The sequence below is a fragment of the Serinus canaria genome, chromosome 13 (assembly GCF_022539315.1).
Source record: "Serinus canaria isolate serCan28SL12 chromosome 13, serCan2020, whole genome shotgun sequence".
Taxonomy (NCBI): Eukaryota; Metazoa; Chordata; class Aves; order Passeriformes; family Fringillidae; genus Serinus; species Serinus canaria.
Window position 1 is genome coordinate 9204033 of NC_066327.1, and position 72089 is coordinate 9276121.

General features: G+C 40.7%; 1 protein-coding gene and 1 long non-coding RNA gene across 8 annotated transcripts; both read right to left on the minus strand.

Annotated features, from left to right (window-relative positions):
- Positions 1 to 3959: 3959 nt before the first annotated feature.
- LOC103817262 (core histone macro-H2A.1) lies at positions 3960 to 46030 on the minus strand. Of its 7 annotated transcripts, none has more exons than XM_009091387.4 (9): positions 45880 to 46030; positions 38099 to 38299; positions 26132 to 26238; positions 24497 to 24694; positions 22515 to 22622; positions 15760 to 15850; positions 11897 to 11986; positions 8638 to 8812; positions 3960 to 4689 (listed from the first exon to the last, which is right to left on the minus strand). In XM_009091387.4, exons 2-9 carry the CDS (start codon positions 38268 to 38270, stop codon positions 4524 to 4526), a joined length of 1107 nt encoding a protein of 368 aa, XP_009089635.1. In that variant the 5' UTR covers positions 38271 to 38299; positions 45880 to 46030; the 3' UTR covers positions 3960 to 4523. The 7 variants fall into 7 exon arrangements, 4 of the variants coding, with proteins under 4 accessions (XP_009089635.1, XP_009089632.1, XP_009089633.1 ...); XM_009091384.4 differs by lacking the exon at positions 15760 to 15850 and adding an exon at positions 17327 to 17426; XM_009091385.4 differs by having other exon boundaries at positions 22515 to 22625.
- LOC127060102 (uncharacterized) lies at positions 32911 to 38090 on the minus strand. Its single transcript, XR_007778726.1, has 2 exons — positions 36959 to 38090; positions 32911 to 35672 (listed from the first exon to the last, which is right to left on the minus strand). It is a non-coding gene; the product is annotated as an uncharacterized LOC127060102 (long non-coding RNA).
- Positions 46031 to 72089: the final 26059 nt, after the last annotated feature.

The following is a 72089-nucleotide window of genomic DNA, read 5'->3' on the forward strand; positions in this document are numbered from 1 at the left end:
TCCCAGATGGAAAGCAAATCAATCTGCCCATTGCTGCAGCTGAGGCATACTTTGACTCAACTTTAATTTATTCTCCTAAGCCTAAGAAGGTTAGTCATTTCAAGGTACAAAAATATCAAATTTCTTCCGTTAACCAGGCTGGTGAAAAAGTGGGGAAGAGTTGGGATTTTATGGGCTGCGCTGTGAAACGTCGTCGCTCCTTCCTTTGTATTAGGAAACAGCAGTATCATCTCCCCTTGATTCCTGCTTGTGGACTCTAACAAGGAAGAAGCATTTATGAGCAGGTTGCTAGTGATAATGGTTAAACATGAAATGTGGAGGCATTAAGTGGGATTCTATGGAGGAGCAAACTAAATCTCTGAAGAACTCGACACAAAAAGGGATCGGTGGCAATTTTCAAGCGCTTTAGCCAGTGTGCAATAGCCTGGTTCCCTTTGGGTTTCATGCCAGGGATATAAATACAATCCTCCTACTTACCTGCACTCTTCAGGCCTATCAATTATGCTGCTCCTTCCCAGCTGCAGTTACAACTTGAGGTATTACTGTCCTCTGTAAAACCAGCACAGAGCAGAGTGTGTGACTGGTTAGCACAGGCTGCAGACCTCATCTTCCAGTACCAGCACCTGCAGCTCCTGTCAATGCTATTTCTCAGGCTAGAAACCCCAATTTCAGCTAGGATCAAGGGGAAGGGAGCTCACAAAAACTTGGTGCTAATGAGTGCTGGAAACCTGGAGCCTTATTTTTCTGTAAACTTTTGCCTATTTGGTTTTTTCAGTTTGAGTATGGTTCTGATGTCTTGTCTGTGTGTTATTGTTTTCCCTTTTGGAGTGCTTTTTCTGAATTCTCTGGAGATGTTTAAAGCCACTATGCTCAGCAACCTGTTGTAGTGCAGTGTCCCTGCCCAAGGCAGGGAGTTGGAAAGGGATGATCTTTAAGGTCCCTCTTAGGATCCTAGGACTCTGATTCTACTCTGGTTTTTGGAGTTTATATAAACAGGAAGGTTCCTGTTTCACCTTCTTACTGAAAAAAGCATTTCTAAAAGTGCTTTGCTCACACCTAATGATTCTAGTTTCAGTCTTCCTCACATTTTTACAGAACTACAATCACTTCAGTGACTCTTCCTCAGTACACTCGGTGGCTGAAGGATTCACACTCCTATGTAGCTATTAACACCTCTTTTTGTATTTCCATATTATCCTTCTGATTATGTTGATACTGCTCCCAATGGACCCTTGAATTGCATTTCCCAATTGGGATAAAATCTTGCACATGGAAGCATTTTTGGTGACAAATCTCTAGAGATGTCCTGATGTTGTCCCATTGGTGCATTTGTTTACCTTGCTGCACACTGCTTCTCCAATATTATGGTTATGAGGGCTTGAGTTATTAATCTAAAATTAATTTTTTAATCCATCATTTATTAAACAATTAGAACAATTATTTGTTCTCAGCTATGCTGTAAGTTTAAATGCTGATGATGAAACGTAGTGTCAGACCTGTAATCTCTGAGTCAAGCACATGGAAGCAATGCAGTCCCACCTATTCTTTGCCTGGTTGCCTGAAAACAGGGAGCATGGGATCTCCAGGATGCAACAGGGATCAGGACAGGCAAAGTCTCTGCCATGTGTCTGTACCTCCTGTCAGGGCATCCTTTCTCAGCCACCTGACTTCTACATGAATTGAAAATGCTATTGGCCACAACATGCTTTAAACTCTTTTACTTTTTTACTTTGAAAGTATTGAAAAGGTAGAGAATATTTTAACTGCTGTGTTCAGGTAAAAGACAGAATGAACTTACCAGTAAGAGAAGAAGCTGTAAAGGCACCTCACTGACATTTTTCCATGTGTGGTCTTCCTTAAGTGTGATTTTTATTTTTGGTTTGGTTTTTATTTTTGGTTTGGTTTTTATTTTTGGTTTGGTTTTTTTTTTTTTTTTTTTTTTGCAAGTGAAGCTTGCATGTTTAGCTCCAACAAGCCAAATGCCACAGAGATTCCCCAAGTAATGTCCTGGCCCCAGTGCACATGTTAGCAGGAATTTCTCCTCTTGTTTTCCTTGTTATGAATGTAACCTGATATGTTACTTTTTAGGTTCTTGAATAGGTGCCATAATTTACTCAGGCTGCCTGAGGTCAAGCTTGTTCTGGGATCTCTGGCTCTCCTGACAGAGCCTGCGGGATTTTGGGACCTTGGAGCAGCACTCCTTGGGCTGTAGGAGAGGTGGGTGAACACAGATGGCTCTGGGCTGTTGGAGGAGGAAGAAGAGAATGCTCTGGTGTTTGTATGGAGAGAGAATATGGCAGTGCCCCACATGAGACCAGCTCCAACACTGCAAATGCTTCTGGTTTTGCTTTTTCCTTACAAAAGCACCATAATCCCAGCAAATAAAATGGCACATCACAGGTGATCCCAATGAAGTCAGCCAAGCTTCTTATGGAGCCCACACCTAAATAATGGGCTGAGATATGAGGCCAGAAGAAGCAAGTCCATGTGATTTGAATTACAATTCAGTTTGCTTTAGGATTTTCTAGTTGGAAGACAAAAGTTGGCCCTCCCAGCCTGGTGCAGTGTGAGTGAGATCTGTTAAATGCCACTGGAGATTGTACTTTCAACCAACTAGAAAATAAATTGGATTAACACTTTAGTTGACATTAAAACCTTCAGAGTTTAAAACAGTGAGATCTTATACTGTATAGTAAATTCTACACTGCCAACAGATCAGGATTCTGTTATCTGAATGCTCAGTGGGATGTGTGCTCTCCTGTGTTAAAAATTCCCTCCTGTACTGAAAAAAATCAAGGTCCATTTCACTCCGAGTTAGCTGCTCATGAGAATTTTTTGCTATTTTTCAATTCTTTTAGTGACATCTAGTGAAACTTGGGGAAAGTGCAAGTTCAGTTGAACTCCAAGGATCGATCCAACTGCAGTAGCTGATGCTTCACAATTAAATACCTGAGTACTGCACCTTATTCCATTTACTGTCCCTTAAGCTGCTGTGTAAGAAATGCATAAAATGCATTTTGGCCATTAAAAATTTTGAAGTTTCAGCTCATATTCTGGTCAAACACTTTATGTATTTGAAGCACAAAAATAATTTACTCTTTATTCCTTTTAACTTGGGGTATATATTTAGAGTAACTTTTATTTTATATTTTAAATTTTGCCTCCTGTTATTAGTGCCATTGCTTCTCTACACTTGAAGGCTCCAAGTATTTCCACTTTTACAAAAAACACCCCGAACTTTTGCAGGAGCTCAGGCTACACATTTTCTATATTTGGTATTCCTGAACTTACTGAAAAGTCAGATTTGGTCTGCTTGTTGCTCTGGGTCAATCCAGACTGGAAGTGAAATACTCTTTCATCAGCAAATGAGGTTTTCAACAGAGATGGAAAACGTATGCCTCCTACCTAGAAATCAGCTAAAAACTTCAAAGGAAGAGCTGCCTCCCTCAGAGCAGCACCCACATGCAATAGCTTTTAACAGTGTAACTTCTTTTTCTCAAAGTACAAACCCAAGTGGCTTCCATAAAGTCTATGTTGGTATGGATTTCAGCTGTGCAAAGGACAGGGCCACCACTACAAACAGGGCTCATAAATATTTGGAAAAAATACAAAGTAGCTTCAAACAGGCCAGTATTAGATGACTGGAAAGAGTTCAAAAAATCTTAGGCCTTGCTTGATCTAAAAGGCTTCAACCTCCCAAACTGAATAGGCAATTAGGGCAGATTCTGAACAGGAGGATCTGAAGCAACAACTGGGACGAGTGAACACACAGAAAAAATTCCAGCTGTGAGTGTCACTGAGCACATTCACATGCAGCCAGCACAGGGAAGATGCCCAGCATATCCAAACAAGCTTCCAGGTCACTGATTCTGATCTGCTCTCATCTGTCTCAGAGCTAACTTTTCAGGACTTAAAAAATAAAGGCTTAAAGGAAAAATCAATCCAGGTACACCAGGAGCAACAGTTCGAACATTTTACTAAATCAATTCACACAGTTTCAAAATTGTAAATATAATTAAGGACAACAGCGTTTCTGTATTTTTTTTTCTTCCAGAATCATTAAGACAATAAACAAACACAAATTAGGTTTATAGCATCTGTTCTTTTAAAAAATGAAAGGAACGCCACTTGATGTATTGATAAAGCACCACAACACAGTTACAAAATAGGGTTGGCCTGTTTCTTTCACAAGTAAAAGACTACATATTCCTAACAGCTTCCTGCTTCAATCCATACTTCATTAAAATAAAACTATAAAATCTTCTAGATTACACTAACTTCAGACGATGCCTGGTATAACAGTGCATTAACAGCAGTAATGCCAACTATCAGTGCCAACATAAAACAGTTTAGAGAGGAAAAACAAAACAAACAAAAAAATCCAAAACAAAACAACAAAACCCCCACCTTTATTTCCCTAGATGAGCAAAATTTAAAATAAGGGATGCTCTGCCTCACAATGATTTAAGGATTTGGGGATGCTGATGGGTGGAAGAGGGGGCTGGTACTGGAGCTTTCTAGGCTTAGTTGGCATCTAGCTTGGCCATTTCCTGCACGTATATCCCTATACTCTCGCTGTCAAAGAGCACGAAGTACACTGTCTTGATTGAAGAGGACATTGTAGACACAAAATAGCTGGAGATGGCTTTCAGGATCAGCTGAGCAGCTGTTTGCTTTGGGAAGCCATTTCTAAAAGGAGAGAGAAAAAAAAAAAAAGAAAATCAAGACTTGCTGAACCAACTTGTGATGGTTTAGCCTCCCAGGGAAGGCTCCAGCTTTTCTCCAACATCTCATGGCAAATAAAGCTGCAAAGCCAGTGTTTAGAGTATGAATTAAAGTTGTTGATTTAGGCAAGACTTAAAATGCTCCAACAGAAGAAAAGCATTCTTAAAATATGAATACAGAGTCTACACACGCTGTTGGGTTGAACCTCATGAAACTTGATGGGTCAATTATTCTCATTTAACAGGTAAGTAAACCAAGAACCTGCTGTGTTCTGGAAAGCAGTGAATGTGTTGGAGCTGCAAGATTAAACCTGTCCTGAAAGCAAAGCAACTGTTGAAGAAAAGTAAAAAGGGACAGAGAACTTGATATAGAATATGAAACATGAAAAGACCCAAAGTAAAAAGTCTTACCACTACTAATGGTGACTAAGCACAGGATTTTACAGGACCTAACCTGACAATCTTTCTTAAAACTTCTTCACATTTTTCATCTAGGAATCCTTGTCTGAAAGATTCATGTATTCTTAAAACAAGTCAAGCACAAGTAGAATGGTCTGAACAAAGATATGACCTGAGCTTTATTGATCATGGCAAACTCCTGGAATTGCACCTGGTAACTGCTTGGAACATGCCCTGAACTTTGTTGCTGTGTTACTCCTGCAGTACTGCTACTCACCCAGACCATGGTTTTATCATGCCAAATTCTGAGCGCTCCCCCAGCCTCAGTGATGTGCACTCCATAGTCAGTCTGAAGGTGATGGGACATGATCACTCTCTTAGGAGTAGCACCCAAGAAGAACCTGGAAGAGCCTGTTGAACACACCTGGTTCCCTGACATGCACTTAGAATTACCTGGTAGTTAATACTCCCCATTATAAAGTGTGTACTACCAATACTACAAATAATTTACAGATTACACAGATGGATGAGTTTCTCAGCATTTCCTGAGCAGTTCAAGGAAGCTGGGCTAAATCCACCTCTGGCACTAACAGGTGAACATTTCTCAGCACTTGCTCACTGAAGCACCACACTGGTAATAAAATGTAATCTCCCTCTTATTTTGTGCTGCAACACACCAAATGTGAAGGGCAACTGCCTTTGCCATGGCCCACTTGCTGCACACTGCCTTATCAAAAAACATTCTTAGAGAGTAATTTTATGTCAGTCCTGCCTGTAATGTGATATTATATGCTGTCTTGAAGATAATGTTTGTGGTATTTCAAAAATGATGGCATGAAATAGCTTACACTGTTTTTTCTTTTTTGAAAATGCTTACTTTTTTCCTTCTATTGAAGAAGGAAAAAAAAAAGGAAAAAGCATTGTGAGCAAAACTTGTATTATTCCAAAGCCAAATGAGCTGGTCAGGGATAATCAGCTGTGTGAGAAGTTAATCAACTGAGAGCAGTTTTGACACAGGAGCTGCTTAGGAGTGAGCAGCTTCCACACCTGGGCACTTGCAGGTTACTTATGAATGCTGCATCCTGGCATACAGTGCAGAAATCTTCCAGGAACTTTGCTCCTAAACTGTCATGCAGGGCAGCATCAAACCAGGGACATACACTGTTTCTGAACTGTTCTCAGGGGCCTCTGAAGTCACACAACTTCCAAGTGTTCTGGCAGTGTAGTCACACCAGGGCACATGAAAGAAGAGTGGCCTGGTGAAAGGAAGGCACAGTGCCAGGCAAGCTGGCAACAATCCATTGCTCAGGACACCTGAGAGAGAGAGAGAGCAGAAAAAACAGCAGGAAGGTGCTGGCCTGATGGCCATGTGTGGGCTGCAAGAAACAGAAGCCTGATGCATTGATCTATGGGTCTGAGTTAAATTCTTGTGAAAAGGCAGTTTGGGACTTTAGCCAAACCAGTGTCAATTCAGATCAAAGTCAGAGCATCAGAATGAAATCCCTTCTTAGAGGATGAGTTCATGTTCAATCCCTAACTCTCCTTTCCCTTTTCTCCTGCTGGCCCTACCAGACTGAACTCCAGGCTACCTCTGAACAGAACCCAAGTTGTGCTTTCCATAAGTTGGCTGTAGCTGAGCATCTGGCCCAATGAATGCTACAAGTATGCTATTTTATTTCCCCTCGTGATTTATTTGAACTGCCCTCATGTAATCCCATTCCTCAACTATAAAAGAGAATGAAACTGTTTATGTGGGTTTATTGGGTGATGTCTGCTTGACAGATGCCTGTACTAGAACAGCTGCATACATGTGGTGTCTTTGGCATTTGTTATCTTTTAAAGCTTTACTTTTTTTCTTTTTTTAATGCTTTTGACTTCATAAAAACAAGTAGAGAGTATTGTCAGAATATATTATGTTCTCTCCAAAATTAACTTATGCTTGAGTATTTCTAATTAAGGAGGGAAAAAAAGGAAAAATACATAACCTCATGTATTACTTAAGGCCTTTGGATTCCTCTCCATCTTTTAAAAGCATCACTTTTAACTGGCTCAAGTAAGAATGATATGTATATGCCAAGTGGAGGACTTGCCCCAGATCCTGCCTGTCAGTAACCAAATTTCAGAACAGAATATGAATCCTGAGGATTGTTCACGGCTTCATCATTTTCCAGTACCAATCACCTACTTGACAACAAGGGCTGGGAATGGTTCTTGGCTGGGAGCTATCCAGGAAAGACAGGGCTGTGTGGAAGATACTTTACATGGTCCCACTTTTACATAACCAATTCCACAGACACTCTGCACTCTCCACATTATTCTGTGGAGAAATAGAGTTTCTCCCAGAGAGTGATTCAGAGCTTCTCTTTGTACTGACCAGCCCGTGACCCTGACAGCTAATCCAGTAAGTTACTATGAACCCCCTGCTTTATTTTACTACTGTTCTGCAAAGTTTGCTCAAGTTACCTCCTTAAAATGATACCTATGTAAATTAACCTTAGCTGGAGATTTCTATGATGCAAGTTGCTTAAATTTAGCACCCTAATGAAACTTTTATTTCTTGTCTTTCACCCAAAACCTCAAAGACTGTTTTCTGCCTTAGCCCACAGAATATGCAAGAATTAATCTAGTGTGCAACACAGCACAATGGGAAGAATATTCTTATTGTACACCAGTCAACTTCTTTCATGGCAAACTCAAGAGGGTCAGTTGTTCAGGGTTAAGAGACACAACTGTGTAATTCAGCCTAGATTTGGCCCTTGGTCTTCCTACTGAGCCATCAGTGAGGGCCAGGTGTTCCCAAGCTCTCAGACTAAAGGTGCAGTCAGTCTGGACTGAGACTCTTAAGAACATGATCTGACTTTCAAAGGCACTGAGAATACAGAGCCAGAGGACCTGAACTTTAGACTGAGGCTTTCAAAAACCTTGGCAAGGGTTTTTAAAGTCTTCTTTTTTTTCTTTTTTTTTTTTTTTTAAATGAAATAGTCCCATGATGTAAACTATATGGAATTCAGCTTACGATAGGATCTTGGATGAAAACTTGAAGTGACTCTGCAGATCCTGAGAATCAAGGCACTTTAGGTTTGCTGCTTAAACAAACACTAAGACATGTCTTTTGGCCATTGTAAGACAGGTAAGTTTCATTATGCACTAAAATCAGGCAAAAGAGCCCTCTTTTCTTCATGTTCTTTTCCACATCTACAATTTATATGAATGAATTGTCTGAAAGAAGTCTTTTAACATTCTCTTGAAAGTTCATTTTATGCTCTTTATCCCATTTGCATGCTTTAAGATTTGCAGGAATCACTATGATATCTGCCAACACTAAACTAGTACTCAGGAAAACACTGCAGGCTCCAAGCATTGCCTGAAACTCTTCTTTAAGGGAACTGATTCAAACAAGGAAGAAAAAAGCCACATTGTAGCAATGTGTTTTGTACATGGGAAGGGACTGGAAAACCAGATGGCACTTAGAGAATGTGACCTATTTGGCATCAGGTTTGCCTGACAACCTTACCTGCCACTGCCAATGGAAGGAAATGCAATTGATTTCAGCTTCTTTTCATCAGCCAGGGCCAGGCAGTTCTTCACTGTCTTCTCCAGCAGCTCCTCACATTTGTCTGAGCCCCAGCCTGGGCTATTACAGTGGATCACAAATTTCGCAGGCAGTCCATGGCCAGCACTGACAACAGCTAGGAAGAATTGAAAAAGAAACATAATTACCTTCTTCTCTTTAGGATTAAAGGAGTGTACACGTGATTAAAATAGTAAACAATCAACAGACATTCCCTTAGCGCCTGAGAATGTTTTAGATTATAAATCACAAATCACACAGCCTTAAAATACAACATGATTACAGAGACTTTGTGTTTTCCATTTCCAGCTGCATTTTGCTGTGATGATTTATAGATCATAGCTAGGATTGAGTTTATTTGAGAGAGAGCAAGAATTAGTGGCTGACATCAAAGGAAGCACATTCATACTTAGGATTGGGCAAGGAGAAGGGCAGTATCTGTTAGAACCCAAACCCAGACAAGGGATGATCTTGCTTTGGTTGGGTTTACTGCAGAGATACAATAAATACCAGGATGCTGGATAGGCACAAGGAATTACAAGGAGGTCCAGTAACCTTCAGCTACTCCTGCTAAATGTACAGTGTTCAGCTGGCTTCTGATCATACCCCAGCTCAAACTGGAGCAGTTCAGAGCTACTACTGCTCTGCAAACCCCAAAGGAAGGATGGAAAAGAGGTGAATTAAGATTCTGGCTTTATTTCCAGCTTTGTCTCTGAATAACTAGAATGAAGATATTTTGTGTGATTTCAAGTCTTTGGGCCTGGCCTTATTTAAGCTTTTTTGTGTATGGGTCATACAAGATCACTTGAACAATGCTGGGCTTAGTTTCTTTCTTTCATCACATTCTTGACAGAGGGGTGTAGAGAATGCATTTACAGATCTGCAGTATTTGATTCACATTGTTTGTGTAACAACAGGCCAGGCCTTGTATGTACAAAGAAATGAAAAAGAATTTTTACCATGCTAATCATATCTTATCACCACAATATTACCATGGACATGTGGGGACTAAGAAGATGCAACAGACCCTGCCTACAAACTGCTGACAGGCAGGGATTCTCCAGATGAGACGCCTCCTTCTCTGCAGGAGAACACGCTCTGGGTTCACCACTTCCCATCACAGAGCAACAACAGACTGTGCTCTGCCTGCCAGAAGCCAGGGGAGGAGGATCTCTGTCATTTCCGAACTCACTGGGCTGTGGTTGCAAATAAAAAGTTGTAACTTTGGTTTGTTAAAAAAAAAAAAAAAAGGCGGGGGGAAGCAAGCCACCCTAATCAAAAGCTGAGGGAAGAAAAACATCTATCTGAAATCTCACAAGAATGTACAGAGAGCCTTTACAGAGTCAGCCCCTAAAATACCCCACAAAAGTATTGGTATAAAATGGTAACTTATGTCTTCACAAAACCATAATAAAAATACCAACAAGTTTTTTAAAAAATTAAAAAATCAGGTTTACAGAGATGCTTATAGAAATCCTCTATTCCATTCTGGAATGTTTATGAGGCATTTTGCTATTAAAGTATAGTAGAGGTAACTCTTGGCACATGAACATCACATATGGATACTATCTCGGGGCTGCTGCAGGAAAGAAAAAATAGACTTTGTCATATGGATCCTGACCAGGGGTTAACCAGAACATTTTGAAGGACAACGGAAGCACAAGCATTTATGTTCTTATGGCTTTGCAGAGTCCCAACATGTTGAATAGCCACAGTGTTAGGCAATGTTAATTTGTCATAATGTGCAACTAAAATGTTGGCAGATTCAGAATACATCATAAATCCAAGAAAAATCTATTAAAAGCAGCTGACATATCTCTAGTCAGATGTGAAATGTGGATATCATCCTCACCCTGACAGAATAAAGTACTGTATTGATACACATGAACAACTTCAATATTTCTCAGGGAGTGTTTTCCAGGGTAGTCATTAATTAACTCATTAGGATTCTGATGAGGACAACTGTCCATTACCAAGAGCAGCTGTCCTTCACTTCAAATGCAAATGCACTGAAATGGGAAGTAAAAAAAGATAAAGCCAACTATGGACTTATTCTGTGTCAGATTCCAGGTAAACATTCTGGTTATGGGTAGATTAAAGGGATGCCCACAGAACTGAGAAATCTGAACCCTGGGTACATGAAGGACTGAAAAATGGATGTATTGGTTCTGCACTAGAGTCCTGCAACAAGTTCCTAACAGCCAGTTTATCCCAGTGCAGTGCAGAGCTGCCCTGGAGTAAGACTGCCAAGCAACCTCCAGATCTGAGGGATGGACTAATAGTTGAGAAAAAGAAACTTTTCTTTTTAACTTGCCACCTATTTGGAGCAGTTTGGTCTGGGCTGGTAAGCAATCTTCTTCAGAAGTTAGTAAAAAGCAAAAAGTGAGTAATTGATTCTGCATATTTTCGCAGAACAAAAATTCCAAGAAAAACTTATTAAAATCTTTGAAATGCAAGGGAGAAACCCCCAAAGTATTAAGCTCCAGAAGTAAACAGTTGTAATTTTTCCTGTCAGAGCTGAATTCTTACATCTCCCCTTCGGCTGTAGTTAGGATTCGTTTACAAAACTGTGCACACTGTATTTATTTTTATAGCATAAACACAGATGGCAGAATCAGCCTTCTATATGAACAACATGGATCAGCAATTTCACAGATGGTGTAAAATTATATATTGCCATTATCAAACTTTATTACTCACATAGTAGATTTTTCTCTGAGATTACATAAATTTTGATAACTAGGCATCAAAAAGTCATAAGCTTTTATAGTGATGATTTTGGCACTGATTAAACTAAGTACCCAAGCAGATGCTGAACTTTAGGCATATGCTTAAGTTCAGTGAAAGTCAGAGGCATTTCAGCAAAGCAGATGTTTAACAGAGTTGGACTCAAAAACAAGCATCTCATTAATTGCTTTTCTGAACTGTGCCCTTAATGATCAACACTGAGTGTGCATGCACGTACCTGTGAACAGCCTGGCTCTACTGTAACACTACAGCACTGCCCGTTTCCCAGGTGCTTAGGTAAAGGTTACTTAAGATGCAATGTGTGCAGTTTAACTGTGGAGAATACAAACACACAGCCCTTGGGAGCTGCCTGCAGACAGCAGAGCCCCAGGAGCGCTGCAGGGGGAGCTGGGCTGGGTGAGCCAAGCCCCACTGGCACAGGGCTCTGGGTGGGGGTCCCGAAGTGCAGCCTCACCTCCGGCTATGTCCAACGGCCCGTTCTTTTTGCGGAGCTCAATGACGGCTTCCACAAACTCCTTGCCACCTTTCTTTTCCAAAGTGCTCCCTGAACAGAGAATTGTTAGTTTACTCCTCTGATCTCAGCAGACATGTGACTCATCATTCGCTTTTGTTACATCACTCTAGAGTTTTCTGCCCAAACATTTTTTGGGGACTGCAAAGTAAGATCTAAACCTTTTGGGACTTGAGAATTAGCTAGTCATTAAAAACAACAACAACGACAACAGAAAGAACAAAAAGACAACCCTAACAACCCAAAACCCTCACACTGGTATCCCTTGCTAACATTCTCAGACTTGAATTTACTGTCAAGAAACATCTGACATGACATCCCTACCTCCTTCCTTTTCATGAGCATCTCTTAGTGTGAAATGTTCCAGAAGAATGTGCTAGCTCAACAGTGGTTGAAGGTTTGTAATTCCTTCCCCTATAGGATTCATTTCCCCTCTTCTCTTACAAATTGTTTTAAAGAGCCATTTGCCACAATAAGAATTTGAAACTCACCTGATCTTGGTCCCTGACCCCAACAGGTGGCCCCAGGAATGAAACAGTCTCGTGAGTGCAGCGGGCTGCTTTACTTGGTAACTGCCCAGCTTGTTGAGCCACCTTTAACCAAGAGGAAGAGCCTCAGAAATAAGGAGAATCTCTAAGGAACACATTCCTCCAATGAACTTCTCTAACTACAACTAAGGAGCTGGACAAAGTTATTCTGGGAGGAGAAGAGCTGTGCAGTGTGTCAGGGCAACCAAAAGGTATGCTGTTTACAAAGGCAGTCCATCACTAAATGGTTTAGATCTTATTTTGCAGCTCTAGTTTTAAATATTAATGAAAGAAAAAACAGCCCAATAAAGCATTTTCCTAACTACATAAGCATCCCACATAATTTTGCACTGTGCATATTAATTGTAAAGGTAGATAAATAAAAAGCAGTGATATCATAAAGGCACTGATTTGAGATATTGCTTTGAAAACTGATTTCCAAAAGTTCAGAACTAAGATCTCTAAAGATCTAGACATTTACTTGGTGACTCCCCTTACTTCCACTGATGAAGAAAGGAAAAAAATGCAATTTCTGATGGAAGTGCACATACTATATGCTCCAGGAAGCAGACTCCCTCCTCCAAGATTCCAGTTACTAAACCAGGTTATATAGCTCTAGGAATGAAGAAGACTGCAAGATGTTTTTGTTTTGTTTTGCTAAATTTCTTCCAAACTGAAAAGCTGAAAACAATACATTTGTTTTTTATTCAAAAACTGACTCTGTGACCCTGAGTCTATTTTGTTCATGGGAGTTTATTGCTTTTGGGGTACAAAAGCTGAGGACAATTACAAAAGCTATGCCTTTTCTTTGGCTTTTACATAACTAGTTCACAACATGGTTTGCCAAAAACTGGATTGCAAGGTCAGACTGTGTAGGTCAGAGTGTAATTTGCTGTTTGTGCTCATTTAAGCTTTTAAATATAAATACTTCAGCCAAACTCCAAAGGATTTCCTGAACTTAAAGTCGCCTATCCCAGTGCAACTGAGTAGGAGGATCACCTTACAAATCTCTTAGAAAAGACAGTAATGGCTTTATTTGTAGCAGCAAGGTGTCTGAGGAGAGTGCTGGGAAAGGAGATCCAGAGCGGCACTCAGGTGCTTGGAAGCACTCTGCCCTTCAAAGGCAGTGAGTAAAGCACAACACCCTGTGCCCTTTGCTGAGCCCATCCAGCAGATGTGACGGACTCCAGGGTCTTAGAAAATCCCTCTGACTGAGAAGGGATGGGGAGGGAATGAAAGAGCCTTCCATTCTAGTTATATTTTTGTTGTATATATTTCCATATCATTCCTATTTATATTTATATATATGCCAGTTATATTCCCCATGAGTCCATGGACTCTGATCAGTCCTAAAACCCATGACATTCATATTCCTTAATTTCTCTTGTTTCAAGGGGAAACATAATTAAGCCTTGTGCAGAACCTAGGAACAGCAAAGTTCTATTAAGTAGGTCATTTTTTTGCCATTGCAAAGCTGTTGTACATTTAATGGAATTTAGCCTAGTTTGGTTTAATTCAATCCAGAAGGATCAGCTTTTTCCCTTCTAGTGGGAATTAATTTATAATTAAAAGCAATGAACAACCATGTCAGTTTATTCCACTGAGCTCTCTTCTTGCAGATCTGGTACAAAGAAGAGAAAAAGCAATATTTGGTATGAATGAGTAAAATATTCTGCAATTACTCCTCAATTATGCTCTTCTTCTGATTAATAGTGAGGGTTTATCTTGAAAACATACTTGACATCTATGTTGTAAATTAGCTTAATCTGGTAAAGGACAGACTGTATTTTAACTATTTTCCACTACACTAGCAAGTTTCTTGAGGGAAGTCTTGCTTCACAGCTTCAAGGTTAGTAGCTTATTTGCTCGCAAGCATAAATATGTGTCACTCCCATGAGAATAAGATCATTATCTCATGCTTTCCAAGCAGGCATTGGTATCAGTGTTGAAAATAGCGTTAGCAGAAATTTAGGCTCTAAAATTCTCAGGATAAGCCCCCAGTACACTTAAATTGTTAGGGAAAAAAACCAACAAAAATTAAAAAAAAATTTAGATGGGTAAAAGTTAATCATTGGAAGCTAAGCATTTGTGCACTTCTATTCTTTCTTACAGCAGTCAGAGGCAACAGGAACCTACACTAAGGAATGAGCAGTCCAACTTCAAGAGACAATTTTCTTTGCAGAGTAGCAAAGCATTTCTTTGTCACAGGGTAGGAGACAGGAACATTGGCTAAATGGGTCTGACAGACTTTGGAAGCATATTCTTCAGGTACAGGCTACTATGACACTCTGCATATTATTTAGCCAGCAAAGTCACAGTGCTTCTGCCCCAGCAGGTCAACCAGAGCTATATTTCTCTGCTTGTTACTCAGAATGCAGCCCTTTCAGAAAAACAGGTGGTGCAGGACGTGTGTCCCTCCAAGTCAGTACTGAAAACAAGGCCTCAGCCTGGGGGGAGCCCATTCTCACAGCGATGGTGAGGTCAAGATGAGATGCAGAACGGAGGCTGGGATCAGCTGACTTGTTCTTAAGCAGTGCCAGCAACTTCTACATTTGGCCCAAGTACTGATTTGCCTTCTTAAATTACCAAGGCAGTTCAGTCAAAGTACTCCTATCCTTCTATAAAATCCTTCAAAATTCTGTGTATGAGAGGGGTAAGAGAAAGGCTAGGAGAAGAATTACTCAAGGGACAGTTAAGGTGGCTGAATTAAGAGGTCTGTCCTGTTTCCTGTCATGCCTTCTCTCATCCTCATAGCTCAGGTGAGCGATGTGTGTGCAGCCCTAGCCTGGGCTTGTGGGTGTGAGGACCATGGAGCAGGGCTAGGAAGGTCATTGGTCCGTAAGGATAATCTTAAGAGTTTGGAAAATACAAATAGGTTAGATCCAGCCTGTGAATCCAGATATGAACATCTGAAACTTGGCATGGAGAGTGTGCACTGGAACTAGTTAAAATCTAAAGATCAAGACTCAAACCCCATTCAAACCAGGCACGTGTCAAACCAACAATGTTGTAATTTATTTTCCTTGGTCACGTGCCTGCCTTTAACACACTGTTCCTGCACTTCAATTTTGGTGGTGCACTCCATGGTTACTTCTGAAAGGCTGATTTGGCAACAAAAACCAAAAATGCCCACTAGGTTTGTAATTGTTCATGTCTTGTTCCGATCAGTGGGGACTGCTGGAAGTGAGAAATGAATGCAGATCTGCATAGCTACAACAAGCTGGTGGCTGCTGACCATGCACACACATACGAACTGCGCAGCACTGAACTTGCCATTACCTACTTCACCACCGGTGTAGAAGTCAGAGTTTGTCGGGTGAACGACAGCATCACTGTCGATCGTGGCAATGTCAGCCTGTACAACTTGCAACTACAACAGGTAAACAGATGTATATCAACCACGTTGGACAGAGACCCAGCACAGGCTCTACATTTACACATGTACCAACGTCCATATTTTCCTACCTTTACATCTCCAAACCTTGCGCCAAAGGAGAATGCTGAGTTGTGTGTGCAGGTGTGTGTAGAGAAAGGGGTGTAGGGAGCAGAAGGAGGAATATTGAGTATGACATGATCAAATAAATGTTAAAATGACAAGTCAGAGCAATCACATGAGATCATTTCCAAAGTTTTAAAATCAGCTAATGCCCCATTTCACTTTGTAGAAACCTAGAACAACCAGTTCCCCATAGAGCATGACATTAAAATATGGAATCTGTTTAAAAAAGAGAAATTCAGGATCATCAAGACAAACAAAATAATTAGTTTCTCCATTTTGTCAGCACTAATAAGCTGACAGCCACTGATTTTCATATATAAAGCCATTCATAATTTTGTTTCTAAAAATACCAGTTTCCTTCACATGGAGGAAACAATGTATTTGCAGCCAGGGTTGTACAGAATTTGCTTTAAAACATACAAATTGTTTGTACAGTTTAAAAGTAAGGCATATATTTTAATTATTTGCTGGAATGGCTAAGATAGTTGCAGAAATATATGTATTTCTAAGAAAGGCTGATATAAAAATTAGCCTTCTTAGACCTTTTTTCTTGTGAAGTTACTTCTCTACATTCCCATAGGAAATGCAGCAGTATTAGAATTATGGATTGTATTCCATTAAGGAAATTTCAAAAAAATACAGCAGCAGGTCTACTCAAATAAGAAGGGAATGAAGTAGATAATGCATGAAAGACAATTTTGTTTTGTTGAAGAATAAACTTCTATTAAAGAAGAATTTTTTGATTTCTTATGAATCTGAAACAAGAGAAAAGCTTCAAAAGCTTCATGGGTGATTCTCCACCCATGATAGTTCACTCCTGTATTTGTTTCCAGCTGAATGTAAAAGTGACAGGGAAGAATTGAAACATAATGGAAACAAATTATTGACTGAATTAAACATCAAATCAAGGTATGGAAAAAATTTGGGATAGCTAATAAAGTAATAAGCCCTTACCGAAATTTTTAAGCCTATTCTTAAGTATTGAAATAAAACCCCTCAGACTGAAGGTAGAATGGAGAAACTGCTTATTTTGAGAAAAACCTGACAAAAAAGTATTTTAGTCCTCAAAGTATCCAAATAAGAAACCCCCCGAAATAGCTAACAGTCACATATGATCATTATGGAAAAGAATTTAATATTTTTGAACTGAAATCAGCTTGAAGACTAGCAATAGCTGCAAGTGTTCAGAATTGGTCAAAAAGTGTTTTGAATATAGTTCTTCAACAAAGCAGGACCTGCAAGATTGGAATTTCTGCTCTGATTAAAGGTATGAAGCCCTAGAGAGTAAATTCTGGGTTCCATAATTTCCATGTGACCGTTAGTTGTGTCAACCCATGCCCCATTTACCTAGGTCATCTTTAAGGTCAATGTCAGCATTGGTAGGATTGATAATGGCCTCCACCTCGAAGCCGGCTAAATTACTGATTTCACTGTGAATAAGGTTCAGCTGAAAAGAAAAGCATGAGGTGGGAAATAACAGGACAGCTGGGAAATCACAGAGAAGCTGCAGAAAAGTGAGCTTTGCAACACAGATGGAGATAGCATCACTGCAAACAAATATGCAAAATAAAAGGCAGGTCATAAAGGGATATTAGCCCAAAAAAATTCAAACACAAGACTCAAACATTGTTCATACAGGGAGAACAGGAATGTACCAACTAGCAAGCTCTATTTTGGCTTTATACTGATCACTATTTGGGATTCTTTTACTATCCACTCTCTCAAGAGGGCTTACAAGAAGTCCGGATAGGGACTTTCCATGAGGGCATGGAGCGACAGGACAAAGGGAATAGCCTTAAACTGAAGGAGGGGAGGTTAAGATTGGATATTAGGAAGAAATTCTTCCCTGTGAGGATGGTGAGGCCCTGGCACAGGTTGCCCAGGGATGCTGTGGCTGCCCCATCCCTAGAAGTGTTCAAGGCCAGGCTGGATGGGGCTTGGAGCAGCCTGGTCTGGTGGAAGCTGTCCCTGCCTATGGCAGGGAGTTGGATTGAGATGAGCTTTAATGTCCCTTCCAAACTATTCTGTGATCCTAATTTTGCCATTAAGTGAGGTTTATTATTTGTTTCTTCCCCAAGTACAGAGATGAAGGATGCCCTAAGCATCCCTTAAGCATCAATTACAGGGATGTGCTGGGACTATTGTGCACTGAAACAGGATCAAAGCTGCTGCTGCTCCTTCTTTAAGCCAGCAAACACAAGCCTATTTCTGAGAAAGGCAGACACTTGTCTCCAGCAAATCCTCCATCCCAACAAGAGGATGTGGGTTTTTTTCTTACCTTATCAGTGGTCACCATGTTCTGTATTACAGCACTTCAGTCCTCATTAGAGTTCTGCAGCCTTTGGGAATGTCTGGTGAGGTACCAGAAGCAGGCACATACTATTACGTGCTTATTGCTTCTATATTTATTTTGTTTGCTTTACTTCCTTTTGTCCCTTATGAAAGGAGATTTTTAAACCCACCCATTATTGCTCATTTAATCCTCCAAGTACCCCCATATATTTCAAGCATGTCTTTCAATTTCTTTCTTGTTATAAATCAGGAGGATTTCTCCTGAAATCACAGGAAGATTTCTTCTCTCTCCTGAGGCAGACAGGGAACTGTGGGAGGCAGCACAGAGATCACATCTGCACTATGTATTCTTAAGAGACAGTCTGGGGGTCTCCTCATAGGATGTGACCCACAACACAAAACCAACTCTACAATTTGATGAAACCTAATGGGAATGCTAAACTTGGCAAAGGTCAAAACTGCAGGTATGGGAAGTTTCTAACCAGTGTTTGAGCAGGTTTGACATTGCTTCATAGCTTCTGTTGGAAGTCTTATTTCACAGGAACCATGTTTACTACTGACAAACTTTAAATACTTTAAAAGTGCAATAGATTTTCCAGACTTTTCATTTAGGGAAATACCTTAGCTACAGCAAAACCAATGCCTGAGTTTACAATATGCATTTTAAATTATTTTTCCAGTAGCTGTTTGGGTGATACGGAGAGCAACCATGAAGGAGAAAGCTCTCATTCATTTATGCAATTCCTGCAACCAGCTGCAGTTAGGCCAGGCTTTCCTTCTAATCCAAAGCCCTCAGCCTACAAAGCATAACATTCATCTTCAGGCATGGCACTTTATATCATCCATATCAGAATTTTATGTCTTGTTTGTTGTAGCCCACGTTCCTAAAGTTAACTCTTCAAATAATTTCTTTGTGTATGTTAATTTATTAACAGGGAATATGAGCCAGTCCATGAAACCCATACAAGTGAATGGGACATTTAAAGAGGCCACCATCCCTATATTTAAATTTTCTGAAAAAAATATTTCCATTTCATTCATTTGATTCTATGAATTGACCTTCTTTCTCTTTTTAAAAGCCTACAATTTCATATAATTTGCATATGTTGCTTGAGTAAACTATGTTACCTCAAACTAGGGTGACTGACTAAAAATGAGTGTAATTCAGCCCTGTTTTAAGTATGTGTCTGTTTGGGAATTTGTAATAAAATCTAAGAAAGCTTCCTTTCCAAGTAGCTTATAAACCTTTAATACTTCACACGTGGTGAGTTATTCATACTGGAGTTTGAGTCTTGAGTTTGACTACAAGCAACTGCTGTTTAAAAAACCAGTCAAATCAAATCAAACCAAAATGTTAAAAAAACTTAATGAATTTTAAAATTAAAAAAACAACAGCAAAACACATGCACACACCACGACTGTTTTGTGGAGATTATAGTATGTTCCTAAACATATTTTGCTCATTCTGTAAGTGATATTTTGATTCCTAATTCTGTGCTCTATAAGTTTTTACCCCAGATCTATCAGCTGCAGACTGTTTTTGTTTTGGACCTTAAATCTATCCCTAAGCCTACTCATATATGGGATTTACATAACAGCCAGCTGGTAATTAAAGTTTCAATTTAGCAACAACAAGAAAAAGCTTAAAAAGCTGCCCATGACTGATAGCATGTGTTGGCATGGCAGCTAAGTATTATTTTACTAAATTCTGCATTTACTGCTCAATGCACTGTTAGATATCCAATTGCCAAAAACAAATAAAAAATTAATCAGAATTTTTCCTGTGGAATTAAATCCACCAATGAGTAATTGCTCAATTTCACTACCCAACAGTATGAAGCATGTATTAGGCAGAAGTGATCCCCTAAAGGGCCACTTCAAAAAGAATAAATAGGCACAACTTGCATATACATGTGCAGCAAAGAATGGACATAATTTGAGGTAACATTTTGAATAATGTAAGTTAGATAAAATGCAGATGGCACTTAGCACATCCATGAATATTTTCTAAGCCAAGCCTGGCATTGCTAATTTCAGACAAAATTACCTTAAAAGTCTTGAGGATTTTTCTGGTATGAGTCTCATACTGAAAACTGAAGATGCCTGGGGCAGACCAAAAGCTGAGGTCTCTCGGAAAGTCCAAACCTTAAAGTTTGAGTTCCTACAACTCTGCCTCTTCTTTGTAATACTCTTGGAAAAACACACTACTTAATGTGCACAATGCCACATTTCCACTGGGATGTCACTTGTGGATGTGCAATCATTTACATATTAACTAGATTTTAATAATTAATGTGGCACTAATAAACTTCTACAGATATAACTGAAGGATTCTTTGCCATTTCATGACCTCTAAGAATTTCCAGCTGAATGTCAGCAGTTACCTAAACATTTAATACAACAACTGTAATTTTGAAAACTGAACAATACCCAGGTTTGCAACATTCTCATTTGTGGTTTTTGCATCAATTAAATTTAGAGTTATTAGAAGGATGAAGAGCTGCTCTTGCAAATAAGTTCCTTCCCTTCCATAAACATGGAGCCAAGAAAAATCTTTTTTCCATTAAACACTTATGAATGGTGTGATATCAAAACCAAGATTGTTTTCTTCCTTCTCTGCATTTAGCAAAGGATTTTCTGATCTGGCAGATAATGGTTTTGCAAACCAAACAGATGTGCTTGAAAGATGTTCAAGAATGTCACAGAAGGTTTGAAAGATCCTGATTAACTGATCACAGCAGCAATTCTTCAAATGCCTTCTGTAATCCTCAGAACATGATCTATTTGGAGTGTTCCCTCACAGGAGACAAAAAGGTTTGCATTTTCTTTTAACTTCTCTTTTCATTATGTGTTATAACAAAATATTGTAACCTGGTCCCTGTGATGTGCAGGGCTAACTGACAAGGAGCCAGTGCAGTGATGGATGTATCACACCAGTAATTTCTTCAGGGGGCTGGACTCCAGTCAATGAGAAAGCCAGAAAGTCCATTCCCCAGTATTAGGACTCACTGGGAAGCTGTACAACAGACACTGGCTTTGCCCACCACAGCTTAAAGCAGTCCTGGAGCTCATGATTTTCTTCCACTGAGCCCAACAGCAAAGCCCCACTGATTTGCTGGGTCAGTCTTGCTGGAACACAACACTAGGTCTTATTACAGGTTTCCTATGGTAACTAAAATGAACTCAAAATCAGCTCCAGAACTCTGACATTACTTGCTTTCTTGAAACAGTAATGTAGGCTATAAATTTTGGGTTCTAATTTAGTCATCAAAATGTTTTTGTAAAACCACCCCCTAATAGGAGTAAAATAAAAACCAACCCTACCAAATCAGCCACCTAGCTGTAGCTGTAAAATTAAATGTGGAAAATCAGAAGTATTGAAAAAAATGTTACTCTCATGCATGTTACTTAGCAAACAAACTGGAGGATAAATGGAGAACAACCTCAGTATGAAATAAAAATGAGTCAGAGGAGTTACATTCCACAATGGACAATGGCTCATCTTTTATGGCTTACAACACAATGATCTGATTATTGAATGATAGCAGAAAGATGCAGTTTTACTTAAGAAAATTTTGCATCACATATTAAAGGCAGGTTTCAGGATAAAAGACCAAATTAATTTAATGACTCATCTGTTTAAATGGAACCTCTTTGAGCAGATATGTATTTGTATTAAACCAACCCACATCCCAAATCATATTCACAGGGAAAAAAAGAATTGTTGATCTCTAGCTTTTCATAAAAGCATCATTCATTATTACACAACATTAACTTCTGTAAATCACAAAGCAGAACACAGCATAAGACCATTATTATGAACAAATGTCTAAAATAGGTTTTGATAAAAACCTGTAAATCATTTACATCAGCAATGAAGTGGGCTGACTGCTGGAAAAAATACATTTTATGCTTAGAATAATTTCTTTGGCAGATGCTTATCTGTGACAATTATGTTGTTTATGAAAGAGATAGATTACAAGCACACAGGCTTTCCTTCTAATTAAGTATTTAATTATGCAGTCACATGAAGACTTATTTATGTACTGTTTAAAATGCTCTAGAAGTTGTTTTGGAGAATTTCTTTGATAAGAAAAACTGATATCACACATCTCCTTGATTGCTCAGTGGGGAAATGTCCATTGTACCTAGATGTTTTGTGAAAAAGGGGGTAGTAGGAGGGGGCTGTTCCCTAAGCAGCACAGAAAAACAGGTAATAATTTATAAAAACGCAGGATCATACCTTCTGGCCAAGGAACAGGCTTTTGGTGGACAGGACTGTGAAACCATCTGCAGGAGTTCCCTCTGTTGTACTGTCAGCGCTGGCTGATTTGCTCACTTCTCCCTGCTTCTTCTTCCAGAAATACAGTTAATTAGTTAACTCAAGGCTCTGAGAAAAACAGTTTCATGACACTAAGATATATGACATGTGCTAAATGCTTAGCAGGCAATAAAATGCCTGTACAAACAGTGGTGCTGGGTTTTATCCTGTAGTCCAACCAAAGTTCCTGATAACAGCTGAAGGGATCAATAGGAAAAACGACCTCAATGTCTGCAGATCTACAGGCGTCTCCTCTGGCCCACAACAGAGCACAGCTGGGGTGACAGTTGTCTTAAATGTGCAGGAAAACATATAAACAGCCCCAAACTTTTAACAGCTTTCTAATGTCTTATGTGGACAAAGATCACAGATCTCTGTGTGTGGGCAGACACTCATTGTAAGCTAGAAACTGACTTGTCAGAGAATAAATTTTATCTGTGAAGGGAGGCGCTCCCAGATTTCACAGACTTATTTTTAGAAATTGTCCTTTGTAATGTGGCTGTCCTTAAAAGCAGTGTCAAGAGAATATATCTAGTTTCTATCTGTCTGCTTGCAGGAAATGGGCTGAACAATTTTCCATCATCACCTACTTTCATCTCCAGTGAAACTGCTGGAGGAGAGAGGAGTTCCCCTCAACCACCATTTCTTTTTTCAACTTTATTACTGCAGTGAAATAACAGGTTTCAGGAATTAATTGGTTTATTGAACAAAAAGAAGGATTCAAACATTTTGAAAAGGAAATCAGTTCACAAAGGCTGTGGTTATAAACTCAATTGGTGACAATTGCACATTTTCAATAAAATGATTACTTACAATTTTATATAAGTATTTGGTGCCTCAGCAATATCTGTGTTGAAGCAAAAAAAAAAGGACACCTGGAACACTGAGCAAGCCACTGTTCTCCTATTGTCCCTTTCCAAAGTATATAAACTAAGACTGAGGCCAAACAACTAAAGTGACTTTGATGCAAGGGTACATTGTGCTTCTAGAAGCTGTAACCATGCTTTACTTTACCCAAGTGTTTTGAAAATTAGATTTTCATGGGTCTTATTTCAATTCCCTAGGAGTTTACTGTTAGCTAAATACCAATATAGTAAGCAGACAATACAGTTTATTGTGTGGAAGAAAAACAGAACCCCACAAAAGACTTCCTGCTTTTGTAATCATGAAGGGCAAAAAATGTCCAGATTTAGGGGAATTATTAGTGCATGGTTATTGGAAGCACTGCATTTGAAATGTCAACTAGTAGGTGTTCTGAGGGAGAAAAATGAATTCAACAGCTCAAAAAACCAAAGGAGTGAAACAATCAGAAGTGAAACTAAGTTAACAAAACAGGATAAATAAAGAGACTTTGCTTGACCCAGAGGGAACTTTCACATTCCTTGTCCATTTCATGTGAAATTCCTGTACTTTTCTTCCTACTTGCCAAACTTATTGCTTCACTGTAGTTGCTTTGCAAAAGAAAAAAACATCCTTGGCTGCACATGTACACATTAGAAAGATTTCCTACCCCTACAAACTGAAACCTGTAAGGCATGCCCAGTACAGCCCCCAGACACTTTCCTCTTGTCTCCTGGTACACCCTCTGCCCACCTCAGAAAGTTTCTTACAGAGTATTTATGACCCATCTGTCTGTGCTGCACACCTGGGCCACTCCTGAGGGTGTTCAGGCTCCAAGTGCACCAGGGAGAGGGCAGAGCTCATCCTCCCCTGTGCACCAGGGAGAGGGCAGAGCTCATCCTCCCCTGTGCACCAGGGAGAGGGCAGAGCTCGTCCTCCCCTGCACACACTGTGCCTGAAATCACCATTGGTAACAACACATGCAATGGAGAGCTGACCCGGTGTGAAACTCCCTGCAGCTACTGCTGGCAAGCTTTGGGTTTAAAATAGACACATTACTCTACCTTGGATTTCCTTGCTCCTTTCTTGCCACCTGTTTTCTTTGATACAGTTTTTTTCTGTGATGGAGACTTTGCCTTCTTTGCTGGGGGTGGAGTGATGATGGCTTCCAGTTTTCCTTTTGATCCCCGCTTCTTTGCCAACAGCTCTGGGTGAATATTGGGTAACACTCCACCACTGGCTATGGTGACCCCTTTCAATAGCTAATCAAAAATAATTTAAAAAAAAAAGTTCTGCATGACAAATTTCAGTATTTAGTCAGTGATAAATAGAAAACAGGATTTACTGCAAATTTTGTATACTGCCTTGAGTTTCTCCACCATTATCCTTGGAGATGAGAACTGCATGAAATGGAGCTGACCACACACTTGATTTTGACTATAAAGGGAGCATGAGTTGTTCTTGCACACGTGCTTGTCACAGTCAGCATCTCTAGGGCTCACCTGAGATCTGTTTCTCTGAATCCATGCCATGAAGGCTATTACCCAATGAGGAAAAACAAGACAGCCCCAGGCACACACCTGAGGGCCCAGGAGGGCAGCCTGTGAGAGAAACAGGGGACCCCAAAATCCAGGGTGTGAGACTAAAGCGGGTGCCACACTGGGAAGAACCCAGTATATCTCCCAAGTGCTGCATTTTCCTGCAATTGTATCATTTAAAATGGAGGGCAACATTTATACAAATCTCTATACCTGTCTTTCTTCAAAAAAATATGCAGTTGAAGATCAATATTCAAAAGTGTGCAGTTTATTCAAGCCTTTAAAAGCAGAAGTGAAATAAATCATGTTCTGTATTTAAAAGCTCTTTAACTCATTTCTATACATCTAATTGGGACTAATTCACTATTCAGTAGGATACAGACAGTGACATCAAAGTCCCCCAGGTACTCCCACCTTCTGATTCATATTTACTGCTTCGTAATCTCAACTCAGTGCGGCTCTAAGCTAACAAAGGGATAATGATGGAAAATAGCACCAAATTTCAGACAAAGCCAGAAGGAGAGTGGTTGGGGGAATATTATTTTTTCCTGCTCCATCATGATACACAGATTTGTAAAAAGTAAAACCCACTCTTTTCAGTGGTTTTTACAGCACCTCACACAAAGATACATTAATCCCAGCCACTGCCTCTGGCTGACACCACAGCACTGTAATAATAATGCCAAATTTTTTTATGTCCAGGTTAAAGGCATCTTTAAGTCTGCAAAGGACACAGACCTGCAAGAGTTTAGAGCTCTTCTGTGGTCACAATAACAGACTTCAGTGAGAACAGGATAGGTCCCACTGAGTCCTCAGCTGTCTAAGGGGGAAACTAAAAACAAACAAAAAAACAGCATCTGCAGGATTTTCTCTGCATCCTTGAAGAATTTATGACAATACCCCAGTCCAACCGAAGTGGTTCTAATAGCGATAGCAAACACCATTTTACATCTCCATTGCATTTTTCCATATTTTAGGAGCTCTGAAATACATAATTAAACTAAGTGCTGTAGTTAGTTACACAGCCAGCACGCTAGTGAATGTTTCCTGGTGCGCTGCTCAATAAGCAAAGGTGTTGAGTTACAAGTCAGCTATATGAAAAGACAATTTAAGAAGGCCTAAAGGAAATCCTGGCCTTCACATGGCAGAGATTTTTCTTACCTGATTTAATTCTTCATCGTTTGCTACAGCCAACAGGATGTGTCTAGGAGTGACTCGACCCTTCTTGTTGTCCCTTGCAGCATTTCCAGCCAATTCCAGAATTTCCGCTGGGGAAAAAGTAAGCTCCTTTAATTACAGTGTGGTCATTAAGAAAACTCAATGTGTCCATGCAAAAAGGTATGGGAATTACATCATGTTATTCCTAACCTGCAATAGATATCTAACTCTACCATTTTTTTTATATGTCTAATCTCTGAAGAACAAATGGACACTTAAGTCCTGTGCTTTAAACTAGAATTATTTTTTTTATTCTTTTGAAGTAGTTTCCTGAGATTCCTCACTTTTCAGTGTTCTTCTCAAGGCTACTGTGTGTTCATCTCTTAGAACCGTTCTCCTATCAGAGGACAGAGTACAGTAGAAACACAAATTCTATAGGTCTTTTCCTCAAATCTGTCAAATGTGAGTTCTGGCTTGTATCACTTCTACTTTTTTATTACTGGAAAAGACACTATTCTCAATGATTCATTTTTAGCATTAGGGAACCATGTAAGCACACATCCAAGTTAGGACACTAAAAATACAAATTCTGCTGCAACACTCATTTAAAGATTTTTTTCTCTGAGAAGAAGTTTTTAACCAGAAAAAGTAAATGATGAATCATCTTTGTTTGCTCCTCATAAATTATTCCTTAGAAGATATTTCCAGCACTGACAAAATAATGTTTAACAGCCAGGCATTTAATGGCTTTTATTGAATTAGGAAAGATGAACTTGCTCCCCATGCAAGGATCTTTGAAGAGAAAGACTAGAGCATTACCTGCTAACTGATTTATCTGCAGCTCAACAAACCTTGGGCAAGGATGCAATTAATTACAAGAAAGTCTAGGGAGCAATTAAAAAAAAATGATTTAACATGTTTATCAGACTTAGCAATTATGAGCTACTGCTGTCTCCATTATGCCTAACCTTTCATCTCCCTCTCTCCAATCTGTGTTTCACTATTGCACTTGGTAGATTTCCTTTTGCATATCTGGTAACATGTGGAGAAAAAGAGGGGAAAAAAGGGAAATGTTTTTTCCATCTATTATACACTAATATTAAAATGTAACATTAGAGTAATATATGAGCTTGATTTCACGTTTAAGAACTGATTACACCATGAGAGCTCTCCTGTAAGCTTTATTTAGAGGCAAAGAGAACTGAATTAAGGCATTAACTTGGAAACAAAAAAGACTAAAATCAAAGTTCATGTGACCACATGCCTTTTCTATAGGACTCAGTAAATCTTCAGTAATACTATACAGCATAGACTACAGCTTCTCTTTAGACTGAATTTAACATGATTCACCAGTTACTTTTCATCCTAAGTCTCATAACAAGTAAGCTATGATGCTTACTGGAAAACTTTCAGCTGCTTCTGGATATTCTACAGTTAAACTTCATTGAGCATTTTGGTGTGTTTTCACCATTTTTGTGTTCTTCAAAGCACACAATTAACTTTATTATAGCATGAGGCAGAATATTAAGTCTAAACCCCAAAGTAACTCAACATTTCATGCTGACAACAATTGCTTTAATTTATTTTTAAAGTCGGATTAGTAGGGTAAGGTCAACCTGCCCATGCTTTCCACACCTCCAAAGAACTGAATTAAGTTGGCATAATCCCTTTCACATACTTCTGGCAAGCCCAGCTCAGACATGTGAGGTTTTGCTGCCTGCAGCCTGTGGTGGCAAAGCCCTGCATCACCTCACAGTGGACACAGTGAAATCCTGGGTGCACCCAAGGCATCCCCTCTGACCTCAGCAAGGCTCTGTCACTGAGTAACACCACCACCTCCACCTCTTCACAGCAGGAATGCAACTGTTTGTACCTCAGACCTAATCCCAGCTGAAAAGCAAGAGAAGGCTTTGCTGCTTTTTGGTTTGCCTCTGCTCCCCCCCGCCCCGCTGCTTTCCAGCACAGGGCCCTGCTGAACAGTCAGGCCGTGTTACTCTCTGTGACTGATCAGCACAGCTATGCAGACAGGTCATTCTGGAACTAAAGACTCTAAGAAAGTGTTATGCCTGTAAAGCACACAGGAATGTTTTATTTGTTTCTCATAAAACTAAAATGTCTGCCCCGTACAGTGGAGAACTGTTCTTGTAAGTGCTAAGCCCTCTTCCTTGGACAGGAAACTCATTTTGAAATTACAGTTTTCTAATGGTCCTTTAGGGAAGTTGAGGTACCCCACTTCCTCTTCAGGAAGAGAACGCTTTGCACTGGTGTTGAGGACCACAAAAGAGGAGCTTGGGGACAGGGAGAGAGGAGGAGGCCATGGAGGGTGGAATTTCTCTTCTGGCCTTCTCCTCAGCGCTCCAACAACAATCAAGTATTGCCTGTACATGCAGAGAGACCCACAGCACTGAGAACTGCCAAACTCAGCTATGTACACAGGTCTGGTCAGAGGGGGACTCTCCCATCTAAAAACAGAGCATTAGGAGGTACTCAAACTGAAGCCAACATAGGCAACAGCTTTTTGATTTAGAACTGACAAGAGACAAACCTAATCCAAATCCAACAGATCAGAGCACTTAGAAATGCTGGAAATGAAGTCTTTATGGATGCAGACATGATTCAGACTACTTGCCTGGATTTTTCTTGCAGACAACACTACTTTCACATCTGTTTAATGCTGGTTTGATTCTGGAGATTTAAATGGTGTTTCTAAAATAATTTTTAAAATCAATTTTAAATTAGAGAAAAATCTAGATCTCTCTGTAAGGGAGCTGATTCAAATTTTCAGAAGAGTAACTGTGGATTTAGCTGGAAAAATGAGTAGGTGGAAAAAGCATTTAAAATTGAGACTGGACTTGAACTCTTAGGTCAACCCATCACTTTGGAAGGGTCATTCTACCAGGTTCAAAGGTTTGAGTCATTGAGGAGTTCTGTTCCATTAAAAGCAATCTACCCACAATAGGAGAAAACAGACATTCAAAAATCAACTCCAACAACCAAGCAGGGTCAATAGAGAAAGCTTTGCTTAGAATTGTTGAGGTAAATGAAAGTGTTAAGAGCTTCCATGACATCAGGTTTCACTCAGCTTGTATTTATCCAGCCAGAAGACCAAAACAAAAATGTTTTACAAAAATGAGGCCTCACAAAAAGGATGGAAGTTGCATAATGTCTATTCCATTCGTTTCATATATTTACTCAAGGCATTTCCCCCCTAGAGAATAATTACATCACTACCACTCAGGCAGCAGGCAACTGCAAGACTCACTTTACAGACCTACAGAACATGAAGAGCTCTATTTTTTAAAAAATGAAGACAAATCCCAATTTTTCAATATTACATGGTTTGGAATGTATCCTTCAACTACTACATACTGAAATCAGCTTAATATGAAAAGAAACTCCATCTGCACAAATGACTTTTTCTGTTATTTTAAATAATTTCAAACAAAAATGCAAACCAACATGTAGTGGTTTAAGTACAGATATAAAACAAACCAGAAAAAGGTGTGAGAGGTGTATAGCTAGGAAAAGAAAATTAATTAGGAATGCAATGCCAGCATGTGATGTATTCATGTATGGACAGCTGTTTAATAGCAAAAAAGGATGCCTCAGAAATCTGACTATACTGTGAGCATGTCGATTTTGTTTAAAAGACATAGTTATGATTAATATTTTTCTTCTATTCAGTCATTATTAAAGTAGAAGTGTTGAATGGGAAACCCTAAAAGTTAAGAAATTTTCTTTAAAATTTATCACCAAGGCAGTTTTCATTTAGATCACTTGAAAAACTTTTTGGTAATAGCTAGAACTGGGATATGGGGAGTGAAAACTGGTCTAAGCCTGTTCTCAGCACTTGGACCAAAACTGCTTTTCTTCAGCTGAGGTTTTTAAAAGTTCAGTTAAATATTTTTAAAGGAGAGAAGCAAACCGGTTGTGTATCTTTATATTTAAGCTTGAGATAAGACCACAGGAAAAGCTGTTCTCAAGACATTTCCTACTCAAACACAACCAAAAAGTGCCAGAAGTCTCCAGAGAAACCTCATCCTGGATGGAGTTTTCAAGATTCAGGACTCAGTTTTCCTCATCCCTTGTTTTCAGAGACCCTGGTCATCTCTCAGACACCCTACTAAGTTCCCAATTTCACTACTTGCATTTCCCTGTTTCACAGGGGGCTGCTCTCTGCCCTGAGTATTGTTACATTAGTATTTCACAACACTTGCAAATTCTGGAACAGAACACAATGCATGGTTAAAATGAAACTAATATCTATTAGGCCAGAACAAAGGCACAGTAGAAACTGCAGACCTGGATGCTCCAAAGCAAATGCATTCTCCTCCCACTCCTGGAGAGTGCTCTAGTTCATTTATCACTAGTTTTCAAACAAAATATTACTGGTCATTATTGACTAAAACTCCTCTCAAGCCTAAATAACAAAGCCTTTAGCTTATCATGCATTCCAGGCTGTAATCTTTCTCAATGTAAACAGTAAATTCAATTGGTCTGACTTCATCCCCAAAATTTTTTTTCTTTTTTTTTTTTTTTTTTTTTTTTTGGTTTACATTGCAAGCTAAATCATTGCTATTGCATCGAATCCCTTTGTCCACGTTGTCTTCAGGGAGATGAAATCATATCTTTGAAAATTAAACTCTTAACAACTAACAGGTGATGTGCTGATACAAGGCCAATTTCTGAACATGCAAATTCCAACAGGAACAAGTCAGGGGTTTCTAAAAAAATTGTGAAGCCACTCCTCAAAAGAAAATTGAAAACAATATCCAGAAATCAAAGAAAAATTAATGTTCATACAATTCCACTGAGAAAAATATGTATTTGCTACAGAGTCAACGAAATGACAAAGAGTCTGCTTATTGTACTTTAAACGAATCATCTTTCCCATCAGCATTTTATTGACTTGAGATTCATTTTATATGATTCCGGAAGGTTTTAACCCAATCAGCCCCAATCAACCAGGGCAGTTAAGAGTTTCCTGCATTCTTCTCTCCATGTATTCCACCCAATCCCCCTGGAATCTGCAGTTGCAAGAGTGAAGGTAGAATCATTTAACAACACTTTCCCTCTTATGCATTCCAATAAAACAGCTCTCAGCCTTGGTTCAAAGTTGTGGAAATCTGATGCAGTGAAAATCAGTTCAAGAAACTTTACTGCTTTGAACAAGCCTTGATGAAACCTTAACTCTCAGCAGGGCAATCGTTCTCTTAGGATGTGATAAAAACCCCAATCCTTTCAGTCCTGAGTGTCTGTGCTTTATCAAAACTAGGCCTCTAAAAGGAAAAACTGTTAACTTCGCCAAGTTATTATAAGTTTTGCATTTCTGTGAGGCAGATGACAGACTGCTGTTTACATAAAACACAAATTCAGGCCACAAAAGCCACTTCCACTTAGAGCCTTCTGATCTGACTTACATGTCTCTTCAACTTTTTTCTACACTTTAATACCATCCATTATTTTTTTTGTAAGAGATCCAATGTTATTTAACTTCCTTTTTTTTTGTTTTGTTTTTTTCTTAGATTTTAAGTTCTCATTTCTAATTGATCTGTTAAAGATATGAGAGGTCAATTTTCAGGGAAACCTGAATTTCAACTCAGATGTTATTTACAACAATGGCCACACCCTGAGTACTAATTTAAAGAGATAGCTTTGCTCTTCTCCACAAGAATCCTGATCTAACTCCAATCAGCCTTTATTCATTTCAGTGGAGCTTCCTCTACCTGGCAGTACACTTTGCTGTTCCTCATAACAGCTTACATATGTTTTAGAAATGCACTCAAACATGATTAAAGTAACTGCTGCCAGACGTTACCTGATCAAGTGCAGCATGTGGCACTTGGGGACATGGTTTAGTGCTGGACTTGGCAACACCAGGTTAACAGTTGGACTTGATGATCTTGGAGGGCTTTTCCAATCTAAATGATTCCATGTATGCTTTGGTCTGGCTGTTAAAGAATACAGGAGACTACTCACATCCTGAGACCGGGTCCTGGCTTAGTCTTTAATGCTGCATTTCTAAACATTAAAGAAATCAAAAGGACTCACTCTAACTTCCTTGGAGCAAAGCCCACATCCAGCCTGACCTCCAGTCCCCAGCCAGTGCCCAAGTGCAGGTGGGCCGGGGCACTAAAGGATCAAGACAATTTTCCAGAACATTCCCTCTGATTTCAGCCATGTGCAGCTGAGTGGTTCCCCAAGTTAGCAATGCTGTCTTTTTATTTAGTTCCCCAACAGATTTTACTTCTATGGATGTGTCTAATTGTTTTCTGAACCCATTCAGAAAGGTTTAGTACCATTTTTAGTAACCATGAAATCATGCACTAACAAAGCCTGCTATACCACAGACGTTTTTGTAATTTGGGAGAAAAGTACCTCCTGTATGTTTTAGAAATATTGTATTTCACTGTATATCCCCTAAATTTATATTTCCCCAGTGAATTTTATGCTGAGAATGGAGCATTTTATCTGAATGGCACCAAAGAATCCACATGGAATATCATTTCTAAAGGTAATTCAGGGAAAAATATACTTTGTAAAAATACTGAAGACTGAAGACGAACATTATCTGAACTCAGGCATTCGAAATAATCCTCATGGAAAAAAGCTGAAAAAAAAATCATGCTTACAATACTTGATGCAAGAACTTCTAAACTTTGAGAATATCTGAGGAAAGAAACTGCTTAGTAAATACAATGTAGATTCAGAATGTCTTCCTGCTTCTACCCAGTTGTCCTACAACTGTCATTCCAAGAATAAAGGGCCAAAGAAGAAAAGACTTCAGCTTTATAGATTCTTTTATTCTTCTCAACAAGGAATTCCATGTAAGACAAAGGTATGGGTAGGAAAAAACTATGTAAGAAAATCAGCCACATTTTTGTTTTACACTTCTCTTACATTCCATTCTTCCAAACAAAGGCTGATACCAGTATTAAATTGAGCACCAATATATAGACAGCCATTACTCTGTTGTAGCTTAGCCAAGTACACAGACGAAATTACTTACTAGAATAAGTAGTATTTCATGCTAGTTAAAATATAACTGAAATATAGCAAAAAATTTAACATTTTCAAAGGAGGAAATATTCACTGACCATGCCATAAAAACTCAACCAGCCCCATTCAGCATTTTGTACATTCTTGCAATAAAAATAAAAATTGTGACACATGTCACAATGTTGCATATTCACCTCTCTGAACTATGCTGACATAGCAGTATGCACTGTTAGAGCTTTTATTACAAGAAAACACACTTGTTGGTTTTTACAGTTTTTCATCAAACCTGACCTGTGCAGCTTGGAGACTACATCAGGACTGTAATCAGGTGAGGAATTTTGTAGTGAGAGAGCTTTTTTAACTCAGAGATCCATGGAAGTTTACAGGACTACACAATAAGACAGACACATGTACCTAAGTGCTTACAGGGCTGGCTTATCAGTGAAAGAAAACTCTTATATACATTCAAAAGACACTGATTCATGCATTTATATTTCAGAAAGTTAGTCATTCAGGTGATAACAGTGCAAAGTTTTATATCTGAAGTTGCACCTCTTACAAGTAGAGCAATTTTAAATAGTGATAATGACACTTCACTTGAGAGCATGACACAAATCTTATGTAGATGGAATGTTACAAAGGAGTTTTCCTATGTTGATATAGTCAAAAGGTCTCTGCTTGTGAGGTTATTGCCATAAACAACCCTGCTGTATTTTAGGTGCAGTATTAATCCATATTGAAAGCACACTACATACAAAGAGGTATTTTCATGCTTGCTCAGGGAAGGCACAGGTCCTATGAGCCCCTAATTTACCTCCAGTGTCTTTGGGACAGAGTTTGGGTACACGACCATAAAATAAAGCAGTGTTTCTAAAGCTGCCAGTATAAATAGAAGAAATGTATCTTGGTAGTGAATGCACATTTCAATGGCATCAAAAAGATACTGTCAATTAATTATCTCCTTAAATTTCATTACTCTCCAAGGAGGGTTATTTATGGGAGTCTCAGACTGCCTGGAACTTGAATCTGCTTTTAACCTAATGCTTTTTTACTGTGGACCCCTGGGCTCCCCTCTGCTTCTAAGCAGGAGTAAAGTGGAACATCTGCTTTGACAGAAAGGGCAAATCATTGTTTTCCTCTGTGACCCTGTGAAGATTTTGGACAGTGAGCAGAACACAAAAGGTGAACAGCAGTTCAGTTTGCTCAGCTTGGACATTGCAAAGCGAGCAGTGAAGTGAGCAGTTAAACCTATTGCTCTCGGGAAGGACTTTTCTTTTGCAGCCAATCAGCAGCTGGATCAAAAACGTCTCCCACATTGAAAATTCATCAAGATAAAAATGCAATGAATTGAGCTCCAGCACATGAACTCCCATTATTTGATTCTGGTGACATCAGAAAGCCTGAAAACAAAACCTTGGGTAAACATGGGAATGCCACAGATGCAATTCTAACCACGGGGTTCAAGAAGAGTTTATTTTACATTTCAAGAAAACATATGACCAACAGCAGCCCTGTGCAAAAAAACCCCAAAAACACAGCCGAGAAAAAGATCTAATGGAGAAAAGAGGTATTTAACATTTCCTCCTTCCTTCATATGTACATAACAAATATAAATCAGTCTCATTTCTTCTGTATTCCTGTGCTCCTGCTGTTTTATAAACTTCTCCTTCTCCTCATTTGCTATGACATTTTGGCAATTGAAAATTATTTACAGTGTAGAACAGATGAGGGGGGAGGGGGAGCAGAAATCACTTGCAGGCCTGGCTCTTTCTGCCTTTAAATATGCTCAAGAGATTTCTGTTTTTCAAGGGCAAAGGAGTATCTTTTTCCATTAGTAAGAAAGGTTGGACTAGGAATTGTAATTTGTGTAAGCTTTACACCTGAAAAGACCATACTTGATGAGATGTACGGCAGGACCAGTTCTGACAAATACAAACCACCCAAATTCATCTGAGTGGCTGCAATGCCTCAGCTGAAGTCTGTGGCCATTCTCTTGACTGACCTAGAGCTCTTTTTTGACATAAACTGATACTGATCCACTACTTTGCAGAGAAATTATGGGGGGGATTGCAGTTTTCTGAAGTCCACGTTTGGAAAGACAAATAGGCAAGGAGGCATTGGAAAATAAGTGCAATAAGAAGACAATAGGAATCACCAACACAGAATGTCTCTGTCATTTCCACTCCCATTTTTGTTTCTGAAGTTTCTCTCTCCAATGACTGCTTTTGATATTTTATACTTCTCCTTCCTGGATACACAGGATTGCTTTTTGATTCAGCCAATTTATTAGCATACCAGTTCACATGGTCTCCTTCCTATTATGTCACGTTCCTGGTTTTACTTTGAAATGGTTGAAATGCTTTGATTTGGTCTCAGACCATGTGCTAACATAAGGATCTTTAAAAACTCTCCTGGAGAGAAGTCAGGATTCCTCTGGTTTTGTGAAGTAATAACTGCCAAGAGGTAAAAAGAACACAAACCAAAAATCTCCAAGCCTTCCATTTCAAGGGGCTGTTTCTGAATTACACTGAAAAAGATGAATGACCTGAAATTCAGAAAACATACTGAGCATTAAAGGCTTAAAAATTATACTATACATTGTGTGAAAAACTTAGAGAAAGGAAAAAAAAAACCCCACCAGACTGAAACAGTAAGGGGTCTACAAGAAAACTGGAGAGGGAAAGACTTGTAGTGATGAACTACAAGGGGGAATCACTTCAAACTGAAACAGGATCGATTTAGATTCGGTATTAGGAAGTGCTGGGGCACTGGCACATTTGCCTAGAGCAGCTGTGGCTGCCCCATCTCTGCAAATGGCCAAGACGGTTCAAGGCCACCAGACTGGATGTGGTTTGGAGCAACCTGGTGTAGTGGGAGGTATCTCTGTCCATGGAAAATGGATTAGAAAAAGGTGGACTTCAAGGTCTCTTCCAACCCAAATAGTTCTACGATAAAACAAGCACCAACTCTGGAAAGAAAGGTGTATCTGTGCTTTTGGGATGCATCTGTGTACAGGAATGAAAGAAAGCCATGAGATACCTGACAGGTTACTAGGATTATCTACCTAGCCTTCCAAGGAGACAGAAAAACCACAGCAAAACTGCCTAAAAATAGTTAAAGGAATTAAGACGGAAAGTACTTTTTCCTTCAGCTAATCTTTCCTCCTGCCTTTTGTTTTTCCTAAAGTGATATATGTTATTTTTCTTGGGTTTTTTTTTTCTTGTTGTTGGTAATGTCCTCAGCCAAGTTCCCAAGATGCACAGCAGTTAAAGAAACAATGTTATTTCCCCAGCCTATTCTTAACTGCCTAAACTATCACTGCCTCAGTCAACACTTTAAATAATTTAACCCGTAACATGTGCTGCTCATTAGCAGAGCCTTAAGCTCACCTGTATTGCTCTGTTTCTTTAAAAGGACAGTCTTCACCCTAAGAAGCCTTTTATTTGAATTGTTATTGCTGTAGGCAGCAACCTAGCTAAAGGAAATATTAATTTTTAAGGCCATCTATGAAGTTTAAAAGCATTCTTTTAAAGAAAAGGCCCAAATAAAGAACACTGAATGTTGACAAGTAAAGGTTAAAAAAATATATATTTTGGTGGTATAAATACCCTACAGAAAACAAGCACTCTATTAATTATTTGGTAATATTACCAATCTTCATCTTTATAGGAAGAAGAAATTTTATAGGAAGAAATCTTCTGTCCTTCAACATCAAGAGCCATTATAAAACATATCTAATATTGTAGTAAGGTCAGGTTGCTTCAGTTTTAAATACTCCCAGAAAAGTCAATGCTTTGCAACTTTTTGCTTGAGTCAAAGAAAAACCTGTACCTTTTAGAGGCTCAGCACACCAATACAGCTTAAAGTCTCCTGTCCATTGAAACACTTGAACCTATGGCAAGAACACCAACACAAGCAGATGCACTGGAAAAAGAAACACTGCTTTGAGAAATAAGATCCAATTTAAACTTTTCCTTAGTCATGCTAATAGAATCTGGCTCCAAACACTCATCTATCTGGCACTTGTGCTTTTTGCTAGATCCCTGCACCACAGATATATACTTAGACATCAGTTTGGCCACATGAAGGTGACTGAACCTTCTTATCCATTTCTATTCTAAGCAAACCATTATAGCAAAAAGCCCATATATTGACGCTATTACAGCTGGGATTTTTTGTCAAAAGACAGCTTTTGCAATGTTGTTTAGAGTGGGTAAACTTGCAATGTCTTAAGTTTTGTTTGAGAACAAAAACAGCTATGTAAAGATATTTACTTGCATGTCTGGTTGTTTATGTCATTGGGCAAAGCATTTTATTCCTCTGAAGCTTATTTCTAAATTGAGGAAAAATAATACTTTTGTCCTGTGAGAAGATGAGATAATTATTTAAGGTATTCTTATTCTGATGTGATGAAGGGAACAGAACAAGAACTAAAGCTGTTAGCAAATAAGCTACACAGATCCAGGGCAGATGAAGAGTTTGCATGTATACACAGACTCAATCAAACAAATTGCAAACAGCATGTGTAGTCTGAAAAGAAATCTGCAAATTGAACAAAAATGTTTAAACAAGGCTGTAAGCAGTACCAGCCCTATGTAAACATGGCAAAACTCTCTATTTAAAATTAATGTATATGCTTAACAGACAATTATAACCCAAACAAACTCATCAGGCACAAAATCAAAGCAAGGAGAACTGCAGCAGTCCAACACACTGATGGCAGTGGGAACCCTGACTATGTGGAAAGAGCATGTTTACAAGTGGAAAAAGCAAATTCTATACTGGAGTGAACACAAGTCATCAAGGCTCCGAGGCAGAGGTGAGGGAACCTTGATTTTGGCTTCGATGTGTGATCAGCAAAACACACAGTTCAGCTGTAATTTTTTTCACTTGTTTGGGTTTTTTTCTGTGTAAATTCAGTTTGTCTTTAACTTTCACTTCTACTATTTCACATAATTCAGCAAAACCTACCAGTAAGATATTCCAGTACAGCAGCCATGTACACAGGAGCACCAACACCAATTCTGTACTTCGGGTGGCCTTTCTTAATGTAGCGGAGCATTCTTCCAACAGGGAATATGACCCCAGCCTTTGCGGAGCGGGAAGTCTTGGTTGACTTCTTCTTTCCACCCCTGCTGGACATCTTGTCTGTATCAGGTCTGAAACAGCACTCTATATTTAGAAAGAAATTTTTAAAAAGGAACAAAAGATAAAAGGTTATTAATAAGGTCTGATACTATAAGACCACACACTGAATTCCAAGACAAATCAGCATTTTGGGGTAGGCAATGCATTACAGAGTCTAAAACACACAGACAAGTTGCCTTTTTAGAGTATACAAGAACCTAAAATAGTTTTCCACAGAATATTTACTTCCCATTGTAATTTAGTATAACTTGATACAGAAAATATATAAACCAAGTTATTTCCTAAGAATCTACTTTCCTGAAATTCCTAAGAGATTAAACCCAGTACCCACCAAGGGAGCAAAGAGTGATAGGTACCGGATTTAAAACAGGACTTCTGCAAGGAGACTGACACAGCCCCCTTACCTCCATGAAAACCTTTTGGTAAAGCATTTGAACAGCCGTGGTAGGGCAGTTAGGTTCATGCATATTGCATTCCAAACTAGGAAACCACATCCGCTAAAGCTTTCCTAAAGTGTATTCACCTCCTTTAAAAATCTTGATTTTCCAGATGTTTGAGAATTGACAGAACAAAGGCCTATGGATGACAAAATACATCTCCTGTACAGTAGATATTCTATTTTTAGAAAGATCTGAAATAAACCCCCTGAGATTTGAACCTACCAAAACTCAGACATCTCTACACCAAAGACCGTATTGCTTCAACATTCCCTCCAGGAACCTAAAAATCTTCTATCCGCCACCTTTCCCTGACAGCACAGTGCTCTGAACACCCAGCACGTATCCGACAACTGTATCTCAGTTTATCTCACTGAGGGAACCTACTGCTGATACAGCTGTCAAACATATTCTGTCCTCTCTTTGATTTCTGCTCAGGCTGTAAATAGAAACTGACAAATCCAAAGAGGTGGAGAGTTCACAGGTTCTCAAGGTGTCTTTGAAGGTTTAGGAAACTCACTGAGTTCTGAAATTACCTCAGAGGAGGAAAGGAGACAGTGCCCATCTCCCCTCCCTCAGGTCTGAACTCCAGGGAAACCAATGGAATGCATCAGTGATACAAACACACCTCTGTGCACCCCACTTCTTTCCTCGCTGCACAAATCCTACCTAACACACAAGGCAAATTCACTGATGTGTTTATACACTCCACAATGAAACTCCCTTCAGTGCTACTTTCCCATCACACCATTTCTCTGCTTCCCCTATTTTGCACTTGTTTATCCTGAATTCTCTCCTTGCCCTCATGAACCTAACTGTATTTCCCACATGCCTGAGTCCAGAAAGAAGTTATCTCAGAATTCAGTAAAACAGGTTCATCAACCCCACTTCTAGGTTTTGCAATTTCTGTTCTGTGCTGACACATCCTGCAGCCCTTCAATTCTCCATGAGTCAATAAGAGCCAGGCTACATAACTGCCAAACAAATACCAGTCAGAATAGCTAAAGAAACATGAGTATCAGAGGTTTCTTCTTTCGACTTCCACATTCCATTCATCAGAATCTACACCTGCACAGCACATTAAGTAAATTAAATGCAATGAGTTCACTGGTTTTTAAAGCTAAACAAAATAATCCCATCTTCATAGATCAGATGAAAGTCACACTATGTTTAGGAAACTCATGTCCAGAAACAGATAGGAATCTTTGGAAAGGGAAGCCATGAAAAGGGTTCCTTCTCCTTTCATCTGCTGTGGACTCAGCTCTGTAACAGCCATTATCCTGTGAAGAAGAGGACAAAAGCCAATTTTCTTGCCTTGAGAAATGACCCAAATGCAGTTCACCAATAATTTTAAAAACATCCATTTAATTGCATTTTCTCATCTAGCTAGCTCTGTCTTTGTTAGCAGGAAGGCTGGGTGGGGCTTTGATTTGTCTATAGACCTTCTGCCAGCAATTATTTTCATATTTCATAATCCATTTTCATCAACAGTACTAGGGATGTTTAACCTCAAATGTTAAGAGGTTCATTGAATGAAACACCAGGGGAAGTAGCATAAGAAGTATCTGTGCTGCCCCGCAATATATTTGGTTTGTAACTGAAAGGTCAATGATGAAAACCATAATTTTTCTAGAGAAAGCCTGCAAGACTTAAGCAGTAAACTTCTATTAATCATTTAGTCAGTTTATGGGATATCAGCACAGCTGGAATAGAATATGGAAATCCTTACTTCCTAATGTTTTCTTTCTTTGGGAAAATGTCATTTTAGCTATCAGCTGCTGTAACAATTGCACCAAAGCTTTAGTAAAGTTGGCAGTAATACAGAATAACACCAACCCATATATAAAATGGTGTCTTTTTTTTTTTTCTTTCATAAGCTTACTTTATCACCTCTGCAAATTCTACAGCTAATTTCTCTCTTTATTTTATGCACTTAGGTCCAGGGTATCCTAAATATTAATGTGAGTACTGTGACCGTCTTGACAATTCACCTGATCCCCTTATTTGGAACATTAAAGACCTTTCTAGCTGTAAGTTTATTTCTGAGGGGAAACTTTGCCTGAATCTGAAAGGTGGTGGTGCACAGGGCTGCATAATTAAAAAAAAAAAAAAAAAAAAAAGAACTTCTGAAACTTTGAGTATTAAAGGTGAAATATGATACAGATGAGTTTCAGACCTTCCCATCTCAAGGAACCCATTCCTACATGTATGTTCAGATTGCTTAGATGTTGGGGGGGTGGAGGGAGGAAAACTTCAATTAGGTTTCAAGTACCACTTTTACTGTTACCAACCATATAACCATTTGGAAGGTGAAAGTGAGAGCCTGGCATAGAAACCTTTTTCAGAGTTTAATTGTATTCAGGATCATTACTTTGCAGAACCTGTTTGTCCTGCCTTTGAGCTGCAGGATGGCCCAACCAATTCTCAAATGCCTCTTCCTATTTCTAGTTCTCCACCAAAAAAAGAGAACAGAAAGAGATTTCACTTGCAAAAGCCACAAGAAAATGTATTGGGTGAAATGCAAAGAGCATGGCAACAGATCAAAAACCAAAGAAAGCTGTATGCCTTACATGTTCCAAAATGGTTTATCTTTGTAACACCAGAAACTCTGGAATGCTGCCAACACTAATGAACTAGAGCTGTTTGCTGAGTCACTGGGAGCCCACAGATCAGAGAGGCAACCGAAGGCAACCTTATCACATGCATCATAGTTCAGACAAGATTTGAGCAGTATAATAAAAGTAAGTAAATATATTTTTAAATAAATCACAGTCAATGGACCAGTCAATGGACCTTCTTTCTTCTGCCCTGCCTTTGTATTGGAATTTTTGAGAACTTTACCAAATACATTGCAAAGTCTCCAAATATTAGATGATAAAATGGTCTTGTTTCAATGTGAGAGTTCACAAAATTATCACTGTGATAATTAGGGGATATCATTGAGGAGTCAAGTTCACCATTGACTTCAAATCAAATTTAACACTATATTCTTAGGTGGCTCTGCTGTGCTTGGATGCAGATTGCCCTAGATACAGACTTTAGCACTTGATTCACAGCCTTTTGAAAGTCCTTCAAGACTGTGGCAAAATTCACACTGCTTTCTAATATCTCCAAATGCATAAATAAGATTTGATGATGTATTAATTTGGTCACAGCAAATATTCAAGCTACAAGGCTCCTCTGCTGTCACGTCTTTGCGAGCCAGAAATGCCTTTCCTAAGAAACAACCTTAAGGTGTAGTGAGGAAATCAGCATAATTAATATTTTTGTCGTTAAAATTGGCTGGAGTAACTCTGGTTGGCCACATTTTCCTGTGTGAAGACAGATACTCTGCTGAACCACACTTTCAAATACCTTCTTCCTCAAATGCACATAGGCAACTGTTTCTCTGAAAGGTTTAACATCACATAATTCTTAAAGTACAGCCTGAACATCCTGGTAAAGCGATACCCAAATTCCAAACACCAGCACTTCATTAGTTCAGTTGATTTGACACCTTGAAATAGCAGTAATAAACCCAGTCTGCTGTTAACAGTTTTCAGGTACTGGTTCTTTATGACTAAACAAATTACTATGAATCTTACTGCTGTCAGACAGAGACTGTTCTGATTGTGGGCTTATACTGCTGTACTAACTGCACTTAGCAAAAAGATGATTCAATTTAGGTCTACATCATCATATCAGTAAGTAGTGGAATCCAGGAGATCATTACTACAATACGAAAAATACTAAGATGTAATAATAATTTTTCTTTCAGTACAAAGACTAAGCTGGAAAGTTCATTTTTGTATCACAAGAGATTAACTGCAATACTATTTTCTTTCCATTGTTTCAAAAGATTAACAATGTAAGTGCTGCCATTTTCTCTTAAATCTATTTATGTTCCATAATAGCCATTTGCTGAACTCTTGCTGAAAACGTGCATTTGACTTTGCTGTGACAATGAACTTGCTCTGTTCTTAGCTAATCAGAAGCTGCTCTGGCATAGTTATAAAACGGTATAGAATGGTCTCTAATTAATAATGCTTGCCTGGCACAACAGTGTCTCTGCCTGGGACAGTGGTTTCTAGGTACAACTGAACTAAAAAGAGCCAGTCACTCAGTTATCATTTGATCTGATGTGATTTCAAACCTTAGCTCGAGCTCTTTATCAAAGCAGTAACACTTTGAGGTCTGAAACAGACAGAAGAGTGAAAAACAGCTGTAAAACAGCTGTTCCAAAACTCCATTAGCTTCTCATCTGAGAAGGTAGCACCATACAATTATTTTCATTTGGAAAACCAAGAGAACACTCCCCATCTAGGAATGCACAATAGGTGTACTTTCTGTTGAAGATTCTGTTGAAGACAATTAAAATTCCTATAGCAGTAACATAAAGGATGGGACAAAGAGAAATAACGTTTTCACAAAATCTGTGTGCTAAACAAAATATTGCCGCACAATTGTATTCAACTGGCAGAAGTCCCTCTCTCCCACAGTGGGTCTGAAACACCAAAACAAATACCCCTAATGTGCTAACTTCCACTAAGAACAGTGCTGGGAGTATGACAAGAGTTTCTGCTGGGCATCCTGCCACCAATAGCCAGGAAAACATAAATACAATTGTCTTCACTCACCACTGCTGGGAGAACTGGCCTGAAATAACCATTTATACATTATAGGTTTTTGCATGCTAGATAGAAAGCATAAAAATTTACAGAGGGCCTTAAGTCAGTGGACCATTTGTGAAGTCAATGCAGAAAAATTGCTTTAAATAACACTTTGAAAACAACTTTGTCCCTTAACATTATTGTAGGAAAATAAAAACATAATAAAGAATTCATGTGGATGCTTCCAAGGCAAAATTCAGATGCAGAACAAAATTTAAAATAGATAATATACTGCTGAGAGAAAGGATTGAAAGAACTTGATCCATCAAGGAGGTCATGAATGGCGTGATTCTTGCATCACTGCTGGAACAAGGACCATGAGCTGAATCCTGACCATCCTGTCTTTAGAATGGGCCTGGGCAAGGAACTATAGCTTCTTTGTGTGTTCTCAGCACCCTTCTCAACCAAGCAAGCAAGCCAGCCCTGCAGTCTTTCCATAAGTGCTGCATTTTTCTTTTCCAACTTTACCTCTTGAGATGACAAAACCTAATGCTAAGCACTACCCGCAGGGCCAACATTTCCTCTCCCAATGGAGGATCTCTCTGGAGGCTCTTTTCAACTTGTGGCATCAGCTACAGATCTCTGCTCCTTCATAACCTTGCTGGGGTAGGACTACCATTTTTGTGGAACAGACAGCAGGCTTTGATCCTAGCTGACAAGAGTTGCACAAAAATATGTCTGTACTTCTCTGAGAGCAAAGGTTCATGATTATTCTTCCAGAATGTGATTGTATCACCTACTTTATCAAGAGAATATCTTTTATCAAAGCTCATTGCTACGTATTGGCAGAACTAGGCAACTCCTAAGAACAAACTTAAACACACTGGTTTCTTTTATGACTAAGCTTGCAGTTGTGGACTTCTCTTTTTGCTCATGCTGATCTACAAAATAAGCGGTGCTTAAGCACTTTACTGACTTTACTGTCATTAAGCCAAATTCTAGTCTTGCCACTAGTTTTTATATCAGTTATGGCTTAATCTACATTGTCAACATTTGGCTTTACTGGTAATCAGAAGGGTACACAGCAAAGCAAAGTTACTCTTCAGTAACCCAGAAGGCCTAGATTTCAGTGCGAAAGGTTACAAAACATAATGTAGCAAAATAACCTGCAACCATTACTAAGTAAACAATGTAATGCCTTTCTTTCACAACACTTAAAAAAAAAAGACCCAAACTCCCAAATACACTGAGTAGTTTTCTAATGATGCAAAATCTTTCATACCCAACTGCATCAAAACATAATTTTCAAAGCAACTGTAATTGTCTTGTTCCAACATAAGTCTTTGAATTCTGGGCTGTCCCTGAGAACCCAGGTACTGTTTTTATTAATGGCACTCTTGATCCTTCACTAATTTATTTCTTTTACTCTTCAGAATGGGGGAGGCAGTGGATCTGCCAAGTTCTCTACAGACCTGTTGCTAAGTGACAGCCACACACAGTCCTGGGGAAAAAATGGCTGTTCACTTGCATGGTCAAGGGATAAATAACAAGTCTTATCCAAGTATATTTCAGTATATTCCATCTCTACAAGTGAAGCAACCTCAGCTTTACACTATCCTGCTTGCATAGGAGCTAGTTCCAACTGCTGGCTTCAGACACAATTTCACGGGCCTTCTACAACTTACTTTTAAAGATTACAGAAGAAACAAAAGGATTAGAGGGAGATGCGAGTCACAGAATCAGTCGGTTGCCCTCACTGTCTCCTACAGGCACAAACACGTCAGCCTCGAGCCTCAGTCCCAGCGCTGCCGTGCTGGAGCCGGTGCGGAGCCCCGGAAACCTGCATTCACCTGCGCCCTGCAGCACTCGCAGTCCCCTTGGAGGAACACCCACACCCAGCCAGTCCGTATGGGCTGCTCAAATCCCGCAGGCAGACATATTGCAGCCTCTACAAGAAGTGACAGTCCTAAAAGAATAAGGAGCCCTGTTTCCAGAAAAACATTTATTTTTACTACTCTCAGCAGCCTCTGCTTACGGTTTAAAATACATCATAAGGTTTTTTAAAATTAAGTCATTCACACGAGGCAGGTAACTTTTACACCGCGGGTTCCTCATCCCGAAGTGAAACACAGGGAAAACGAGTCCTGCTGTTTTTCGCCTTGTACTTTTCGCAGTCTCTCTCAATTATCCTCCTCTGCTCGGCGACCCGCGATAGGAACAAGGACGGAGCCCGTCCGTGCGTGGAACAGCGGGGACGTGGGGGCCCGCGGCTCCACATCTCCCGGCCGCTCCTGCACCCCCGCCGGGCTCCTTCCAGCCCCACACCGTCATTCCATAGCGGATTCCAGGGAAATACAGCCCCGCTGCCACCATTTCGCGTGGCGCGGGTGGATCTCCCGGCTTCACCCAAGGCACAGCAAGAAGCAGCTGAACCGACTCCCGGTTTCCCTCCGTCCCACGGCGCTCCCGGCCGGCTCGCGGCCCCCCCCACCGCCGCCGCCGGGTGTCACCGCGCCGCGACAGAGCCCCCCGCGCTCCCTCCTTCCCGCACGGCGGGCGCACCACGGCGGTGACTTACGGCGCGGGCAAGATGTCTCCGTTCGGCCGGCGGCGGCCCCGCTCCCGTTCCCGCTGCCGCTCCCGCTGCTCCGCTCCGCCCGCGGGGCCACCGGGATCGGCTGGACGGGCTGGCGGAGCTCCCACAATGCCCCGCGCGCCCTCGCGTCACATCCACCGCCCGCCCCTCACGGCGGGGGTGCTTCACGGTGCTGCACGATCCATCGCGCTCCCTCACCATCCCCTCACGGTCTCCCCACGTTCCACTCACAATCCTTCACGATCCTCTCACGGATCCCCTCACGATCCCTCACGGCTGGGCCACGGGTGCCACGATCCCGGAGGTTGCCGGGGCTGTCCTGGCTTTCCTCCCGCCCTCCCGGGCCCCAGGCGCAGCTGGCCCGGCCCGGCTGTTGAAAAGCCCGGTCCCTGCGTGGGGCTGGGCTTGGGCACCCCGGCCTCCGCAACTGCTGCCGGCCGGGCCATTGTGTACAAACGTGTTCGCTCCCAAATTTTCAGGACGGGGAGGTCAGAACGAGGGGTTTTCGCTGTGTTCTCTGAAGAATGAAGTTTACGGAGGGAAGAGAATGAGCAGCTGGATTGTTCGTGAGGGGCACGCACCTTCTTCCTCGTGCTGTACAAAAATGGCTCAGTGCCATTTTAGCAAGGCCCCAGATGGAGCCTTTATAGGCGTTTGTGCATGAACCATACGGATGTCCTTGAGCTCACCTTGCCAGATTGGTGGCACTGAGTTGCCGCTGCCCCTTGCCCCCACGCTCCGTGCCAGAGCAAGGGTTCATTCTCTTTTCTACCTCTCCTCTCCTCTCCTGCCTCCCCCAGTTGCCTCGCCCGCTGGCTGCCGGTGGAAGAGAGGAGCTGCCACAGCGGATCTTGGCTGCAGGACAGAGAAGTCAGGACAGACAAGTCACAACAGACTGCCTCTGTGTTTACAATGGTGGGACTAGAAGCAGCTGGAATTTTCAATGTCCTGGAAGATTCCTGGCTTGCTAATGCTGCCAGACTCTTGTGCCGCTGCCATTTGAACGAGCATCCTATTTCTTCAGTATCCAAAGTGAATGCCAGCTCATAGCCTCCTCCGCAGTGTCCTTTGCTGTTCTTTCATGGGTAGAGCTGTACTAGGTGACAAGTGGCATAATGCCATTACTACTAGACTACAAGGAGTTTCTTTCCTGCTCTTCTCATCAACTACTCTGAGCTCCAGCTCTCCTTATTTTGCTGAATATCAGCGTATCATCACAGGGTCTTTGTCATACAAAATAGAAAGCAGAAAGGAAGAAGGGGGTTTAAAAGAAAAGGAAAAAACAGGGGAGTGGGAACAGCCTATGTAAAATGTGTGGCTGGTCTGAGAAAATCCTTTCAAAAAGTGTTTCAGGCATTATAATTGCGGTGCTCTCATCCATCTAAATGGCCAGACCTGGTCTGGTTTTTAAAATAGCTAAACTCAGTGTCTCCTGAGACATCTCTCATTACTTCTCAGTGCACCACATGGTCAAATGCAGCCTAGTCCTGACTGCACTCCCTGAGTGCTGATTGTACCCTGCCTGTCATGCAGAGGGGCAGTTTTGCCTAACAAAGGCTCCCTGCTGGGTAAGCACCCTGATTGCCCTTAACCCAAGGATATGGATACAGTCCTTACTAGGCCATCTGCCACGGCTCTTCTTAGGAAGCTGAGGACACACTCTGCTTTCCCTGTGTTCCTACCCACACACATCATCTCCTTCCCACCTCCCCCTCCTCCACTTCTTCCTCCCCCGTGTTGCCCCATACCCTTTTTCCTTGCTGGTAGTGCTGCCCACACAGTAACCTTTCCCTATGCTGCGCAGAGCACCCAATAGAACTGGTCCTCCAGTGTTTGGCTCTTCACGCTTTGTTTTCCTGGCACCCACACAAGCCTTATTTAAATAAAGAAAAATCCAACAAAACAAAAAACAAACCCAAACCACAAAACCAACCCTCCCCCAGATATCTCTGTTGATATGAGCTGCAAAGGCCCATGTAAAATTAAAGAACACAGAACATTGTCTAATGGGATTGATGGAAGGCTGCAAGGGGTAGGGACTTGTGGGTTGTAACTAGATGATCTTTAAGGTCCCTAACAACCCAAAGGTTGCTTTCTATGCTCTTCCACTATCATTGTTCATGTTGTCTGATTCGAAAGGGAGTCTATGGATTTTGTGCTTTTGAAGAAAGCCTTCAAAACTTTCAGTTTTATCTTTGGAAGCCTTCTCAATTGGTGAGAAATTTCTGGAGTGGGAGCTGCCTGAGTTTGCAGAGGGCCTGAACAATTTGTCTGTGGAATAGGATGGTAGCATGAAGACTACTGTTGATAATGTGTAATGTTAGCATTGACTGGCTCACCTCCCACCAAAACACAGATTGATTATATTGAACATCTGCTGGATCTACAGAGAGTGCCCATTTTGAAAGCACACAATGTATCATGACTGTCTAGAAGTTTCTACAAAAGCCTGTGAAACTACACTACATGAACTGCCTCACTAAAACAAACCTTGGCTTAGATTTTGTTCTCTTTGCCAGTTGTGATATATTTATTTATCTATAGAATGATAAAAAGCACCTTTCTGGGATTCCACTGCCTTTATTTCTAAAATAAACAGTTCATATTCTTATATTTATTTACTCTTATTTTATTTTGACACTCTGATTCCATAATCAATTTTAAGAACCTCAAGGGACTATTTACAGTTCTGAGTGATTGAGAATACAAACACTTAACTTGTTTATGCAGCAGAGGTGGTGGAGAAGGAAATATCACTTGGGAGGAGGCAGAGCAGCGTGGGAAGGGCTGGGGGTAATCCTCTTAAACTTAGGTAGGATTTTCACTTTGGGATAACTATCCTAATTCTAATGTGTCACCTCTTTTGGCAGTGGTATTTTTTTTGTTGTTGTTGTATGTTTATTGGCTAGTGAGAATGCATGGCCTAGGTTACTGCAGGTTGCTGAAATATTCCTTCAGGATGTTGTGTGCCTAACCAGCGGATCCCTGCTGTTTTCCTTCAACCTTCACATGGTGAAAAGAAAGTACAGATTCCTCAGACATGAGCTGCTTCTCAGAAAGGGTTATCTGAACCTCCTTCATCTGCTCAGCCTCCTCTCTCTTTGCAGACCATGTGACTAATCCATGCTTCTTAACTTCAGGTTACAGTGACACAGATAAATATACCTGTACTGTGCATCATGCTAGTGGCATTCTTGCCTTCACCATCAGAGGGACACAGTGACTTTGTACTGAATCCACTCAGTGCTCATGCTCCTAATGTGACCCACAGACCTACTGCCTGTGGAGTATTAGCTGTGACTTGCAGAGTAGCCCCCCTACTCCCTGGGGAGTGTTATCTGTGACTCCCAGAGGGCGGACCCTGGCCTTCCAGCAGATTGCTGTAATCCACCGGTGTTGCCATCCCGAGGAGTCATGCACCACAGGACTTGAATATGTGTGGGCCAGGCCTTTGCTTTCACTTCCCTCTCTTTTCCTGCCACTCTGAGGAAACTCAGCTTCCCTGTTATTCAAAATTAGCCCATCAAGATCAGGAAGTTCTGCAACTAAAGTTGCCCACAAACCAGTGCTGGAAGCATGGTATGTTTGATAGCTGTTTGATTCAGGGTCAGAGCCATTGGTCTTAGTGATCCCTTTTTATCCTCTCTATCTAGACCACCAGAGAATTACAGTTTGGTTTCAGCACAGTTCAAAACCTAAGAGCTGACTGTTGAACTGAGCTGCTGTTTTACATTCGGCCTTTCTTTATCTGCCAAAGGTGAACAGGATTAATTCCATTTTCAAACAGTCAATCTTGGCTTTGACATCCAAGTCATGACAATTGGGATATCCTCCTTCTTCACAACATTTCCTACTGCCTCGACTTTGTTAAGACACTGGTGACTCTATTAATTGCCAGGCATGTTCTGTAGCAGAAGTGCTGACTGCTACTAATATGTTATGGTGAGATTAATACTTCCAGGACACAAAAAGTGGATGTCTAGGATTTCTTTCCTAGGCTGGTAGACAGAGATAAGTCAGTACCAATAATTTACTTTGTTCCAAATCTTTTTCGGCAGGCAACCTCTTACTGTTTTTGTCAAGATGATATTTGTGCAACTTTTTCAAACATGTATGCTATTTGTCATTGCTTTATTCTAGAAAAATGTCAGTTACAGAAATTTTTTATCAATGTTTATACCCGCTGTCAGAAAATGTTTAATTGCCTTCAAAATACTTTAAATAAAATGTCACTTTTTAAAGAAGAAGGCAAATGTCTTAAATTTTTAAGACGAAAATGAGAACTACTATGATAACTGCACCTTTTTAACCCAGATTGGGAAGTCATTGATATAGTTAATGAATGCTGGGACAAAAGAAAAAGCCAAAGTTTGTAAAATCATTATTAATCTGTAGATTAGAGATAATATTGACCTGCAATATAACACACTTCAAAACCTACTTCTTCTAAATAGAATCTAAGTGCTTTTTGATTTATAAAACCAATAGCCCAACAGCAGTATGACACAGGGGCATCAGGAAACTTAAATGCCTCTTTCTGAGCACCCTGGAGTACCCAGAGAACAGGCACACTTATCCCTGGCTCCTGTGGTCACAGCTGCTGCCATCATAACCTGACTCCCACATTGTCCTCTGAGCAGATCAATTAATTCCTTTCTGATTTTGGAAACAACCTCTTGCATTGCTGCATTTTTAATGTCAAGTGGCAGAGGAAAGTTCTGCATTATTGTGCAAAGAAAATATTAAATCCAAGAGCTATGATTTATATTATTAAGTCAAAGAATTCAAAATTACTTCACATAATGATCAGCTCAATGGTTCCTGGTAGCTGGTGTAAAGCTCAGCAGATAGTAATGTAGTAATAACTCACATTTCTTATATTTAGTTATTAGGTCCCATTGCTCCACTACATTAATTTTCCATGTAAGCAATAGCTGTACTTGCCAGAGGGATTTTATATAATTGCAGATGGTAGGAGACATAGTTGGTAATTGCAGAAATGCAGAGGGAGATGTCCAGGAGATGATCTTCTATTAAGATGTGGCCGTTGCTATGGAATAATTTCCTAGCTGCTGTTCTGCATGGGATTGCTATGATGCATCATTTCATATAAGAGGTTATTTTTAAAGCAGACCCATTTCTTTGCCTGCAAAAGCAAAATCAGATCACCTCTCTGAGGAATATAAATTAAAAAAGCTCCTGTGCTGGACAGCAGACATTATATAGGATATGGTTCATGAAGGAAGCAAGAGAACTAGAGTCCACCATAATACCAGGCAGCAGTGAAATCAGGTGTTTTCACATCCATGTCATCAGACAAACCCTACTCCTTCAATTAAACAAAACTACTCTTGCAGATGCAAAGATCATTGGCTGTCATAGCAAACAGACAGTTAATTACCAGAGGGTGATGTCCTCAGTTTAACCTGAGCTTCATAAATTCATTATATCAGAGACAGCCCATTATTCCTTCTGTTTTTGAAGTTCTCTGTGTGGAGGTACAGAATGAGGAAGTGATGGTGCCAGCTGTTTGTGATGGACACAGAAGTATGTTCATGTCAAAAGTGCCAAGTGATGTGGTCAGCCTGGCTATTGCTGGAGGATCCAAGAGTGCTGGGAATGCAGTAGCTGCTTCATTGCCTTGTAAGAACAGTTTCCATCTCCCATCCCTCTTTAGGAATCATAGAATCACAGAATGGTTTGGGTTGGAAGGAACCTGAAAGCTCATCTTGTTCCAACCCTCTGCCATGGGTAGGAACACCTGCCACTAGGACCAGGTTGCTCAAAAGTCCATCCAGCCCAGATGAACACTTCCATGGATGGGGCAATCTCAGCTTCTCTGGGCAACCTGTGCCAAGGCCTCACCACCCTCACAGGGAAAAAGTTCCTCCTAACATCCAATGTGTCTCTCCTCTTTTAGTTTACAATCATTCTCCCTTGTCCTATCACTAATGATAGAACATCTGCCCTTGGAATAAGTTTCTATCCATTTTTTTATAAGCTCCCTTTAAGTACCCAGAGTCCACAATGGCTCTCCCTGGGGCTTTGTCTTCTCCAGGTTAAACACCCCCAGCTCTCTCAGCCTGTCTCTGTAGCAGAGATGCTCCAGCCCTCTGAGCATCTTCATGGGCTCCTTTGGACAGGTTAAGAAAACAACCAGAAATTGTAAATTGAGTAATGCTGGCTCAAAAAGCTATACGTCAGGTCAATGGAAATTTTTAATTCAGTAACAGACATAACTGACAAGTTCTGGTGAATGCTTTGCTCATCTTAAAAATCTCGTATTGGGAAGTATCTGTGCTGTGACTGGAGCGCATGGAGGTTTTCCCATGACGTGGTCAGAAAAACTTTAAGGAAGAAACAAAGCAACATCTCCCTCTATGGGAATCACCTGTACTGCAGCCCCAGGCTCTGGGCAGCTGAAGTCCCCTGCAGCGCTTTACCTGTCTGGCCAAGCCTCTGCTGCTCCTGCTAATTCCAGACAGGCTGGGTGGGCTGATGGGGTGCAGATGCTGAGGGTATGAACTGTAACTAATTATTTCTAGCTAAAGTGTTGGTTTCTTGACAGCTACTCAGAACCTCAGCTTTTAAAGAGTGCACATGTTAATGAGAAACCCTATGATTATTGCTGGGTTTTGCTTTGCTTTTCTTTTTTTTTTTCTTCCCTAACAGACTTTGCACTATGGTTTTCCTCCCATGCTACTTTTGAAGGGGTAAGCAGCATCAAGCTAACAGGGTATTACCAACTGAGCAGGTCCATCTTTCTGTCATGTTCAGATTCTGTCACTAAGCACAGTAAGAATCAGCAGGTGCCTGTAACATATATATTTTTGTGTATGTATGTGTGTTTACATAAAGCCCTACAGTTCATGTCAGGATATGTTATTCTTGTCTACTTGCTTCTTGCTAATTCATCCGATGACATTTTTATCCATAAAAAATGGCTTATGGAAAGCATTGGGGTGAATATCAGAGAGAAATGGGCCAGGGTATTTGTTTGGAAGTGCTTAGAGGGTCATTCTGAAGCTTGTGGATTAACCAGGCAAGCAGAATTAGTCTCGAGTGTCAGTTGACCTGCCCCATAAATTGAGCTACGGAAAGTAAAATGTTCTCTGGGTGATAGTTGTGGTGAATACTTTCCAAACAATTCCTGCAATATAAATACAGTCACATAAACTGTTTATTGGATAATAAATTAATATGAAATATGAACACGAAACAAAATGAATATATTTTTATGCACTGTTTTGAAAAGAGTCTAGTCAGTGTTTGATGACTTCCTGATTGTACTGAATATTGTCAATAACCCTCATAGCTTGGAAATATGCCTCTTAAATTAATTTTTGATTTCCCTGTATGCCATGCACTGAATTCTCAGAGATTTCTGTCTCATTAGTACCATAACATTTTTCTAAAGTCTGGCTAGCTTTAAGAAAATAGAAGATACATAGTTTTATGCTAAATTACCCCTATCACACATGGAAAAATTTACTAATGCCCAACATTTTTCCTAAATGCACCTCATATTCTTAAACTGCTCTACAGATTGTTTTTCCACTGAAGTTGATTTTAAGGTACTGGAATAAAAAAAAATGAAAACAAAATCCTATTTTTCTTTCAATGCATAGTTTTGTGAAAACACAGGCATGTAGGAGTCCCAATGGAATTAAATGTGAACTCTCTGCACAAATCCTCATTGTCACGTGTGTGCATTGTGTTCTCTGTGTGTATGTATGTACAGTTAGTGTTCTACAGTTACTTGAAATGTATCTCTGGAAACTGGGTATGGGAAACAAAATAGCTGGTCATCAAACCCCGATTTCAAGCCTTCCTTGTGAAATGCATTCCATTTTTTTAACTGAGAGGACATTTGTTGCTTCTCCTTTGACCCATTTGTGTTTCAGAGTATTTCAGGGTTGGTTTTGCCAAATATGATTAGTGATTTTGCAAATCAGGTCTTTTAGACATGTTTCTATTAAACAGAGCTATAGAGATCATTAATCACTTTAGAAAGTCTTGCCTGGTATTTTTCTTAATGGGATGTATCACAGATCTTCCTTAAGCCCCTTAGCACTGGAAGGGGAGCATCTTTAAGCCCCTTTACCATCTGTATGGGCAGACATGATGCCATTAAGGAGCTCAGCCAGCAGGTGGAGTTTAAATTGCATTTAAACAGCAGGTTTAGACTTTGATTAAGGTTTATCTGAAACTGTGCTACTGGAAATGCCTCTTAGGGACACTTCTGAAAGAGAGTTGGGTTGGGAAAGTTTTGTCACCTGTCAGACTTTGTAAGAGTGGACCACATTGCTGCTGCAAAGGTGGCATGGGTAGTTTATTAACTTGCTTGCCTCAAATTTGGAGTTATGTGGAGAAGTGCTAAATAATTGTCATTATGTGTAAATAAAAAATAAATAATCTGTCATTTTTATGTATACGTGAACAGACATGAGGGGAGGAGCACTCAGATGAACTGAATTCCCAATTTAAACTGATTTTATTTTTTGCCTTAGTGGCAAAAAATAGGATTAGAATAAGTTCAGTGTAGGATTTGATGGCAGTGCTTCACTAGAAGCTGCATTAAGCACTGAAAGAAATGGAAGAGTCAAGAAGTATCTGACAAAAATCATAACAATGCACTGGTAGCAATGGGAGGTAGATGAGAGCAAGGTTTATTGCATCTGTCACTGAGCTTTATTATGAACCTAATGCTGAACAGCAGCCAAAGCAAGAGAGACTGGAGCTGGCCAACCCTTCTGAGCAGGATATGGCTATGGCTGGCATCTGCCTGGGAATGGAGCCAGGCTCCAAGGCTTATGCCTCAATCTTGGAGATGAACTGTGCGGTCTGGCATCACTTTATCTTGCACTGTGAGTTCTGGTTTGAGGTTAAAGACAGGAACTCCTTAGTAAATGCTGCTATGATAAGCTACTCTGTTCTACAGGCAGCTTTTGCTGTTATCCAGGAATCAGTGTAAGAGGTGTGTAAGACTGTGAAGAAAAACAATGTAGGCATTTGCTTTGGTTGATAGAGTTGTGAGCGGTCCTGGCATCCAGGGAAGACCTTATGTCACAATTTTTAGGGAAAAAAATGGTTACAGTGTGCTGTGGTGATTTAAAAGTTGCATCCTTTTGGCCAGGAGTGGTTTGCAGAACCTCATTTAAATGGAGTCTATAAAATCTGGAGTACTACTGGACACAAATCAGGCAGTAACACGCAAAGAGGAAAGGGAAAGCAAACCAGATGGGCAGATCAGGGGCTGCCAGGTTACCTTGACTTCCTCTGAGATATGCAGGAGAAGAAAGGGAATTGGCAGCCATTGAAAGCACATGATGACACAACTCCACTGCTGCAGAGACAATGTGAATTACAGGCAAAACACTGAAGCAAATTATACAGACTGAAATTTCAGTTGTAGAGGCTGCAGAAAAACTACTACTTTCATCTAAACCAGGTCTGTCCTGAACTATTGACACTAAACCTGTGTCGAAGGACTCAAAGGAAAGGTGCAGAGCACCACAAAAATAATGTTCACGTCAGATAACACAGGCTAGAAAAACCTTCTAAAAAATGTCCAGACAATGTTTGGAAGCATTGAAATGATTTTCAGATCCTTGCATCTGAAAACGTGCCTCAGGAGAGAGAAGGGAGTAACAGGAGCTGTAAAACGAGCATCTCAGCACCCATAATGGATGCAGCACTAGGGAGCAGATGGACAAACTGCACTAGAGCAAAGTAGCATTAAACAAAGCCAGAGCCAGAATTTACTACCAAATACCCTGAGTTCAGTGAATACATTTCACCTGGCAAAAAAAAAAAAGAATTTTCTCCTTACTAAGTGCCAAAAAAAGGAAAGTTGGCAGCCGATGCTGGAGAAGGAGAGCGGCCGTGGCCACGGGGGCGGTCATAAATAACGGTGGGAAGTGTTCCAGGGGGCAGGTCAGCCCTGCCTGGGTGGGCCCAGACAGCCTGCCCTGGCTTATTCCTGCTGTCTCGCCAACTGCAAATATTAACAGCGTTTTGCTTGCCACCTTAGAAAACCTCAGCAATCCAAAGGCCTGGATGGTGTGCTTTCTGCCATAGCAGAAGGCTGACTCTGCTGATCTAAGGATCTGTTCCAGCGCTGGATCTCGGGTTTCAGCTTCACATCATCACGGTCTCATGGCTCACCAGGAGGCAATGCTGAATCAGCAACTCACTCCATGAAGACTTTTTAAAGAAAGCTACCAAAAGCAAAGAAAATATATGGCATTTCACTCTTGAAATGGTACACTATAAACAGGCTTTTCAGCCTCCTGGCTCAATGCTTCATGCCTGATGTCAGCATACTTGTGTACCATGGTGTTTACAGTCCCAACATCATTTTACCTGCCAGGGTCAAAGGGAGTTACAGACATAAAGGAAGAAAAATGTGCAAAGGATGAAGACTGAGCTACTGGCAAGCTATAAACCTCCCTGGACTAGAAGTGGAAAATTCTGGCAAGATCGGGCTATTTTTTTTAATTAAATAAACTCTTCTCATATTTCTGTTGGACACGATGATCTTAGTGGTCTTTTCCAACCTAAACCATTCTGTGATTCTGTATTATTTTTCTTTCCTCAGTTTCTAAACAAAATCTAACTGTCAGTCTATGGGGTATGAGGTCAGTGGGATGTACCTGAAATCAGATGGGATTCCACAAGTAATACGCTGCTTGGATTCCCACATATTAACTGCAGTATTTCCAGCAGAATGATTTTATTTCAGACATCAAAAGAAATGAACAAGCATTAAAAAAAAAAAAGAAAAGAAAAGGGAAAAAAGAGAAGAAGGAAAGGATTCAAAGTCAAGGACGGTGAATTGCTGTACAAGATAAAAGAGGTGATGGTGAGGTAACACATAGTTTCACCTTTTGAGTTGCATCTGAACCTCAGTCAATCAATTCTGCAATGAACTCCAGTTTTACTTGGATTTGCTGTGTATTCTGTGTGATCTTGTCCTTTACTGCCAACACACAGCCTCTGGGAGAAAAATTGCTGTTAGAGGATTGCAAAACTAACTCTATTGTAATGTCTTCCAGTGAGGGTCAAACAAAGTTTGGTGATTTTACATTTGCCAGGGTTGAGGAATATTTGGACAGTCACCTCGAGACTGTCACAGAGACTGCTAGAGGAGGCAAGTGTTGTTTTATATATGTGCCAAAAAAATGGCAAATTGCAGTGAGGCTGGGGAGAGCAAGCCTTCACTTCATTAGTCAGTAAATTACGACAGATGGTTTTAAAATGACTTCATCAGCAGCAAGGCTTTGTTTTCTGCAGAGATCCTTGCCATCACCTCAATCCGAAGACAAAGCAGACAGTGGGGGTTTTATTATTATCAGGTCTTTGCTGACTTCTAGCAGTCAGAGGGAATAAGGAGGGAGGAATCTAAGGTGGGGGAATGGTTGTGGAAGAGGATTATAGGAGATCAGCACTTTGGTTTGTAAGAAACTCACTATTTCTTGTTAAAGGACCATTGTTTCTGTGCAGGAGCTCCTGCTCTTATATCATGTAGCTTTAAGCATTCAGGATACCTGTGGTAGCTTGTCACCAAGGTCTGTTGCTTTTTTCAGGGTGTTCTCCTCAGGCTGAAATGTGCCCCTCCTTTGCAAATGGTGTGGTCCCTGTGGCTGTGCCATGCCCCAGTGCAGCTCTCCTGCAGATGGCTGTGCTAGAGGTTGCTGTGAAACACACACAGCTCTGCTTTGCACACTCCTTTCTTTAAATCTGGGAATCAGCTCTTCGGCTGTGAAAGCAGTTGCTCAGAAGGCAAAAGGCACTCTGGTTTTGCTCTCTGACTGAGGTAATTACTGAATTAAAATGAGGAGGTTATGGTCAGTTTGCAGTGTTTAGGAATTGCTATTGACTGTTTCGAGGAGGGGATTATAGCATGGGAAGCAAAGGAATAGAACACTGCAGCTGGAATAAGCAGATTTGAGCTGTTGAGGCTGCAGGAGGGTTCATCAGAAAAGAGTTTGGTGATTTTATCAAATAAAGGCCTCTGTCAGATGTGCATCCTAAAGATGTGTATCTCTCTTTAGGCAGTACTTGCTGTGTATCACATGAGGTATTTCTTATTTTGCCTTATAATGCTATTTGTCTGTGCCCTGGATTTTGTAAAACATGCTGAAGGAGCTCATTCTCCCTGGCTTCTGGACTCCATTATCCAGGCAGTATTAACTGGTCTAAATCTATTTCTCCAGAAGGCATACAGGAGACATGGAACTATATTAAAACATTTAAATGTACAACTCAAATATATCTATTTTGGTTCTCAGAGAAACTTTCAGCTATAAGAGAAGAATTAATGTAATTAAATAAAAATTCAGTGTTAAGATAATAGAGAAAATTGCAGGGAATGTAGCAGAATGGGAAGACAACTTCTGCACAGGGCAGTGATGTAGTGTGATTGTGTCTAGGACTTAGTCTGTACTTTAAAGAAATAAATCCTGAATGTAGCTACAGAGCTGCCAGGGAAATGGAAGTGAAGGGAGGCTGGAACAGTTTCCTCAGGGTCTGGCAATAAATAGTAAGAGGGTTAGAGAAATTATAAATATGTCCAATATTTTACTGCGAGTTTAGGTGTGGATGAGAGGGAAGGTGGCATGACAGAAGGTCATGTGCCATGCACAGCCAGCATGCCAGGAGCTCCCTGGTTTGATCAAGAGTTTAAAGTACTTGATACCCACTCAGCTCTTTCTCATTTTCAATCCAGACAGGCTTCACTGCAGGAGGTTTCATGTTTCATCCATTTCATGGTTTGGTTGATGCCCATATATGAAATTATTAGGAATATGAGCAAATACTATCCACATCCAGCTGGTGAGTAACAGAGCTGGGATTTTTATTTCTGGGAAGTATCAGCCTTTCCTCATTAGCCAACTCAATTCCAGCCTGTGCATCTAAAGTTTTCATCAAAGAGTTTTGGGTAGAGACAGAGCTGGCATCAGAGACACTTGTTAGGGTTCCAGGCAGCTGGTAGCAGAATAATGAATGTGCAGCAAAGATTTTCAGTTAGGTGTCAGGAAAATACAGGGACATACTGCTTTGTTAAAGAAGCAGAATTAATCCAAGTCTTCTTCTCATACATTCACGAGCACTGGCTTTCAGAATCAGCTTTTCTCTGATGGCAGGAGGGAAACCAGACTGCATTTTCCTAATGAGAGAGTGAATCTGAGGAGACATGTTGCAGTTCCACCTTTCAGGAAGCAGTGGTTTTAAGACATGGCTTTTTTAATCACCGTGGCTTGACAGCCTTGCCACATCATTGTGTTTTTCCAGTTTGGGCTCAGAAAGACTAAAGTAAACCAAAATAAGTCAGACCAAATTTGTCCCTCCAAAAAGACATTTAAAAACTTGAACTCAAAATGTGCCAAGGTTTACATTAAATATTGGAAACAAGTGAGAAGCAAACCAGAACAACATGAAGGGTCTGCATGTTTCTAAATTGATGCTAACGAATCTTAGTGACTGGCCAGATGTGCTAACTAAGAGGTGGATCTCCTCAGCTGGACTCAAAGTTCTGAACTCATCAAAATCTAAAGCTCTAGGACAAATGGCAATGAAAACAACTTACTTTTGTGGGGTTGCATTTTCAGGCTGACAGCAAAGAGAATGTACAGTGAAGAGTAAAGAAATGTTAAATTGCCTTTGATTAAACTGGCTTTAAAAATATAAATAAGCAATTATACTAACTGGAAATTTTTGGCACTGAATTGTCTGTTTGGGGTAAACTGGCACAGCTCCACACAAATGGAGCCACAAATAGTTCTGCACCCTTTGACATCAGGAGACAACATGCCCATGATATTTAACCCCAATGGCACTTTGAAGGTTGCAAAGCAGCCCTGTTAAGCTGTCTGTGTTCCCAAATTCTCCCCCATCATCCTTTCCCAGGTGTGACTTCTAACAGTGCCTGTTTGCTCCCTGCTGGCCCTGCAGTTCCTGCAGTGCTGGGAAGGCACCCACAGTGCTGTACATTCCCTAGCAGCCATTGCTCCTGTGAGAGGAAAATTACAGCTCTGACTTTTATTAGCACCTTACCACCACCTCTTTTTCTATGATTCATATTGCTTTAAGAGATTAGTTTTCTTTACCATTTAACCTTTCTCAATATTGCTGCCTGAACCAAATTTATGTCTTGGATAAAGCTATGTCCTCCTTTTATTGAATCCAGGTACTTTTCATAATGAAACTAGGGTCATGTGATCTTTGATTGTGGTACTTTAAATTCTTTATTGAAAATGTAAAGTATATATTTTTATGGCATTAATTAAATGTTGCTAAATAAATGACAGCATAAAAAATAATTAATGTCTCTGTTTGGCTCGTTATCTCTTAGGATTTGATTTGTGTTCAGAGCTGGAAATTCATCTGATCCATATAGATTTAGATGTTTTCAAGCACTGCCTCCTGGCAGAATTTAGGACTGAAGAGAGAGGGCTCATTTCATGAGCATGGTACTGTATTTTTTTTTATTTGCTTGCAAGTTCCTTGGGTAAATTGCTTTCTCATCTATACAGGATGTTATTCCACCTTCATCACCAGAGAGTATCTGAGTGCCTTCCAGCCAAGCATTATGTGATCCAACTAACATCTGCCATGCTCATTCTCTCTTTCATCCTTACCCCAATGTGTGCATGTTTGGTTGTTGGGTTTAGATCTACGTGCTGCCATGTGTCAGTGTTACAGAAAATCATATGTGCATCAAACAGTCCTCTAAATAACTTGCATATTGATCTTGCAAGACCCCTCTGGTTTATGGCCTGAGAGTCCAAAAACTGAACTGGAGGTATGAAGCTATTATAATCTTGAAAGACAGAAATAATTATAAAATACATCAGGATTTTATTATCTTTATGTATATTTTTATGTTATTCCAGCATCCTGGAGATCTTTAACCATGAATTAGAGCATTTGTACAAGAAGCTGTACAGTCTGTATTTTGAAATCATTCACAATCTAATTATAAAATAACAGATCTTGTCCTTTGATGCATTAAACTACCTTAATATAGAATAAGGATGCAGTTGTCTATTAAATCCCACAGAGAATTTCTAAATGTCAGCAGAGCTAGATTTTTGTTAAGTCTTGGAAGCAACTCCTATATGGGTATTATTATTAATGATAATATAATTTTTATTATTTTTCAAAATATTAACGTGTTCTAAAAACACAGAGCTATGCCCAAAAGGTGTTTAAAAACTCTCTCTGTTGCACAGCAGGGAGTTCAGGTGCTACTCAGATCCTGGTTCAAACCCTGCTTAGGGCTTCATGAAAGAAACCATCTGATGAGGTATTTCAGGAGAATATGGAAGCACTTGAAAGACAAGTCCAGTGTTAGCGGACGATTGACATTTATTGACTTCCTGCACCATCTAGTGGGGATTAAAATTAATTGCTCTCATTTTATGAAGACTCTAAGCTGTTCAGGATGCCTGTGGCTTCCTCTCCCAGTCACTGAGAACAGCACTGGAGGAGCTAGTTCTGATCATCCTTTGCACAATGGGACCAGGCTTCATTGGGATCATCAGTGCCATCCTAGGCAGTGAATAATTGTCTCATCCAGTCACATATAGGGATCAATCCACCTGAATTAAGGCCAAGATGACCACGTGGAAGGGCAGACCTCAAGGAGCATTACTGGTGTGCCATTGAGCTGTGGCCATAAGCAGGAGTGTGGAGTCAGGCAGATCTCCTGGTCATGGGAAGCAGAGAAAAATTCTGCGCACAGTTCTGAGGGGCTCACATTGTGGTTGGTGTGTTGAGATGAATTTCTAGAGATCTGAGTGTGATTCTCCCTCTCTCTCATGACCTGGTTGGAATTAAGCTCTGAGACTGTCCTGTGAGTGAACAGGACTTAGAGAACCTTTTCATTACACAGTAAATTTAAAGTTCCCCCTCAAAACACAAAGAAGCCACGATCTGATCCTACACGTGAAGTAAAATTAATTCCTGTAACTTTAATATAAGGCATTTCCTTGAGCATATTTTGCCTAATTATCAGTGAACAGGATGACATTAGATGATTAAACTCCTATTTTCTGTACAGGAAACAGGAGCAGCTTTTCTGTTGCTGGGCAACAGATACGCTTTCAAATTCGGTTGAAGTTGTGAGTGATAAACATTTTTAAATAGACATAATATCCTGACAGAGGCAATCCTGATTGCTATAAACAGACAGGAGGCTGGAAAATCCCACCTACATAATATAGTTTATGAATTAAAAAATTGCTCAGGCTAGCTCCAAGGGAGGAATATAAAGAAAAGCTTGAAGAAGCACAGAGAGATCTCCTCCCTTGAGAAACAGCTCTAATTGTTTCCATATGAGTGTGTTTGTTATTCCTGGTGCAGCCCTTGTTCAGTCCACCCATCACCCTTCCCTTCTCAGAGATTGTTCGCTGGACCTGGTTGTCTCTGTGTGTGTGTCATTATAGCAGGAAAGAAATCACTCTGCTGGGAAATTGGTGCATCAGCGGCTGGAATTTTTCTGTGGGCAATGTTCTTTGATGCAGAATTTCTCCCCTTCCAGAGCTTATCTGATCATATTGAGAAATATGGACCAAGTGGATTTGAAATGCTGCCCAGGTAGCTTGAAAAGTCTCCTTTGTAGTTTCACTTCAGCAGGGTCTCAGGGAGTTCATTGACCCATAAGGAGCTGGGCTCTACAGAGACATGCTCATCTTCCTCCTCCTTGAGAAGGTCCCAGCAGTTTCTGTGAGATGTCATGGTGACAGGGACTCTGGGAGCCTTTGCAGGCTGTGGTCAGCTTTTTAGCATGACAGAAACCAGAAAGGAAAAAGACCTAAATGTAGTGTCTGCTTTGTTTTCTCCTTGTGAGTGTAGTATTCCTGTTTTTCCACATGAATTTTACACTGGCGGAACATAATTTGGTTGTTGCTGTATCCTATTTTGCAATGACAGAATTTCATACAGCGTTGTTGCAGGGTTTTGGGGTTTTTTAATTTTTTTTCTTTTTGGCTTGACACTGACTGTCACTGTCACCTACTTTGCTGCTTTGTCTGAGAGTTTGGAAAGATCTGTTGCCTTTCACTGATCTTGATGTGAGAGGCAACTGGTGTGTAAAGTCTCTTACTGAGCCCCTAAAAATACCCATTCCAGCTGCCACACTGTTGCTCTTCAGGCACAAATGACAGGACTGTTTGTTTCCTTTAAAAGCCCACATTGCAACAAATCAGAGCAAGTACCTTCCTAAAGATGCTACTGCATTCACATTGATCACCACAGCATTTTTCAGCTCTAAAGAATTTAAAGCTGATGGAGAAAGTCTTATTTCTGACCTTCCCCAGAGGGCAAAGGGCCTTCCTACTACAGAAGTGCAGTGTGACATTTCCTGGTGCTTGGGCTGCTGGAGCAGCAGGAGATGTTGTTGAAACTCTTGTCCCATCAATAAAACCTAACACCTTCTCTGGGAAGGTCTCACTCCTTTGGTTTTGGCAGCTGTCTCTTAACAGAGCCCCTGCCTGGTGAGCACAGCAAGCTCCCTGGTCTTAATAGTCTTTGAGAGTGTCAGAAGCTGCCTTGCAAAGCATCTTCCTAGGATACAGAATCCAGTTTTCACAGGCATTTGTGACTATTCATATTTAAATTCCCTGAGAAGGAAAAAGGAATGTCAGCAATTTTGGATGACTCTTATACTGAATTCAATTTTTTTCCCCTTTTAAGCGTTTTTTTTTTTTGCAATAAATTTTGCCAAAAACATACTTTAATTGTGTGCATTACTTTGACAGATCTGGCAGAATTGCAAAGAGAAATGACTGCAGATGCTGTGCTGAGTCTGTAAAAATGGAAATTCCACAAATATTGCTCTTAAAAATCTGGCTTTCAGGACTTGGTTTACTTTTATATTTTTTTACGAATTAATCCATGTGATGAGAGACTGAAAGTGCTGGTTTGAAATGCCCCCTTTTGCCTTTCTCTACTCAGCTCTGCCCATACAGCTCAGCCCTAATCACCTTTTCTAATTAATATCTGGCCTTCTTTGAGGAATCATAGAATCACAGAGTGGTTTGGGTTGAAGAGACTTTAAAGACCATCTCTTTTCAACCCCTCTGCCATGGTCAGGGACACCTTCCACTATACCAGGTTGCTCCAAGCCCCATCCAACCTGGCCCTGAACATTTCCAGGGATGGGGCAGCCACAGCTTCTCTGTGTGTTTGTGCCAAACTCTCAGAAATCTTTGCTGCTAAACTGTTGACCACAGGTGACCTTTGTCACTTAGTCATGATCCCAGTAAGCACCATAAGCTCTTTCTAACCCCAAAATGAATAAAAATTAAAGATCCCAAACCTGTCTTGTTTATACTTAGGCTGGAACTTGGGAGTTTTCTTGGCTTTGGTGTTCATTGCTCTCCACAGTAAGATTGTCTGTGCACCTTAATGTATCTGTTCAGCAAATTCCTGCAGACATTGCTATCTTTGCTTCTGATTTTGATTCTGATCACAATCACAGAAAAATAAAAAGAGGTGTTCTGGAACTTAGGTGGGTGTTTATAACTAATGGGACCCCTACAAATTGCCTGAAATACAAAGGTGGGTCAGATGAATGGTTTGTGTATAAGTAACTCCTGGTGAACCATCAGGTGGGAATTAAAATTTAATTTAGAATGTACTATCACTGCTGCAGTGGTGGTGGTGGTGATTTACTTGATTGACTGCTGGTTTCTTTCACCTTTTTGAGCCTTAGGTTTTTACTATCTGAGGAAATTAAGGCTGAATTGCAGCAGGAAATTCCTTGTACCCAGGTGTTTCTGGTTATCCCATGAATAGCTCGGCTGGTGGGGAGGCGAGGATTAGGATGGGATGGTTTGGAATCTAAATGATTCTCATTGCCTAGTACCACACATTGACATTCTGTCAGCTCTGTATTTGTTTTCAGCAAAGGATGGGAAATCCTACTGAGCTGGGCAGCAGGTCCAGCAAGCAGCGATAATTCCATTGTTCTTTTTCAATACTTGGGTGGAAAACTGGTTTTATTAGATTGTCCTGGTTTAATGCACTGAATTTAAAAATCACTATTGAATTTTCTTGAATGGTGGTTCGAGTTGCCTTAATATTGAAGTGGCCTACTCTACTGCTCCTGTTCTCCAGCCTGCCTTTGTGTTATTTTCCTTCCAGATGAAAGCAGGAAGGGCCCAACCTCAATTCCAGTGACTTTCTGGGAGATGGGTCAGGCTGCTCTTTTGTGAGTGAACACAATCAAAACAAGTCCTAATTGAGGAACTGATGACCCTTTGCTGAACTGTGGTGGTGGTGATAGGCTTCATAATTCAACTAAGTCTGTGAATAGTGAAAAAAAATAGACCTTGATGAAGTAGTGCTTTCAGACCTTAAAATTCATGATGCAATGGACATACCATGCAGTGGCAGGCCAGGCTGGTTGGCACAGAAAAAACACAGTGACTTCCCTTCCTTGCCCAGCTTTGGGAATGCCCTGCCCCAGTGCTGTGGGGATGTGATGGAGCTGTTCCTTTAGCCAGTCCTGCGACAGTTCTGACCTCTGTGCTCAGTGTGGCCCATTCCAGGGGTATGCAACTGTTCCCCAAACACAAAATTTCCTGTCTGCCCTGGGCTCAGAAGCCCCCAGACTATGAGACCTTGGTCAAGAGATCCCTCAGCAAGAGTGGAATATCCAGGAATAAATCTTCTACTGCCTTGTTACACTTCTCAAAATGTAATAAAGCTCCATTCCCATTTCAGCTGATCATGAGAAATAAAGGCATTAAAAGAGACAGAAATGTTCTTTCCTTTGCCCACAGCTGAGGAACCTGTATTTCATGTACTGCAGGGAAGCCAGCAGCCAGCTCTGGGAGCTGCTGTGATGTGCAAGCTGGCAGCCAGCCTTGAAGAAGAAACAGTGAGGGAGCAAGAGAATTATTTCCCCAAGCCCCCAAAGCTCTAATTCCTGCAGACCCCTGGGCTTGGTTGCTTTGTCAAAGCTAAGTGGTTGGAAGCAGGACCATTTCCCTTCAGTAGTCATTAAGGAAAATGACTTCAGATTATTCAGGGTTTCAGGGGTTGCTGCAGCAGGCTAATGGAGTGATAACCAGTTACATCTTCCTGGACTGCACCAGCAGACACAACCCAAGTTTGTAAAACACCAGAGGTATCAATTCTCCTCCTAACTGCAAATGGAATAGCCCCAGAATAGAGTAAATCTGTGCAAACTATCTTTGGTGCCAAATGGAAATGTAATTTGCAGGCATGTCTCAGCAGAGAAAGTCCTTCCCTACAGCAGAAGAAATTCAAGCAGCCACATGGAAATACTTTAATTTCAGCATTAACCATCAGAGGAGATGGCTGTTGCAGATCATGGGAGCCAGGTAATTCAGTTCTGTATTTTGAAAATGTGCAGTGCCAAGAAGTGTTAGGAGATGTGGAATGTTTAACACAGCCCTGCACCATCAGTGCTGCAGTCAGGAGGGGAACAAGAGCAAAGCTTGTTCTGAGCTGATTGATACCTTTGTGGAGCCACAGCACAATATTCCAGCTGGGAGATGACTTTGAAAAACCTGAGCTTTGCTGTTTGCCTCTTAGTCATGAGATATAAAATGAGCCTGGATGTTGCCACCTTCTCCATGGTGTGATTCTGAGAGTCAGCAACCTGTGCCTGCCAGGGGGTGAGGCTTGGAGCTGATGCCCCTGTCCAGTGTTCAGCCCTCCCTCCTTCTCTCCAAAGTCCCTACCTCCAAACCTGTGAATTCAAATAGCTCCAGGGTGGGTGGATTTTTCCACCCTGTTCCAGGTCTAATTTCTCTTTCAAACTAGTACCATATATCTTTCCCCACCTCCCACTTGTCACTTTATGGCTTGCTGGATCTGTTTCCTTTAATGCTTGAAAATATACAGTTAAAATCACTTTAGAATTTACTAATATGCCTTTTTATTTGAAAGGCTTATTTCCCCGAAAGGCTTTCCCAGTCTTATATGAGGGCATGCTCTCTAATATTAAACATTTTTTGTTAAAAATGGGTGCACATATGTTTGATATTTAACTGGAAACAAATGGTGAGAGTGGAGAACATAAGCAAAATTACGCTTTAGATAGCTATAAAAGGTCATTTTTGCTTTAAACTACAAAGGATGAATAGGGGCATATGACACACATAATAAAGGCAGAGGTAGGCTTAAAATGACCTCAGGCTACTCTGAGGTCAGCTGCAAGCATACAAGAAAAGACACATTTTACCCCTCTTTTTTTGCCACCCAAAAGTGTGGAGTAGCAATCTGTGTGCAAGGAAGGTCACTTTATCTTAAAACCCATCACATTTTTCTCTATCATTTTCATAAGGGATACTGAACTCTCCAGCCCAATAATTAAATAATTGATTCCAAACTAACCCCCCTCCTTCCTGGCTGAAAACTGGAGAAGGGTTTAGCTTGTCATGCTGCAGAAACCACTGCTTGTGCTCTGCCATATGATGAGAAATTTCTCATTATCAGGCATCCAGATGATCATTATGTGTGTTCCTCTCTGGTGAGGGCAGAAGGGTTTCTGCAACAGAAACTGCAAACAAGCAGAACTTGCTTTCCCTGCAGTGGTGCCAGTGCAGCAGCACTGGGCTGAGTGACTGGGTTTCCTTTGGGTTGTGGATTTAGCCTGTGCTGGGCTTTTTGGTCAGGGCTTGGTTTGAAAACTGCCAAGCACTCCCCATGAATTGTGCAGGGGAAATGAAGTGGGAAATGGGCCATTTCTCATTTAGAGCTGGCATAGGACCAAACCAATGGGAGCAGATGAGATGTCCAATAAAACCTTCCTAAAAGGCAGAGGAAGGTAGAGACAAGATGCTGGTTGTAGTCTGGCTCCAGCCATCTGCTCCAGAAGCGCTGGGAATGCAGGGCAGGGGATGAGGAGCACCTTGTTGATAAAAGTGATGTGGAAACTTTGGCTCAAATTTGGTCATCAGGTGGCTTTTGCATCTGCCAGAACATCTTTTCTGCTATTAGAGACAGATTAGGGAAGAAATATGGAACAAGAAGGTCAAAACCTTACTGTAGCTCCATCCCTCCAAGGCTTATTTGAAACCTTGTACTTATTTCTGTATTGAGGGGGCAAAGGTAGAGTCTTACTGTTTCTTTGCAAAGTAATTCAACTTTTTAGTTGATTTTTTCCTTTCTTCTTCTCAAAGCACAAGTAGGTCGTTTATCTTGGTGGTAGTTGTTTAAAGTTTATTAAATTCTATCCGCAAATCTGAATTTTAGACATGAGATATGTATGCACATTTCATGCATTTGGAGCAGAAACTCATTGCATTTTCTGATTATTCCTGAGCTTTGTACTCCAATCTGTGATCACTAGAAAGCAAATTGTCCATAGCTCCATCCCATAATATAGAGGTTATTAATGGGAACCAGGTATCCTCCTTCAAAGGAACAGGACCATCAAGGCTCATATCTGTTTCTCATGTTCTAGAAAACATTTCACAGGTTTAATGATTACTCAAAGGGGGAAAAAAAAAAATCTGGACAATAAATTTAGGATCTAGCTCAGTTAGAGGTACAAACACATTCCCTGGCAGAAATTCCTCTTAGTGAAGCCTGATAGTCTGTGCTTTGTCATACCAGGCACACGAGCTTCCAGCTGCCAACATGAGGGCACGCTGGCAAGCAGCCGACCCAGCTGCTGCGGTGACAGTGCCATTGTAAACTTTTATTTTTTATGCTCAGCGTGTATTGAGAGTGATCCCTTTGTTCCATATGGCTTCCATATAGTGACACTGCATCCTGTGTAGGAGAGGTCAAGGAGTGGATTATCAGCAAGTGTTTCAAGTCAAGAATGAAGGGAGCTGGCAGGGCAAATCTGCACAAAGCCTGTTCTGTGCTTCCCATCGGTGCAGTGACCTCTGGGTTTCGGTGTCTGTGTGTTCCCCCCTGCTCCCTCCCTGTGCTGAGCACAGCACCGGCCAGCCTGTTAGCACAGCCTTTCCCTGGAAGGTTTTTAGAGGCAGAAAGAGAACAAAAGCAACCCTGAAAGCCTGGCTGAAATGTTTAGTTGTAAGTGGGGAGGCCAGGAGCAGGGAGGGAGCAGTGCAGGGAAGGATATGCTCCCATCCCCATCACCATCCCCATCCCCATCCTCACCCCACCCTGCTGTCACACTGCCCAGCACCCTTGGAGCCAGGCATTGTGGCTGGGTGTCACATTTGCTCACAGCTGGGGCCTCCCCAGTTAGCCAGGGGTGATAAATGGTGGGAAGTGGCTCAGTACCCTTGGTGGATCCCATCAGGCCCCACAGACCTGAGCATGTCTCAGTGGTGTAGGAGGTCACTGCCCATTTCCTATGTTGGTAGGTATGCAAAATTCATAACTTCATTTAATAACTCCTGACCTGCAAGACCCCAGTGATTGTAAACCTCCCAGAATTATTACTGGCCAAGTAAAAATCATATTCCATTTGAACATTCCTCATATAATATCCCCACTGCAGTCAGCACTGAAAGAAAAACAGTGTTGCCACGGCTGTTTCTCTGGTACCTAATGAGTTTGCTTTGGCTGGGGATCAGGAGCTTTTGGCTGCTGTAGGTTACATTGACCACTCAAAGGCTTTAGATATTCTGGACTGTACCTTGTTGTTTAATGATATAAAATTAAATTGGGGCTGAGGGGAGGGCAGTCAGCTGGTTACAGTGATGTTGGAGAAAGTGCATGCAAACCCAGTGCTCATGAGCCAGCCTCAGCAGGAGCAATGCCAGAGGGAGCTGGGCTGCAGTAGGACTGGGGAGAGAGGACAACAGCCAAGGGACAAGGACTGAGCCTCTGGCATGGCCCAGGGTGCTGGGAGCATCAGGGATGCCTGTGAGAAAATGCAGGTTGACCCTCTTCAGCCTCACATCATCTATCAATAGGGAAAAAGATTTCTCCTTCAGTCTGGAAGTCCTCTGAAGTTTCTAGAAAAGAATTTACAAAGACACATCCCCTCTTGCATGAGAAACCGAGGAGGGGCTGCTGAAGCCCTCCTGCTTAAGCAGTACTCAGGGGTGGAGGCTGGTAACCCCTCTTAGAGGAGACATTTCAGACTGGGAATAGTCTGGGATTGATCCAGAGAACAGGGATCAATCACTGCCATAAAAAGAGAGGCTAAACAGAAGCACAGGGATTGGTAAAACTGTATGTGGGCACGCTGAGTCAGGAGTGATTTGTCCTTTCTGTCCTCAGACAAAAGGAGGGAGTGCTCAGGGAAATGACAGGGCAAACACTCCTGAATAAACAGTAGTGTAACAAGGTCCTGGAAGCAGTCCTGGAGCTTAGCTGGCTGTGGCAAACATGCTGCTCCAACCTGGAACCTCAGGTTTAGAAGTCCTTACATGCCAGCATGGAAGAACAGGGAGAATCATCACACTAAATCATCCTCTTTCTCATTTCTTTTTCAGAAGCCTGAGCAGCAGCCACTGTCAGCTGGTTCATCTTTGTGTGACCCATTACTGACATTCTTTCATAGTTTTGATTTTATTTCTATTTTGCGGTTATCTCTTTGTTCACCCATGAAAATAGATTATCATTCTCTTTAATTTTATGTGTCAGAAGGAACAGATGCCAGCAGTGAAAACAAATCCAAAAAGTTCTTCCCTTATGCTCTATTTACACTGGATCATCTTCTGTCTGATTTGATTTCAGCATCAATATTTTTCCTTTTTTACCCTTGTGCCATGCAAAAAAACCAGAGACAACAAAAGGGATAGCATGATTATGTTCCTGTAAATTATATTATGTTGACTCTTCTGTGTAGAACAAATAATTTATTTGATTTAAAAAAGAATATTCTGGAGGGGTTTTGCCTGGCAAGTCTAAAGCTCATTTAGAATAATAAAACCGACTTTTCAGCTGAGTACCCTGGAGTGTTTAATATTTCAGTTTTAATAGTGTGGCAAATGGATCTCGAAGCTGTGGATATTTGGTGCCCAGGTGCAATAGAAAATCCTGCTGGTGGACTGTGCCTTTCCTAGAGCCTGAGTGCCCAGGTGGCTTACACAGCATCCAACTTGGCAAGCAGATTAAGAGTAGAGGAAAAATTTCTTTTTTCCCCCTTCCTGCACCTTCATCGTTAGATTATTTTTAAGGAATTATGTAAAAATGCTTCAAGGTGGCATTTCACTCTGTTGCTAAAATACATCCAGTTCTTCTACACCACAAGTGTCAGCTCCTTTCCTGGGGACAGTGACATGCTGATCTGCCTGAGGTGTGTCCTCTGTCAGAATACACAGAACCAACTCATCCCATTAAATGAAAAGGAAAGGCTGGGAACTTTACACTGCTTGGGAGGTTTGTGCCTCATCACCATGCAAATGCATAAATGCAAACACTTAGGAGACATCAGCCCTGTACAATGTATTTGATTTGCCTAATTTGAGCAAAGACCTTAGAGATTTGATTTAGACTTCCTGGGTGAGACTCTTCATGGATTTTTCTTGGAGATTCATGGCACTGGAAGCTGGAAGCACATTAGATGAAGTACCACTCATCTATCACTGGCCAATAAATGTTGCCCAGCTCATTTCTGTTTGCAACCTCATAACTTCTGTTTCGCCAAAGCATGTCTTCCAGGAAGACATCCTGCCTTCATCTGAAGACTTCAAGAGATAGAAAATCCAATTCTGCTTTTATAATGTGTAATCACCCCCATCACTCAGCCCGAGTGTGGGGTTTGGTTCCTTTCAGCTGACATGCAAACAGCCATTAGGGCTTGTTAGAGCATTAGAGCTGCTGGGAGTTTGCTCTGCACTCCTTTGGACTGCACTCACGTTTTCATGAGAGCATTGCCAGTATTTTTACATCTCTCATGTGTGATTTTTTTTCTGTGTGACCATTAAATGTTTACAACCTTCCAAAGAGTGGTGAAGATCTGCTGTTTTATCTGGGAATGCAGAATCAGTTACTTTAGTTCAGATGTGCACTTTTTTTCTGAGTCATGGTGTAACAAAACCATTAAAATTTCCAAATTTTTCTGCATCAGCATATTAGAACCTGCATGATCTGAAGCATTCATTTCTTATAATGGCTGTTTATTGTTTAACCTAAAAATTCCATGAGTATGCTGGTAATACTCTCACTTGTTGATTCCAAAAGAACTTGATGCTTGTTTGCTATCTAAACCTGTGATTGTGAAGTATTAGAATAAAATGGGAGCAATTTATTGTAGAGATCAAATTTTCTCTCAGCAG

Bases quoted from the DNA above. Each gene is read 5' to 3' on its own strand.
- LOC103817262 (XM_009091383.4), bottom strand. From the start codon at position 38,270: ATGTCCAGCAGGGGTGGAAAGAAGAAGTCAACCAAGACTTCCCGCTCC. The intron at 22,626-24,496 runs GTAGAGTAATGT...TATTTCTGGAAG, and splicing joins AAGGAGCAAGGAAATCCAAG to AAGAAGCAGGGAGAAGTGAG. The intron at 17,427-22,514 runs GTATGATCCTGC...TTTTCTTTTCAG, and splicing joins GCCTGTTCCTTGGCCAGAAG to CTGAACCTTATTCACAGTGA.